Genomic DNA, 60,948 nt, shown 5'->3' on the forward strand with positions numbered 1-60,948 from the left:
GTCATTGAAGCATTGTTGAATCTACACTCCACCCTCTTGGTTTTTACCTTTTAGCTTCTCCAAATTGAATACACTCCCTCTCTTGTTGGGTTTTCATTTTTATATCTTGAAATGTAAATTTTTTGTGTCGCAATGTGGCCCGTTGGATACATATTGTGATTGAGATGGGCCTGTTTGAACCTCATCTCTTTTTTTTTTTTTCCGTTAATATATTCTTATACATAGAATAAAATAAAACAAACAATTTCACTACTTTATATTACAAAGATATCAATGTCCACCCAAATAATTTCATGCCAAATCATTCGGCTTTATGGTAGCTTGGCTCGATTGGCAGTCTATATACATGTGAAATCTATTTACAGATGGACCCAAAAGAAAAATAAAGATGTCCATTTTTGGAAATTCCAAAAAATATTTTTTTAACATATTATACTTTCGCCTATGGAGATGCCATGTGATATATATATTGGAGATAGAATATATTACTTCTAATCTTTGAAATATAAAAAAGGTGAGATTTTAATGCTTGCCTTAACTTTGATTCTTAAATATTTAAAAAAAAATAAGAACTTCATCTATTCCTTTTATTCTCCTTAATTACATAGTGGAAGGAAAAGGGAAAAGAAAAAAAAATAATAATAAAAGAACAAACAAACAAACCTTAAGGTCTCTTGTGGGCTTCGTCCCATGGTTGAGCTTGGGGTTTATATTTGTAAGACATTCATTTACTCCTCTCATTCTCCTTAATTACTTAAAATAAAAAAATTTAAAATAGTAACGATTTAGTGTTTATACATAATACTAGTGCAAATTACATTGCATGTCCAAACAAAATCAAAATATACATAATATTTGTTATGTTTATTCTTTATATTTTTAGTAAATGATTATTTTTCTTAAAAATCCACCGAGTTTTACAAGTTTATGTTTTTTTTTTTTTTTCTTTTTTATAATGTTTATACATAATAATTATTTTTATCTATTCTCACTAATTTAAGTTACAATGAATTTTTTTCATAAAAAAAAATAAAATAAACATTAAAAAATTTATGTTTTTTTGTTGTTATAATTATTTATATTGTAATTGTTGAAATTATTGTTTCTTCAAGTTATTATTATTATGATGAGCCGCCATCTTGGCTGAATAGAATAAAAAGTACAAGAAATATAGCACCAATTAACAAATCTAGTAGTTCATCTTCTAACCAAACTCATCTCATTCATCTCCCTGCTAGCCATTTTATGATCATCATAAATTTCATGGAATTAATTTCAATGATTTTTTTTATTTACTCTTTCTTTATGTTTTCTCCCCCTTTGACTATATATATCCCCATTATAGCTGGCAAAAGAGAAAAAAAGAGAAAGAACCAAAAAAAGTATTTGAAACCATTTGATCCCTAGACAAAAATGATGTTAAAAAAATGGGTGTTCAAAAGGTGAATTTTTTTTTTTGGTATAAAAAAATGAGATTAAATGAATTTTTAAAATATAATTAACTCTAGGAATCTTCAATTTTATAATAAAGAAACTGAAACTCAGTTTTAAAAATATATTATAGAATGATGGAACTATCCGTTCATTACAATTGCTTAAAAAATAAAAAGTCAATGAAATTGATATATCAAATGGAAATAAAACACTGTAGAATACTGCACAATTAATGACAAAAGGAAAGGGTGACGCTCATTCTTTTTAAGTTTTGTTTTTTATTTATCAATATAGTGTAGTAGAAATAATCCACAAATGAAATTGCCAATTATTTTAAACCATAATTGAGTGAAAAAAAAAATGTTAACAAAATTCATCTATGATTAATTAGTGAGTTATGCATACAGTAACGCACACGGGAGATGTTACAATTTTATCATATTTGTTGTTCATGTAGTATTATGATTGTATTAAAAATTTACAATATTGTTAAAAAAAAGATTTAAATATAAACAACAAACAATTTTTTTGTTATGTCAACACCAATAACAATTACAATCACAATAAACATTACAATAACAATATCAATAGTTATAAGAAAATTAATAACAAAATAATAATATTTTTTTATGTTTATTATAATTATTTATTTATTATGTAGAGCTCATTCCAATTGTACTTGATGAGATTAACATAATTATTGGCAAGTGCATTGAGTGTAAAATCGAAGAATTCAAATTCAATTATATTCTAAATTGGATTTTAATTGGAGTCCAATTTTTTGTCACGTGTTTATCTAAGTTTTTAATTTTTGCGGCAAGTGAATTATTGAGTGCAAAAACTATAGAGTCTAAAACCAATTAAATTCTAAATTATATATATAATGAGAAACTATTACATATTTTAGAAATACATGGTTTAAAAAAGTGTAAACTAATACCATATATAATTTGAATCTTTTCTTAAAAAAATTGTATAGTTTGAACCATATAATTATGATTATTTTAATTATATCTGTGCATATTCACAAAGCTACACACTAGTATAAATATAATAAACGAAAACTTGTAGAATCTGTTGGATTTTGGATAAATTAAAGCGCCTACTAAATTAAAGAATCACTACTCTTGTAATTGAATTTCTTGTTTCTTGTGAATGATATTAGTTCCACTAATCTAACTAATCCGACTCTAGCCACTTCCTTTCTACTGATCTGACACAAGGAGAAGCCCGAGCTATTGTCCAAGCTATTAAACATGCAGTGTTCCATAAGTTCCAATACGATATTTTTGAAGGGGACTCCAAAGGTGCATTGAAGCATTGTTGAATCTACATTCCACCCCTTGGTTTATAGCTTCTTTATTTTAAAATTGAAAGCTACTTTACACTGTTCTTTTGTTAGAATTTTATTTTTGTTTCTCAGATTGTGAATAATTAAAAAAAAAAAAATCCACAATATGAACGCCTGGGTTGCATATTGTGATTAAAATGAGTCTATTTCCTTCTCTTCTCTTTCTTCTCCTTGATTCTCATTAATATATTCTTACCCATCAAAATATAAAAAACCCAGTTCCACTACTTTATAGGTCACAAGAATATCAATGTCCACTCAAATAATTTCGTGCCAAATCATTGGGTTTGGTGGTAGTTTGGCCCAATTAGCAGTCTTTATAGATGTGATGTGCTATCCGTTTAGTGTCTGACCCAAAAGAAAAAAAAATGTTCATTTTCCGAAATAACAACATATATATATATATATATATATATATATATATTGTATGTAATACTTTTTGTTTTTGGTGATAGAATATATTACTTTGACCCTTTTTTTTTTTTTTTTTTTTTTTTTTTTTATGAGAGAAATCGAAACTACAAAAGCAAAGAAAACAGCACCAGAACAGGACAAGAACAGCCAACAGACTAAGTACATTCCATTTGGATTAGGTGTCGGACCACTGGGGGAGAACATCCCTTCCACACCTGACTTGCAGCACCATATCTAGCATGATGAGCAAGCTCATGGGCCACCCTATTGTGCTCTCTTATCAGGTGACATAACCTCCAACACCTAAAAGACTTAAGGAGGTCCTTAATGCCCTGATATAAGTGGCCTAGGCTGCCATTTGATTTTTTTTGACAGAATTTCTTGAACCATTGTCAGAGCATCAGATTCAAAAATGACCTGTGTAAACGCCATTTCCTTAGCCAAAAGGATCCATATTTCTAGAGCCACGATTTCAGTTTCCAAGCTCGAATATTGGCCTTGGAGGACTTCACAGAGGGCTGCCACTGTTTCTCCTTTACTGTCTCTAATTATCACCCCGACAGTAGATTGATGCCCATCATTGGAAGTAGCACCATCCACGTTGATCCTTGAAATATAGAAAAGGTGAGATTTTAATGCCTAGGAATTAAAAACTTTAACTTTGGTTTTTATGTATTTAAAATATAAGGTGTCTATCTATTCGTTGTATTCTCCTTAATTACTTAGTGGATGGAAAAAAAAATGAATAAACAAATTGTTAAATTACCGGTTGTCTCAAAAATTTAAACTATTGGGATATAATAAATTTAATCATTTAAAGAATACTTTTAACACAAACAAACCTATGGTCACTTGCAAGCTTAGTCCTATTGGTGAGCTTGAAGTTTATACTTATAAGGCATTTATTTACTCCTTCCATTCTCCTTAACTACAGTTAAAAAAAAAAAAAAAAGTATTTAAATTATAATGATTTTATTATGTGCCTAACCTTATGTTAAGGTGGTTTGCATTAATATAGCACAACAAGCCAAAGCATTCTTAAAAACACATGGGGGCACATGTGCAAGATGGTAATGTGACTGGGGCCACCCAAATGATCTACTCGCATCCCCTTGCTTAAACTCTTAACCTCATGTTAAGGTGACTTTCACTAATGTGACATGAAAAACCAAAGCATCCTTAATATACAAATGAAGTGCTTGTGCGGGTGTTACTATTGATGAACCTACCCAAAATAACTAAATACATTCTCCAATACAAGCACATGAAGTCACTTGATCACATTTCTCTCTAGCTTTAGGACTTACAAGTTACAACACCTATAAAGTCTTTATCTACTCATTTCCTTCTTCTTAATTAGTTAGAGCATTCGCATCCAGGAGTGTAAAATACTCCTAGTTGCTATTTTAGCTCTGAGAATCTAAAAACATGCTCCAATTCGGTATGCAAATTCTAAAATTTTAGAACCCGTGAATAGTAGGTACTTATATTTAGAATCTACTGTTCACGAGTTTGTAAACCGAAATAATATTAATTAATTATTTTTTTCTCTCTCTCTTTGACCCTCTCAACTCTCATCTCTCTCAACTCTCCTTTCTTTGAAACTCTCCTCTCTTAACTCCCTGCTTGCTCAATGCTTGTGGGTTTTGTGTGGATTTGTGTGTGTGTGTGTGTGTGTGTGTGTGTGTGTGTGTGTGGTTTCTGTGCGTATGGTGTTACGGTGGTGGTGGGGTGTTCCTGTGGTGGTGAGGTGGAGGGCGTGAGTTTGTGGATCGGCATGGTGGAGGTTTGGGTTTGTGGATCGATGTGGTGGAGGTCTGAGTTTATGGGTCGGCATGATGGAGGGTGTGGGTTGACGTGGTGGAGGGCGTGGTGGATCAATGTGGTGGAGGTTTGACCTTGCTTTGTGTAGATTGGCAGTTGAGTATGCTTTGGGTAGATTGGCAGCCGTGGATTTTTGTGTGTTAGAGGTGGTGGTGTGTGTGTATCGGTGGTGGGGACTGGGGTTGTTTTTTTGTTTTTTTTTTTTGTTGGTGGTTGCAGGGGGTGTGTGTGGTGTGGGATGGTGGGTGGGTGTTAGAGGTGGTGGGGACGGGGGTTGCTAGTTTTTTTTTTTGGTGGTTGCTAGGGGGTGTGTGTGGTGGTGGGGTGGTAGGTGGGTTTTAGAGGTGGTGGTGATGTGTGTGTATTTTTGGACTGTGGGGTTGTTGGTTTTTTTTTTTGGTGGTTGCTATGGGGTGTGTATGGTGTGGGTGGGTGTTAAAGGTGGTGGTGGTGTGTGTATTGGTGGTGGGGACTATGGGGTTGCTGGGTTTTTTTTTTTTTTTTTTTTGTTTTTTGGTTGGTTGCTGTAAGGTGTGTGTGGTGGGGGTGGTGGGTTTTAGAGGTGGTGATGTGTGTGTATCGGTTTTGGGGACTGTGGGGTTGTTGGTTTTTTTTTTTTGGTGGTTGCTGTGGGGTGTGTGTGGTGGTGGTGACTATGGGGTTTTTTTTTTTTTTTGGTTGGTGGTTGCTGTAAGGTGTGTGTGGTGGTGGGGTGGTGGGTGGCTGAGCTAATCTTTTTGGTGGTTGTTGGAGAGAGGAAAGAGTGAGATGGGAGAAGAGAAAGAAATTAGTTTTTTTAATATTATTTTATTGGGTTGTATGCAAAAATAAAAACTGAGATGTAAGGTGAGTTGTAAAATGGGTTGGTGAAGTCATGTGAGTGGGAATGCGGATGGGCTCACCAAACTAACTAATCACATCCCTCACACACACACATACGTGAAGTCATGTGGTCACGTTTTCTGCCCTTGTGAATGGTGCGGAAAAACCCTTTTCTCAAGAAAGTAAACCCTAACATTTTTTGCAATTAAATTGTTGATTCACAATCATTTCCTAAACTAACAACTCATAACCCCAATGCACTCACATTGATTCAAAGTTAGTGCCCAAAATATTACAATCACATTGACTCAAAGGTATGTATTTGTGTCTAATTTCGCTATATTATTATTATTTTTATGATTTATAGGAAATTGCATCATGGTTATATTTTGTTTGTTTGATTTGACATTATATGCAAGGGAAGACCACTATAAAACCCACCCATTTTGATTTTGGCTTTAATTTATTAATAGATATTTATTTTGAACTCAAAAGAAAATCTCAATTCTTTTGAGCTTCCTAGATTCAAGTGATGGTTATGTGGCAATGGCATTTTTTGTGGTGCCCCATATCCATGATTCAAATCCCATCTCACCTCTCCCACTAAATATCTCTTCCCCTCTCTCCCCTAAATTTCTTATTCATCTCTCTCTCTCTCTCTGTGTCTCTCTCTCTCTACACCCTTTAGTCTGTCACAACATCTCCCACCACCAGTCACTTCATTTCCAAATTCCAATCTGCCACCTTGTACACTCCTCTAACCTTCTAACCAGGGGTGGAGCCAAAGAGGGGCGAGCGGGGTCAATTGTCCCTGACTCCTCCTAAAATATTTCATATGTACTACAATTAGGAATCTTTTAAATGCTTCACCCTTTTTGATGCAGAAAAATAAACACACAAAAAAGGAAAAAAAGCTTCCTAACCCCATTGAAATAAAGGAAAAATGGCAAACTTACCTGGTATAGAAAAGGAAAACATAAAATAGGAAAAAGACTTACTGACACAAGCGAAAATAAGGAAAATTTTTCCTTCCTTTTCACAATAACACACACCAAGAGCTTTGACTTGTCTTGGCTGTTACCTTTTAATTATTCAGGCACTTAAACTTAACATAATAATAATAATAATTGTGGGGCCCAAATGATTTACGGGCCAGGCCTATCTACTTGGGGAAAATCCGAAGGCCCAAGCCGAGGAGGGCTATGGTCCAAGCTCGACAAAATAGCCTGTGGGTATCGCCGAGGACGGCTCAGTCCTCGGCAGACCCCAAAGTCCCCCCCCCTGAAGGAAGGGTAAAAACGGTATAGGACCGAAATCAGGACGAAAGATCTAAAATATCCAGGGAAAGCTGCTCTCACTGCCATTCAATGCTCTGAACCTGACAGAGCCGCAGTCTTAGGCTTTTACAACCACCCCCAACGACTTTGAATATGGGCTGATGGGATAAGTATCAATTTTGGAAAGGTTGACCCTATACGTGGGCGAAGGACAGTGGACGCAGGCGAGTATAAAAGGAAAAATAAGTAACCTAAAGAAGGGGTTGGGAAAAATGGCCAGAAACCAGAGCTTCCCAGCCCACCTCCAGGAGAAAGACTCCAGAGGTGTAGGAAAACTTAAACTTGTACGGACACCGCGAAAAACCCACCTCCTATCGATCAAGGCCTAGCCCTCCAAACCCACGCTCTACAAATGATATTGTTAGGGGCCTTTTCACGTGCGAACCCGACACTGTTACGGTTCGCCACGAATCGCGTCCTTACAATAATAATAATAATAATAATAATAATAATAATGACAATGACAATGATAATGAATTTTAGTGTTTTTTTTTTAATAGTATTTCAATTGATAGTCCTATATTTTACACATATTTTTGCCCTTTTCCTCAATTTCTTGACATTTCAGTTTTAAACTGTGGGTTTATGTTATGAATTCAAATTTTGAATACCTTGAAAAATAGATAGAAAGTTGAATTTTACCTTTATTTTTAAAGGCAATCAAGACAATGAGACATATATACAACTTTGCAAGTAAATTGTTAAACTCTTAATATTTTCAAATTAATTTATTTTCGCAGCTTATTTTATTGTATTAGCTTAGATGTCTAACTATAGTTTACATTTATATTAGTTTTTTTTTTTTTTTTTGAGAAAGCATTTATATTAGTTTTTATATGGCACTTATAGTTGTTTATAATTGTTTATTTATTTTGTTGTTAATATAGATTAATATTTTTTTGGTTATTTTTTTAATATTGTCTTCTAATCTTACCTCTTTGAATCGAAATCCTGACTTCGCCACTGCTTCTAACCACATGCTTTGGTCATGTATTGTTAAAAAAAATTGAATTCCTAAACTGTATATTTAAATCGCAATGCAAAACCTTCAAATTAAATAAATTTAGCTCTACAATTAAATCAATCCCATCCAAAATCATCTAATTTCCAAAATAATCAAATCAAATGATACAAACTGAATAAGATTTAAACATAAACAAGAATCTTAAATAACTCCTAAAAACACAAAAATTCCAAAATAAAATTAAAATTCTAATATACAATATAATTCTCCAATTACAAAAATGTGCTTGAAATCATAATTAAAAGTAATCTACCCAAAAAATAAAAAAAGATCGCATTCTAAAATTTTTTGGAAAGACATAGGAGCAACAATTTTTGTGATTGAAAATGAATCATGAACTAATGTTTTTAATTTTTGTGTTATATCACACATATATTAGTTGGACTTTAGATGGTTTTGATGTTGGGTTGTGCCATCATATGCTAGATGACATAGTGCCCATTTGTTTCAACGTTTTGAGCCCAAAAAACACGTTTTGAAAAAAGCCAGCCCTTTATGTGCGTTTGGTTCAGCACAAAACGTAACTTTTTGGAAAAAGTTGCGTTTTATATTTATGAAGAAACGTGCATATCACTGAAAGGAGCTCAGAGCTCCATTTTGGAAAAAGCCCCGTGCACATTTGAATCTATCTGTTGGACTCACAGGGCAATTACCAAATTACTCTTTCACACCATTCCTCATTCCTCTCATCTCTTTGCTTTGCCCTCTGCCCTCTCAATAACAAATTTCTAAATCCAAACACAAAAAAAATTTATAACAAATTCCCAAATCAGCTAAGGGGAAAAAAAATCAAAATATAGCAAAATATAGCAAAATCTTTCAAATGGAGAAGTGCATGGGTGTTAATGAAGTGCTAAGAAATAAAAATAAAAAATAAATAAAATAAAATAAAAAATGAGGAAGAAAAGTTCTGAAGTTTGGAGGAATGGCAGGGAAAAAAAAGGAGGAAAGAAGGGAAAAAAAAAATCATGGGTGTTACCGACGAAGTGCTAAAAAAAAGAAGGAGAGCTCTAGAACGTTCTGGAGTTTGGAGGAATGGCAGGGAAAAAAAGAAGGAAAATAAAGAAAGGGTAAGGGTATGTGTGTGGAGGAGAAAAAAAGAGGGGGGACAAAAGGAAAAAAAAGAGAAAGAAATGTCGTGTGTGGAGGATAAAAAAGGAGGAAAAAAAAAGGAAAAAAGAAGAAGGAAATGTTATCACAATATTTTCACTATAAATTTTAATCGGCAGGTTATTATTAGCTAATATTGGTGAGAAAAAAAATAATTTTTTAGAAAGAAAAAAAATAATTTTAATAATACGTTCAAATTAAAATCAGTATCAATTTTTATCACAATATTTTCATAATAAATCTTAAGTGATAAGTTATTATTAGCTAATATTGGTGAGAAAAAAATAATTTTTTTAGAAAGAGAAAAAAATAATTGTAATAGTACGTTCAAATTAAAATCAGTATCAATTATCATAATAATTTCACAATAAATCATAAGTGGTAGGTTATTATTAGCAAATATTGATGAGAAAAAAATAATTCTTTTAGAAAGAGAAAAATTGATTTAAGTATATGAAGTAGTTGATTTAAGTATGAAATAAACTCTCTTATATATACATTATCCTTTTTAGTAATTTATCCTTCAAACTGCCACTTTTATAAGTGCTAGTCAAACACTCAGTTTTTTCAAGAAGCACTTTTTAACAGCTTTTATCAAACATTCAACTTTTTGAAAATTTTACTTTTTCATTATACACTTTTATAAAAAACTGAACTAAACTCACCCATAATAGGTCGGACAACAAGGGGAAGAATGGAAGATAGATGTGGCTATGAGCTTGAACCAACATGACCGTTCTGTTCGTCCAATTAATATTTTCAATTATATTACTTTTCTAAATTGGATTACTGGTAGTGATAAGATGTATGAGCAGGGCTCGCTGGTAGGTCACCATCGAAATAAAAAAGTTAATTTGATTCCTAATTTTGTACGGAAGACAACAACCCGTATAACACAATACTGTAGATGTTGTTGCAAATCACATGCCATGTCTTATCAAAAAAAAAAAATCACATGCCATGTCATATGTATGTGTGTGTGTGTATATATATATATATATATATATATATATGTATGTGTGTATATATATATACACACACATACCTATATAGAAATGCAAGTTGTTAAAAATGGCAGTAGGGCTGTTCAAACCCATCCGAGACCCGACCCACCCGGAGGATCCGACCGGAACCGATCCGAAACCGGCCGACCCGATTATTCCGGTTGTCGGCGGCGGGTTTCTCCCCACAGAAACCGACTCCGGCGGGTCGGTTTCGGTTTCTATCCCCCAAAACCCGAAAAACCCGAACCGACCGGAGGAAAACCCAGATCCCGGCAAGAACCCCAGATTCCGGCGTGAAACCCAGATCCCGGCTTGAAAAATTCCAGAATCCAGCGAAAAAAACCCAGATCTCGGCCAAAAAACCCAGATCTCGGCCAAAAAACCCAGATTCAGGCGATATTTCACGTAGATCAGGCTAGATTTTGACCGGATCTGGTGAAATCTCATCAAATCCGATGAGATTACCGCCGGATCTGGCGAAATCTCATAGATTCCGATGAGATTTTTGCTGGATCTCGAGTTTTCTCACTGTTTTCTAGAGTTTTCTCCCAGTTTTCTCAGAACCCAGCGCCGACCGACCCGCCCGCCACCCGTTGAAGTTTGACCCGGACCGATCCGTTTACTCCGGCGGTCGGCGGCGGTTGAGATTTTCCAAGACCCGATTCCGTCGGGTCGGTTTCGGGTTGGGCACAAACCCGACCCGGACCGACCCGTGGACAGCCCTAAATGGCAGTATCCCCTTTAATAAAGTAAAAACAATAAATAAAGAAATAGAGAAAATGCTAGTATTAATTATGAATGAGGTAGAAATCAATAGGCTAAGTGTTCATCTAGCAATGTGGACCTTGAATCATTTATAACTCAGTCCATACTATGAATGCAAAGGTCTAAACTACTCTTAATGCAGAAAACTAAAGTTGGTAACTAGCAAGATATGCAATTAAGTTTCATATTCAAGACAGGTAAACTGAGGTGAACACTGATCAGAATGCAGAAGACAATGTCAAAAAATAAGGGAATTTCAAATTTGGGGCAACATGGAATGCTATTAAAGTTACTCTTTGAGTGGTGCAAACTAATCTAATTTTCTTAATGTATTCCCAAGCATAGTTTCATAACTTGGTTAACTATATATAAAGAATAAGGATTGGCAAATCTATTCCTCTATTTATCAAAGTTAAGTTTCAAGACATGTAAAAAATTGACCTATAAAAAAAAAACAAAAAATCACATGCCATGTCTTATAAAAAAAAAAAAAACAAAAAATCATATTCCATGTCATATATATATATACACACATATATAGAAATGCAAGTTGTTAAAAATGGCAGTATGCCCTTTAATAAAGTAAAAACAATAAATAAGGAGATAGAGCTTATCAAAAAAAAAAAAAAAAGGAGATAGAGAAAATGCTAGTATTAATTATGAATGTGGTAGAAACCAAACCAATAGGCTAAGTGTTCATCTAGCAATGTGGACCTTGAATCATTTATAACTTAGTCCATACTATGAACACAAAGGTCTAAACGACTCTTAATGCAGAAAACTAAAGTTGGCAACTAGCAAGATATGCAATTAAGTTTCATATTCAAGACAGGTAAACTGAGGTGAACACTGATCAGAATGCAGAAGACAATGTCAAAAAATAAGGGAATTTCAAATTTGGAGCAACATGGAATGCTATTAAAGTTACTCTTTGAGTGGTGCAAACTTATCTAATTTTCTTAATGTATTCCCAAGCATAGTTTCATAACTTGGTTAACTATATATAAAGAATAAGGATTGGCAAATCTTCAGTTTCAAGACATGTAAAAAATTGACCTATCTATTCAATAAAAATTGGTTTCCTTTACCTCTGATAAATACCTTGTATGCTATAGGACTTCTGATTCTGTTCCCCTAGCGACCAATATATAATGTTTCGATTTTGAAAATCCTTTTTTCTAGAGTAGGCCCTAAAACTTTTTGCCCGTGCAAACTCAATCTTCCTAATTCAGAAGCATTTCATCCCAGTAAATTAGAAAAACAACACTCATTTTTCATATGAATGGCTCTTTCTCGTTAAGGGTCTCAAAAATAAGAGAAGTTCAATCAGGCCCCTACAAATTACCCAAGATTTTCTTAAAACAAGAAGAGCTCAACTAAATCCATCCCCAATTTATAAAAAAAATCTGAAAATTTAGGACAACTACACTCAAAATCATTAAATTTAATTAACAATATATAAATCAGTTTAAACCAACAAAAAAAAAAAAAAAAAAAAATCAAATCAAAGACTCCTATACTCCACGCATAAAAATCTCACCCCATCCGCTAAGAAAATTCAGTGTTGAATGTTGAATTCGTTGCAGACTTATTATTTGTCAAGATTTAATGCCAACACACTTTCAATTTTAATTTTTGCAAGCAAAACGGTGTATTAAATATGTCTATTTGTTATGTAAAAGTTAATTGAAAATATTGCTGATTTTTTTTAAAAAAAAAAAAATGAAATTCTGCTTAAGCAATTTGATGCAAATAATGCAACTTTAGTGTGATTTAAAAAAAAAAAAAAACATTTTGTAATTAGGGAAAGGAGGTCTTAAATTCTGAATGTATGTGTCTATTAAAAAACGTCAAGAAATATTAGTTGAGTAAACAACTATTGGCATTTTTGGTGAGTATCTTGATAGTTGGTACACATGGATCTAATTTGGGGCGATCTAATTAGATTGAACAAAATGATTATCCATGTATCCTAACGTGTGAGACAAAAACTTACAATTATTCAAGTTCATCATCTTATGACAAAGAAGAATGTCAGCAAAAAGAAGGCAAAAGTTGCAAAAGTAATAAAGACTTCAACTGCGAACAATCTTTTGTGCTTCTATTAATTTCCTTGACATTTCCTAAATCTAGAGCTGATCACTAGGGTGTCAATTCAGGTTAGTGTATCCGGTTTGTGTCGTGTCGAGGTAGGGGTATTCGACTAAATGGCTCAACCCTAACCCGACCTATTTAATAATCGTATTATGATCCTTCAACCCTAACCCGACTTGTTAATAAGGCGGGTTGACCTGACCCAACCCATTTGACACGCTTAATAAACGAGTCGTGTTGGGTTAACACGAATGTAACACAACCCATTTAAACCAGCGTAATATTTAATACAACATCCATCTAGAAATATTTTTTTTACATCCCAAAAGCAATGCATACACTTCAAGTTTTCAACCCACATTCAAAATAATATAGTTCAACAAAAATATAACATTCATTTAGAAATAAGTTCTTTACACTCTAAAAGAAGTGCATACACTGCAACCCAAATTCAAAACAACATAGTTTAACAAAAATATAATATCCTTGGAACTCGCTAAATGCTAACTATCAATATTGAAAGAATTGGAGCAAAAAGTAGACTAATCCTGACTATGACTACAATTATCATCCAGAGAGAGAGAGAGAGAGAGAGAGCAATAACTGGTTTAAGACTTTGAGTTTAAGAATTAGACATGAGACTATAAGATAGTAGAGTGAGTAGTATGGCTAAAATTATAAAATAAAAAAAAAATAAATAAAAAAAGATATTTATAAGAAGGTTTAGAAATTTAGGGTTTGTAGGGTTTAGAGATCTAGGGTTTGTAAAGTTTCAATTTCCAATTATATCCCTTGTAAATTTTTGTAATTACTTACTTTTCTTTTAAATTTAAAATATATGTTGGATATAAAAGGTATTTGACAAATCTAAAATAAAATGAATATTTATTTGTTATACGAATTAAACAGGTTGCATTAAGTGGGTCATTTTGGGTTGATACATATAAATTGGCGTGTCAAACATGTCTATTATGGGTTATGCGGGTTGACCCGCTTATGACACGTTTCTTATCGTATCGCTTTCGGGTCGTTTATGACCCAAACCCATTAAGGCACAACCCTAACTTGCAAAAACCTGTGTCAGGTTCGTGTTGTGTTCGCAGGCTGGGTCGAACATTGACACCCCTACTGATCACTTTGTCATGATTTCATCAAAATGTATACCACATTTATATTTAGAATTCCACAATTCATTTGTAATTAAAACAATATTGTAAATCAATTCATTAAAAAAACATTTTTTTTCCATTCTTCACCTAGTGCTTATAGTTCAACTAGCACCTTCCCATATACAAATGCTTAGAAAAGTTAGAAGTTTAAGGGGAAGAGGTTGGAGATGCATGGCTAGAATCATACTATGTATATATTTCTAACTTAAAAAAATAAAAATAAAAATAAAAACTAGCATTCCCATAAAAGATTAAATTCTATAAGAATGTGATGTAAAACTTAGGCTCCGTTTGGTTGGGAGGATGGAAAAGTGAGAGAATAGAAAAGATTTTAGTTTTCTTTATTTGTATTTGGTTAGGAGGATGGAAAAGTGGAGAGATGTTTTTTTTTTTTTTTGTTTGGTTGAAAATAAAGTTTATATAAATTTACTATCATATCCCTATTAAATAAAACAGAAAGTAACACATTATACTTAAAAAATTGTGTACTGATGGACACTTTATTAAAGTAAAAAAAAAAAAAAAAGATGAGAAATTAACCCAAAATTGTTTTTTTTTTTAAAAGAACAAAAACAAAAACAAAAACCAACCAAAATTAATGAGAAAATAAACATATGAACACCCAAAAAAGAAAAAAAGCAAAAGAAAAAGAAAACTAACATGTCCAGAAAAAATCAAAGAAAAAAAAAAAGACAACACATTTAGACAAAATCAAAGAAAAAAGGAAAAAGAAAAAGAAAAGCCAACACGTTTGAGGTAAAGTCCAACGTGAGGGGTATTTTTGGAAACTCACTTCCCCTCCTAGTTTTCTCCCAATTTTAGGGAGAAAACTTTTTGGTAAGTCCGGGGAGAAAACACACGGACCCTACCATTTATTTTCCTTCCTCCCCACCCAATTAAACATACTCTAAAAAAAACTCCCTTCCCATTTTCTCTCTATAGTTTTCCATCTACTTTATTTCACCTCCAAACAAACATACCCTTAAGTTTTACCCCCCCCCCCCCAAATCCCAACATACCATATCATCATATTACATATTAAAGAGTCGGCACAACTACACTTAATCAATTCTAATACACATTTGAAAATCCAACTTAAATGTGAGTTAATTGAAATATTAGAGGCTGTTTGGCCACCATTTTTTGGTCACTCAATTTCCGTCACTCATCACTCATCACTCATAACTCATCACTCATCACTTATCACTCTAAATACCAAGGCTGTTTGGCACCATCACTCACTTCCCATCACTCAATATTTTTCACACTATTTGTGGGTCCCATACCTGTCACCGGTGCAGTTTTTTTTTTTTTTTTTTCTTCAATACCCAAATTCACCGAACCTAGTGAAAAAAAAAAAAAAAAAGAAACGAAGAAACCTAGAACATACCAAACAGCCAATCCAGGAGAAAAAAAAAAAAAAGAACCGAATAGCCAACCCAGAGAAGAAAGGAAAAAAAAAAGTCAAAGGTCAAAAGTTGCGGCTTAGTACTGTTTGTGGGTCCCTTATGTGTGTTTAATTACAATACTACCATTGAGTTATGAGTTATGGAAACTGAAAACAGCCAAAATGTGTTTTCAGTAACTCAAAACTCAGAGAATTAAGTGATGGAAATAGAGTTATGAAAACAGAATTATCGTTTACCAAACAGATATTAAGTTATGCGTTCCATCATTTTTGAGTTATGAGTTATGGAAATTGAGAATTGAGTTACGGAAATAGCCAATCCAAATAGCCTCTTATTATGTGTGTTAGCATGTATTGAGTTTTAAGTAAAAAAGTTGATTTGACAATCTCTTATTGAATAATGTAAAACGTGGGTTTTACACCCCATTTTTATCAAATTTGGACTCTTTCCATAGGAAAGGTAACGGGTTAGGTTCGGGGCACGTTCCTTTATCCCCAAACTTGCCCCGTCACCCAAAACCACCTTGTTAACTAAACGGATTTTTTTTGCCCCCATACCCACCCCTACGAGCCTCGCAAGCCTTGCCCTACTGTGCTTCTTCGGGTCCCAATCTGAAGTCCCTGAATTGTGACCCAATCTATAAATTAAGGGCAAATTAAAGTAAACTCACCTATAGTTTGGCCTGTTTGCACCTTGCCTACCCGTGATTTAAAACTTAACACTTTGCTTACTTGTGTTTAACTTTGTTTAGTCTCTGTTATCCACCTCCATTAAATTCAAGGGTAAAAATGTATTTTATCTTCCCTTTTATGTCTCTCTCCTCCAAAAACAAAAAATAGCATAAAAAACACACACACACGAGAAAAAAAAAAAGATCAAAATGTGCTATTTCAAACCCAAGAATATGCATCTCTTAGAACATGGCTTTGAAGGGGTTAGACCCCATTTCATCGTCATTTGCCCAAGCATAGCTTCAATAATCCATTAAGTCTCACTTTTCAGGTACCCTTTTGTTTTTCTTTTTTGAAAAATAAAAATGGGGTCTTCGTTGTGTTGGTTGTTTGCTGAGAAAGTGCAAGAAAAGTGGAATTTTGGGTTTGTGTTCGATGTGTTTGAAGATTTGTCTGTGTTTTGGGAACCGATGGTTAGATTGGAATCTTAGTAATTTTTAAGATTATGCATCATAATAGGTTTTTTTTTTAGTATTCTCATATATACTTCCCATGTACTTGGATTGTGTCCCTTTGCTATATAAATCGATTTCATACTTAAGGAAAAAAAAAAAAAAAACCAATGAAGCAAAATGTTTTCATCAACCACATAATGGATGTAATTTCTTATTAACTGCTAATTCTGTCATTGTAGAAATCATTGAGGATAGAAGTCAATGTCTGATGTCTAAGTAAGGACATTAGAGCAAAAACTGTAAAAGCATATTTCTCTTGGTTGGTAGATTCAAGTACTTCATTAGAGGGTCCTAGGTTAGCTCTATTGGCTTCAATTTATCATTTATAGTCTAAGGAACTGTGTGGGTGCTAATAATCACCATTTACAAGAAAGGAATCTAACTTGTTTCTAATAAAACTTATACTACTTATCGGGGGGAAAAAGGGCTTCTAACTTGTTTGTCACTAAAAGTGTAGTAAGAAGTTTTGAAATTAGGGGGTTAATATATTGTTTGATCTTGTTTGTTTGTGTTTTTTATGTTATTTTTTGTTTTTGTAGGAGAGAGAAATAAAAGGGAATAAAAAATACATTTTTACCCTTGATTTTAATGGAGGTGGAAAACAGAGACTAAACAGAGTTAAACACAAGTAGATAAAGTATTAAGTTTTAAACTATGGGTAGGTAAGATGCAAACAGGCCAAACCACATGTGGGTTTAATGTAATTTGCCCATAAATTTAAAAAAAAAAAAATCAATATCAATGTATCACACAAAAATACAATAATTTCAAATTTCTCATTGTCCCCTTCAAAATCACAAACCCAAATACAAAAATCCTAAATACTTTTCAAGATGAAATAATATATTAGAAAAAAAAATGTAAAACACTAAATAATATCACATGAATCACATTTGACAATGAAATAAATCCTAAATAATAAACATTCATTGATGAAATAAAAAAAATAAAAAAAAATAAAAAATAAAAAAAAAGGCAAAACTACACTATTGGTCCCTGAAGTTTACCCTATGTGCGCAATTGGTCCCTCAAGTTTGAAACGAGCACAATTAGTCCCTTAAGTTTTAAAACTAAGATGTATTGGTCCTTTTACTAACTGCTGTTAACGGTGTTACTTACGTGGCTAACGGAATAATGACTTGGCATTTTTTTTAAATGATGTGGCATGTTTTTAATTAAAAATAAAAAAAAATAGTTTCCACGTTAGATGAAATTGAAAAATCATATTGACTGGATTAAAAAAAAATCAAAAACAAATATGATATTTGTTTAACAAAGGCACGACGGAGAGAAAGAAGGGGAAGCAAGAGATTGACAGTCACCGGAACTTAAATGGAATTTCCAACACAAGCTCTTTTTTTATAATTAAAAAAATTCAAATCTGGAAAACCACTCCACTAACTAATAGTCCATCTCCCCCACTACAAATTCGTTAGGCTTGTTAGCATTTTAGCCAAGACTTACTTTAAGTGATTTTACTTGTCTGTTTTCGCAACTTTCATTACAAGAAGGAGAATCCTAACGTTGAATCACAGAGCTACACCACCAAAATCCAAAGAGATTTTTAAGAAAAAGAAAACAAAGATTTGTTTTCTCGTTCTATCTCAATCCTTCTCCTTGTCTCTGTTGCTCTCAGATCCTTCTCTTCAATCTGATATTCCGGCTAGCCAAAATGATGCCGCCGGAGCAAATCCTTCGCCTACAATGCTCAAAAACTCAGCGGAATCGCCGAAGCAACATCCTTCGACCCCTGCGCTGGAGCAACATCCTTCGCAATCGCCCTTATCCCCCTGCGTCGCCTTCCTCCTCAACCTCGGCAGAACTGCCGTGCTCACCACCCTAACCGTCAGCCTCATGGTCTCCTACATCCTCGATTCCCTCAACTTCAAACTCGCCGCCTTCTTTGATGGTTTTGATGATTTGTTTGATCAGAGGGTTATGGGAGAGTTTGATGATGGTGCTTGATGATCTGGGTTTTGATTAGTGGCTGATGATGGTGCATAGTCTACAATGGCTATGCTTGATGATGGTGGATTGATCATTGATAGGAATTTAATATATCAGATTTGTTTTTAACCCAATCAATATGATTTTTCAATTTCATTTAACGTGGGAATTAATTTTTTTTAATTTTTAATTAAAAGCATGCCACATCATTTAAAAAAAATGTCAAATTATTGTTCCGTTAGCCACGTAAGTAACACCGTTAACAGCAGTTAGTAAAAGGACCAATACAACTCAGTTTTAAAACTTAAGAGACTAGTTGTGCTCGTTTTAAACTTAAGGGATCAATTGCGCACACAGGGTAAACTTCAAGGACCAATAGTGTAGTTTTGCCAAAAAAAAAAAGAGTAAACCCTAAATAATATCACATTTGACAATGAAATTCATATCATATGAGTGAAAACAAAACATCAAAGGTAGAGAGATTAGATGCTCTATCTCTAATATGAAGGGGCCCTGTGGTTTGACCCAAGCCTCGATGAATTGGAGTTTTGGCTAACAATCCACTGAGGTCCTTGAGATGGCACAAGGTAAAAAAATTTGTGACCTATTCTTTATGTTTTTATGGTTTTGTTGAATGTCATAGGCTTTTGAGGATTTTAGATTTATAGGTTTTTGTTTCTGTTTTTATTTTTGTTCACACGCACAGTCATCAAGTAGAGGTTTGTGATTCTGAGGCTGTAGCAGAGCAAGGGTGAGTTGTATTTTTCGTGTTTTGTTTGGTTCCAAGTTTAAATGCTTAAAACTTTTAATATATGAAGAAGGTGCTTGGTTTTTTTTTGTGTATAACTAATTGTTTAGATTTTATTTGATGTGAGTAGGCATGACTTTGTGTAATTGAACAATCATCTTTATGCAACCAATGGATGAATTACTGTATCTTTGGTTTATTTGAGAAAGTATTTTGAGGTTTTTTATTTTTTTGGTTAGAAATATTTTTTAGTGTTCAATGATTTGGATGGATGTGATGCTGTAATTGATGCAGGAGGCAATGGGAAGATAGATTTATTATATTTTATTTGATTTTATGTATCAAGGACAGTTTTGTAATTTCACAATATTCTGGAATGGGCTGTGCTAATAGTCCATTAGATCTTCTTTTGGGCTTTATTTTAAGTTTAGTTATTTAGTTGGGCTTAGTAGTAAAAGCCTGAGTCCAAGACCAAGTTAGGGTTTTAAGAAATCCTAGTTCAACTAGGATTAGGTATTAGTCTTCTATTTAAAGAGTTGTAGTATTTTCTATTGAGTGGATTATTAATGAATTTTTTCAAAATTTAAGAGCTATGCTTTCTTTTATGGTTTGTGTGATGTAACCTTCTCCAAAGTGTGATGCCAAGGAACCCTAGGTATGATGCGTAGGAAGTCTAAGTGTGATTCCTAGAATTTATCTATTTTCTTTAATTTTACTATTCACATCACTGTTCACAGCGACCCAAATCTTGATTTTCACATTTGTTTTCATTCCTAAACCTTATTAATCCTTGTCCCCATTAAAAACCCTATAATCCCTACTATTTTCTAGCCTATTCCCCACCAAAATCTAACTCTAAACCCTCAAAATAGAGGTAATACCAAATCTGCCCCAACAGTTCTAAATCAGATTACCTTGTTCCCCCTTGTCCTACGTCAGTAATTTTTAGTTTGTTTTGGAAAATGGGTTGTTGTAAGGTGTTCTCTTCCCACCTTATATATATATATATATCTCATATTGTATCATATATGTGTGTGTGTGTTATGTAGGAATTGATAAAGAAAAATTTATTGAGGAATTGCTTCAAATTTTTTTTTGAATATAAATGAAACCTTGGGAGCAACAGTTGTTGTCTTTGATTTATTAATTTATTTTGACACTCTAAGTGAGTGTAGTACATTTGAATAGTTATTTGAATTTTGAGATTGTGTTTGCACAAATGCGATGATGAATTTGTTTTGTAATTGAACAGTTATGTATAGAGATTTTGTTGTGCAAAGCGATAGTTAGATACTTAATATCTTTGTGATAATTTGGGGTTTTAAATGATTACTTGGATTGAAAAGGCTTATCATTGAGATAATTTGATAATGTTACAAGGATTTTAACATGATAGTTGTCAATTTTTTTACACTGTTAGTTGTCAATTATATCGTAGGAAATTTAAGCTGTAATAATTATGCTATAGAAAAACAGCTTATTTCATATATGCATATACATATATATATTGAATTTATTAGATCCTTCAAATTTTGTAGTTTTTAAATTTTGTAGTTTTTATGCCTTCTTACTAAATTTTCTATGACTTCTTTTTTTTATTTTTTATTTTTTTATTTTTTTATTTTTTTAAGGACTATTCTTGAGAAGTTGGATGCTTTAAGGAATTGAAGACCAAGATTACTAAAGAGCTCAACCCCAGGCACAAAGGGTTCTAATTTTTCTTTTGATGTTTTTTTCCTTGTATTTAAAACTCAAGAGATCCCCAAATTCAATAAAACCTAGATTTGCCACACTTCTTTTGCTAAAACTTTGGATAATACCCTTATTTTGATTGATCAGAAACCTCTATCCTTAATTTTGGCCAAGCAATATGATCGTTGTTTGATGATTTATCTTTATAGCTTTGTTTATCGTTGTATATTCTTGTTGTTTATACTTTTTACTCCCCATTGCCTCAATTGTTTATGTTATAATTTTGTTACATGGGTTGGCGGTTTTTTGTGACTCCCACTAGAGGATATGTTACTTTGATAAAGGTAAAATAGCACTATCATTATCAATTTTTAGGTTCCTTTAACAGATTATACTTTTCCAATGCAAACGAGTTAGTTTGCTTAATGGTTTGGATATTCTTACTGATTTTTTTTTTTTTTTTTGAATGCAATGGCTAAACAATTTGTATAAGTAGAGATGCAATGGCAGATTGTCATCTGAAAATGCACAATATAGATTATAGATTTTTCTTTTAGCATTTTCTTGGCAAATTACTCTTTAAAATATATTTGTTTCTAATCATTTCTTCTTCTTCTTTTTCCTCATTTTAAATGATAATGTTAGAATTTAATTAAAGTGGGACAGGATAGAGTCAACGTATTGTTTGCTATGAATATTTGTAATGGTTTTTTTTAGGTATATTTGCACATATGGAAAAACTATATGCGCTCCTCCAATCACCTCTATTTGGCTACATCTGCAATTGGCTATTCATTTTGAAGCTTGAATGTGCCAAACCACCCCCCCCCCCCCTCTTTTGCTGTCTCTAATTTTATAACTCATGAAAAGATAGGTATGAATCAATTATGCCAAATCACTAAGCCTAATTTTCTCTTTGATTTAATTACTATTATTATTATTATTATTATTTTTTGTTTTCCACCCCTTTATTGCCAATTTTCCTGCAACCGCAAGTTCATATCTATTTGTTTCAGATGAGTTGAGTTTTTTTTTTTTTTTTTTTTTTTTTTTAATGATGATGTGTTGGATTGAATAGTTTTTTCAAAATGAATTATTATGGCTATAGATTCTTCTGTGTGGTTGTATGTGTGTAAAATTGAAATAATTTTGAATTTGCTATTTTCAATTGTAAAATTAAGAAATTGAGGTGCTTCCCTAGTATTGGATACCGTGTTTGTTGTACATATATGCTGATTCATGAAAGATTCATGAAAGCTTCTAATGTCAAATAGCTACTCTAAGGGCTTGTTTGGCTAGTTTATTTTTTGTAAATTTATTTTACTCTTCAGTTTATTTTTGTTATTATTTATGGGTCATACTGTCTTTTTTTGTACTATCCATAAATCTCATTGTACTATTTCAACTAACATTTACATTTATCTAAAATATTTTCAGCAAAAAAATTTCAGTTTCAATAAAATAAGCGAATTTCAAACAAACCCTAAATTAAACTCTCTCTTTCTTATAAAAAAAATAAAGAATAAATGAAAAATAAATGGCTATTCTAAGTTTGTGCATAGTCAAAATTCTTAGCATTACTGACATTAATATTGTATGACATATTTGTGTATGATTTAATACTTTTTCAAATACACACCAAAAAAAAAACTTTTTCAAATAGAAGTGTTATTTTAATTTTCTCATCCAAGACAGCAAGTGATGTCCAAACTAGTGGCGAAGAAAACAAAGTATGGTCTTTTATTGATTGGAGAGGGAGAGGATCTCAAAGCTCATGGGTTGGTCAACTCAAGTTCAATTATTTATTTATTGTTAATAAAATAAGGAATTTTTAGTTTAAATGGAATTTAGATTTTGAAATGCCTAGAGCAATCACATCGGACTAGTCAAACTAGCCTAAGATCAAATTTTAATTAAAACTCACAAAAACTCACCCATCACTCTCAACGAACTCCCAAAACATTTTAGCATTGAAAGTTGCCTCGCCATAGCCAGTGAGCCATAGAACTCACTAATATTAATAAAAACACTTTCTCTCCTCTCTCTCACCAGCGTGACTGTTTCTCTCTCTCCTCTTCTCTCTCTTCTAGTCTTCTGTCTCCTCGTCGTTCTCTCTTTCATCATATTTGTTCTCTCTTGCACAAATGTTGAATGGGTTCTCTCTCTCTGTGGCAAAGATGGGGATGGGTTTTCTCTCTCTCATCCACAGATCTGTTCAGTGATGGTGGTAGTCTTAAAGGCAGCTTGTAATTATTTGTGGGTTTGCTCAATCTATGCCATCATTTACTTCGAATTTATATTGTTAACTGTTTTTATATTTTTTTTAAAAATTTCTTTTTTAATATGATATAGGATTAGAAATTCTTAACGTGAGTGTCATGCTTATATTGTATAATTACAGTGATCGTAGAAGGCCAGGCAGTGCAAGCATCTTTGTAGGTGGCTTTGTTTTGGGAGGACTCATATTTGGCACTCTCAATTGTGTATATGCACCTCAGGTCCCGTGCTTCTTTATTTCTAAAAACTTTTCCTGTGATTTTGTTGGACATCAGGGGGTTTGGTGTGTTGCTGAGGGGCGAGGGCTGGGCAGAAAGGTTGCTGGGAAAGGGGTGGGTGAGGAAGAAGATACAAAAATATTTATTTATTTTTGGAGAGAGAAAATAATATTTAAATAGAGTAGAGAAATAAATAAATATATATATATATATATATTTTTTTTTTTTTGAGAATTGAGTAGATAAATAAATATTGAGAGTGATGTGTTGAGTGTATTTGTTTACGTTGTAGAGTACAATTTTTTTCGGGTTTTTTTATCTAAAATGCTGTTGAGACTTATGTGAATGCTCTTAGGTGGTTATCAGAGCTTTCGTGAATCTAATGTTGTGTTTATTTTAATTGCTTTATTTCTGAATTAGCCAAATCTGATATGCATTACAACTTTTTAATCATGGTTATGTTGGCTTTGCTGACTTTGTGTTTGTAACAAATTAACAATACTTTCGGTTCCATGTTTAACTTGCCAATAAAAAGAGGGGGAAAAAAACTGGCGGTTTGGGTGTCTCCAAGGAGGAGATCCATTCCAAATGTCAAATATTAACTCAATTATATGTTTTAGAACCAATTTTTTCTGGTAGTCTACTTGGCTCTAGTTGGAGGTCGAACTATAAAGAAATTGAAGGAATGGAAACCCACCTGTGACATATTTAATATTTGGACGTTCATATTACTATATAATAACTGTAGTTTCTATTTATCCACTTGTCATCTCTTTTATTCTTCTTATTTGTTATAAAATCTTATAAACACTATCCTAATTACTAAACAAGAGACATGATTCTCAGGCAAAAAAAAAATTACTAAACAAGAGACATGATTCTCAGGCAAATGAAATGCTGCATCATAAAGCAAACCTTAATGGGTATCTCGCCTATCACACTGGTCAAAATCTTGACAGGATCAATCAGGATACTGACCGTGTTAAAGATCAGAAACGAAAAACAGAGCATCGCAATCAAGCAAAAACATCAAAGAAACTTATGAGAATCTTCAACAATGAAGAGAGAAAATTTTCTGAATGAGAGAAACTTTATTGCTCTGAATTGTGATTACAAAGAATGAATGAATTACAAAGCATGTCTGTACATTTATACAACTAATCTCTACTGTACCAGAAAAATAAAAGAGCGAGAAAGCTAACAACCTTCCTAACCGCCTGTAACAACTTCCCAACGACTTCCCAAATTCCACTCCTCCAATAACCTTAAGCCATCTGTCCAGTAACAGCTCCACAGATACCCCATGTGCATCTCTCGTGCTTTAACTTATTCCTTTCAATGCTACAAGTAGCTTTCTCAGTAATATACCAATGCTACTGTTGCTACTGTTGTTTAATCCTTTTTTCTTCTTTTGTTCTTTACTTCTTCTTGCACGACTCTGTCTTCCTTCATTCATCATTGCTTCAGGTTTATTCCTTTGTTTGATCTTCTTAACAGCCCCCCTCAAGACCAGAGCTGCTTTTGCTGTGGAAATAGCTTCTGAGTCTTGCAATGATTGTGGATAAGTAATGTTAGGACTGAAAAGGTTAAGTAATCCCAATCTACTAATCAAATCCAGGAATGCAGGTGCACCAAGTGCTTTAGTAAACACATCAGCTAGTTGTAAATTAGTCCTGACATGAAAAGTCTTAATCATCCCTGCCTGAATTTTTTCCCTGACTAAATGACAATCTACCTCTATATGCTTGGTTCTCTCATGGAACACTGGGTTTGCAGCTATGTGCAAGGCTGCCTTGTTGTCACAATAGAGTAGTGCAGCCTTGGAGTGCTCAATCTTGAAGTCTTCAAGTAGATACAGCAACCAAGTGATCTCACAGCATGTTGAAGCCATTGATCTATACTCAGCCTCTGCTGAGGATCTCGATACTGTGTTTTGTTTCTTGGACCTCCAGGATATCAAAGTATCACCAAGGAAAATGCAATATCCTGTCAAAGATCTCCTAGTGTCAGGGCATCCTGCCCAGTCTGCATCACAAAAGGCCTTCAATTGAAAATCTGAGTTAGCTGAGAAAAATAACCCCTGCCCTGGAGTACCCTTGATGTATTGTAAGACTCTTAGAGCTGCCACCATGTGAGGATGCCTAGGCCTGCTCAGAAATTGACTTAGCCTATTCACTGCATAGCAAATGTCTGGTCTTGTCAAGGTTAAATACATCAACCTGCCTATAAGCCTTCTGTACTGTGAAGGATCATCAATTAACTCTCCTTCATCCTTTGACAATCTAAGATGCTGCTCCATAGGAGTTTTCATAGGCTTACAACCTATCATACCCGAATCTGTCAAAACTTCTAAGGCATATTTTCTCTGATTAAGAGTAATACCCTTATCACTCCTTGCCACTTCTAACCCCAGAAAATACTTCAAGGTTCCTAAGTCTTTTATCCCAAACTTAACATCTAAGAGTGCTTTCAAATCTGCTACACATTGAGCATCATTTCCTGTGATCAATATATCATCTACATAGACCAAGAGGGCAGTGAAATTAGAGCCTTTTGAATATGGGCTTTCCTCATGAGTGCAAGAGAAGCCAAAGAATATGGGCTTATAGGTGGTATCATTATGAATCCTCTCAAAGCTCTTCAGCCACTGGCAGCTATTGCAGAGGCCGAGACTAAAGTTGAGTCTGGTGTGTAAATTTCTCTTGGGTGACTGCAGTAGTGGAGGACATGGCTTTATAGAAGAGTTAAATGAAGAATGATATTTCATTCTGTATTTTTTAAGTGGCAATCTGAATCCAAAACTTTGTGAATTTGGGGTAAGTGTAGATTGTCTTGTGTGTATGATGATAAACTAGGCTATAGGTGTTTGCCGCTGCTTTATTGATTTTGTTGGTGCTTACGAGTCCTAAGGGCCCATCCAGTGCAAAAGAGCATTGGAAATATGCTTCTGAGATTACGCTCCCAGGAATCAGTTGTGATAATTTATTTATGTTATGGTTAATAATGTTGTGAGCATCATTTTAGCTTCTAAATTCACTTAGGCCTTCAATTATTTTTATTTTCATTTGTATAGAAAAACTGGTATTGGCAATTTGGCACATAATGTGAATTAGAATGTCCACCTATGCATTTTATAGTGGTGGAAGGGTTATGCCGGTGGTTGTCACAATTGGACATTAATGTAATGGAGAACATTTTTTGTGCATGCTTTCAAACATAATTAACTTTATACCATCTCTTGTATAAAAACCTTAACATTAAAGGACTTCCAGGAATATCTATTTGAATGTAAAAATGTTGACTTGGTGTATTTGTTGAGGGTTTAGATGATCTAGTTTTTTTATTGATTAGTCTATGAGTCTGTGAATTTTAAGGGCAACACCAAGATCTTTGGGTTCCAACATTAAAGTTCAAAGTTGTCAAAATATGACTTGATTATTGATGTTCAATCATACTACTGCGTGAGGACAAAGCAAAAACATTTTTGTGCATAGTATCAAAGAAAGTCTAAATTTTGGAGATATTGTTGCTATGTGTGTTGGGCTTATCCTCTCATTTGATTCTCAGATTTTGATTATGTTCTTAACTCTAGTCTTAACAGATTTTGATCATGTTCTTATTTCATAGATTTGGCTGTTTTTACTTGGTTCCTTTTTATTTCTTTTTTCTTTTTTATTTCTTTTCTTTTTTTTATTTATCCTTTTCAAGGGAGATGTAGAATTGTAGATAATGCACTGGAGCAGAAGTCCAACATTCTGTTAAGAGAAAAAACAGTGTTGTCCAAGAAAGTTTAGTACTAAACATTATAAAAATTCGTTGGTTAAAGAGTTGGGATTGTCTAAGACTGAACTTTTGTAAACTCTTGGTTACATGTGAACGTTGGTATTCCTAATTGGGACATTGATGTTATTTAACGTGAAGATGATACCAATGCAACTAAGGAATAGTTTTTTTTGTTGTAAAATATTTTCAAAAGAAAAATTCCACTAAAACATAAAAAAATATAAATAAAACTTGACTAAACCACCCATGAGATGTCAAAAATAATTCAATTGTCCCTTATACCTCTAGAGAACACAAGCAAAATATTCTCGCAATCCCTAAAAAGAACCAAAATATCACTCTAATACCATATTGAGTGGCTTTGATGCTATTAGGGTACTTTTCAAAGTTTCGAAGTATTTTGGTTTAGGTCAAAAGTAAAACCTTTAGTCATGCGGGAAAATTCAATTCAGTTTTTTTTTTTTTTTTTTTTAGCCACATTAGATGAAATAAATAACCACATGAGTGTTTTTGAAAAATGGTTAGGTAAAATAAAAATTAAAAAAAAAATGTAAATTTCTATAATAAATTTAGCTAAATTTTTTTTAATTAATTATAAAAGTAAAAATGAATCTAGAAATTTTGACATTTGATTTGTGTGTATATGGTTACGTGGAATAAAATATGTTTAATAAGTTTTATCCTTCTTTTTTTTTCTAAACAATAGAAATAAGTCTACTTGCATGCCTCAATCATAATAATAGTAAAATTGAAATGAAAGAAAACCAAACCTAACACGATTGATGAATATTAGTTTGTGTCCAACTTCATTAAAAAACTTTAAGTGTAAGCATACAAGATCTAACAGCCCAAATTTTACATAATCTTACACTTCTTGATAACCCAATCTCTAAAAGAAATCCAAGCCCCCAACACCAAGAGTATAGCAGAAGGTAAAATTACATATCTACATACATATTTATGTTTAGTAAGAAAGCTATGATAATGCACGTTTACAATTGGACCATTCAATTGAAAAATACAACTTGCAACATCTTTGCTCTCAGGGCCATGGACATTCACTGAACCAGCTGCATAAAGCTGAGCTAACAGTAAGCAAGATTCCCCCCTAGAATGGTCAATCAGCATGAACTCATTTTGATGAGTTAATCTAATTGCAGTCAAACAATTGCTGCAATGATAATCAGAGAGGTTGAGGTTATCTTTGCAATAAGAATTAATTGCTGTTTTTTTGCCTACAACTCTAAACCAATCATCTAATGACTCAATCCTATCACAAAAGCTAGGACTAGATACAAAATATACTGGGTCTAAACAAGTAGAAACCCAGTGAGCTGGGACTTCCAAAGAAGCTAACTCTACTTGAAAGTCTTTCAAACAAGACACAGATGTATGATTATCAGGAAGTAAAAACATTGAAGAAACATTTAAGTGACGCGCTAAACCTAAGGAAAACAAAGATTTAATTGCATGACAGCATTGACTATTGTTAGAAATTGTTGAGCTTGCATTAAAGCAAGTGGGACCATACCAAGTGATATTCCTCACATATCCAAAATTAATTGGACATGCAAGGATCATGAGGGGGACGAGAGAGAGAGAGAATATAGAAACAATATGCATGGTCAACAAAGGAATGTTGGAGCTAGGCATGGTGTGGTACAGATCTGCACACAATTAACAAAAAAGAAATTCAGATTTCAACCTTTGATATTGTTCAATAAAAAATATAATATATATATATACACACACTAGTCACTATAAGCAACTATAAAATAAATAGCAATTAAATTCAACCAAATTAGACTACTATGGTAAAAAATAAATTCAAAATCAATTTTATTCATCTCAAAAAAAAAAAGTTTTTTTTTTTGGATGAACAAATGGTTTGCACTTTTTTTTTGGTAAATTTCACTAACTACCCCTGAGGTTTGGGGTATTACCAAACACATCCAAAGGTTTTAAAAAGTGACCAATTTGGTCCTTGGTCACTAACTCTGTCTGTGCACCATTTTATTAAACTTTTATTTTTTTCTTTTCTTCATCTCACCCTTCACGCCGAGCTCTCCCTTCTCTCTGTCTGTGACTCTGTGTGTGGTTTTGTAGCAAAAAAAAGCTATGAAGGCTTCAAAAAACGACCCCATAACCCTCTCGACCCAACTCTCCACACTCCAAAACCAAATCTCACAGACACAAAGCTTCAAAGGCAAATGGGGTTTGATCAAAACCAAGCTAAACGACCTCCAAACCCAACTCACAGACTTCACCGACTTCCCAAACTCTCATTCAAACCCACTCTCTCTCGACCTCCTTTACTCCGAGATGAAGAAAAGAAAAAAAAAAATTGTTTAATAAAATTGTGCACAGACGGTGTTAATGATCAAGGACCGAAATGGTCACTTTTTAAAACCTTTGGACGTGTTAGTCTCAAATTAGAGATGTGAGACATTAGAGAGTAAAAAAAATTCATATCAGAGAGGAAGTAGGTTAGTGAGGGAATTTCGGTCATATCTAAGGCTCAAGTTCCTTAAGCAATCTTAAGTTTCTAAGACTCGAGATGCTAATTTACAAATATGTTTAAAAAACATGCCAACTATCCAAAAACCTAGAAGAGTACAAGTAATAGTTGAATATATTTTAGAGAGAGAAACTAATATTCACACGTAAAATCTCTTTTATCCAGAGCTTACAGTATAGCAATAGACAAACTCTATTTCTTTACCAGAAATAAGGGAAACTTGTTACCTTTATAAAAGATTTTTTTTTTTTTTTTTTTCAATGTGGCTTTTATTCCACTACAAACTATTACTACAGTTCAATTGTTGAATTGTCACTACTATCATAGTTTAATACCACCAAGCAATAAATTTGAAGCAAAATGCTCACAACAGAAGGGGAAGAGAGTAGAAGAAAAAGATAAAAGTTGTTAACAGTCCATTTACCCTGTCCAGAAAGAGATTTTCACCGCTTGGAGTTTTGAACAGTGCTAAATGAAGCTCTTCCTACAAGATAACAAACATAAACTATAACTATATACAACTATTGATTAAAATTAAACCTTGTGAATATGTGATCAATGTTAATGTGTCCAGAAACTATCAATCAATACCACTGCATACTCAAATTGGATGATGATCATGTATATAAGTGTTAAGTGCCAATTGATTATGTATGCCCTTTCTGCCTCTTTTTTTCTCCCTCTTTCATAAAAAAATAAGTTCACATCATCAGCCAAACCTAAATTTTTTGGATAGATTTGTCGCACTGACTCAAGAAACACTAAACCAAATCCTCCTCTAAACCAAGCCTTAAACCCCCCCCCCCCCCCCCCCCCCAACCCAATAAAAGTAAATCTGAAGTATTAATTTCAATTTTCATAACTTGGTCATCCTAATTATACCATGTATCACTCAGAAGGGAAAAACCATACTGCCTCTCTATTTAGACACAACAATAAGTTTTATTTTCATCCAAAAAACATTCACACACTAGTCATATGTGAACTTCTAAGCTTAAATACTCATCTTAAAGAAAAAGAAACTTATGGCAATCACAGGCCAAATGAAGGAAGAAAAAAAAAGGAATCCCTGAAATGTATCATCCGGCAAAAAATTATCTAAACACGTAGTACCATCAAAAAATAACATAGACTGCCACTCAATGAGTTGGAAGAACTTTCAAAAAGCGCTTACAAATGGTTTCGCTGGCTAAGCGAGCTATCTCTTCAAAGCGGTTCCCGCAGTTCTAGAGGTGTGGTGGCTTGCACTCGAAGCAACCCTTGAAAGTGAATATCAAACACTCAAATATGGCTATAAGCAGTACAAACACCACACAGACACGCTCGCATATTGTAAAAACAGTAAGCCACCCTCAACAATAATAAAAACAAAAACCAACTGGCGAAAGTAGGTGGCATTTACTGAGTAATCTATGTTTGGTTAAATACTTGAATTAGAATACTTTTCATTTATATCTAGAATACATTTCAGAGGGTTTGTGTGATATTGTGGTTAAATACTTAAATTAGAATACTTTTCATTTATATCTAGAATACTTTTCAGAGGGTTTGTGTGATATTGTGGTTAAATACTTAAATTAGAATTTTTGTTCTATGTCAATGTCAACCTCCAAAGTTTCAAAATAATCAATTTTATTATTAGTTTTCTCTCCAATTATCACCATTAAGCTCGTGGAGAGCCGTCTGATCAATCACACGACTGAAGCCCATTGGGGATGCTGGGCCCGTCATCGAGGCCGGTGGCATTTTTGCTTATGTGAGGAACACTGGCATGATTCCCACTAAGTAATTCAGCCTAGAATTTCAGGTACTCCACTCACTCACTATCTGCGTTTTCGAATTGAAAATTTGCTCACTTTTTTGTGTGAATGTGAATGTGTTTCTTATGTGTAATCAATTATTTGCTTATAGTGAATTTATGGAATTTTGTTACTTTCATTATTTCAAATTTGTTTTTATTTAATCTTTTATTTTGAGAATGTGACTTATTTATGTGAGTGTGTGAATTGTTAGTAGGAGTAGAATTTGACAGGTAATTTAGATTTCTTAGTTTACCTGTATGTCCTTAGTTTGTTCAATTTGTTAATAGAGTTATTTTTGGATGTTTAGAAAACTGGACAGCAAAGAGTGTGGTGTAGGTGAGGATTAGCAAATAGATTGTGTGTGTATTCATTTTTAATGGTTGTTTACCTGTTTTTATTTGGTCTTATTGTGAAGTCTGTGAGTTGGGTTTGGAGGTCGTTTAGCTTGGTTTTGATCAAACCCCATTTGCCTTTGAAGCTTTGTGTCTGTGAGATTTGGTTCTAGAGTGTGGAGAGGAGTTGGGTTGAGAGGGTTATGGGGTCATTTTTTGAAGCCTTCATAGCTTTTTTTCGCTACAAAACCACACACAGAGTCACAGACAGAGAGAAGGGAGGGCTCGACGGGAAGGGTGAGATCAAGAAAAGAAAAAAAAAAAAGTTTAATAAAACAGTGCACAAAAGGAGTTAGTGACTAGGACCAAATTGGTCACTTTTTAAAACCTTTAGATGTGCTTGGTAATACCCAAACCTCAGGGGTAATTAGTGAAATTTACCCAAAAAAAAGTGTAAACCTTTTGTTACCCTATATATGTCATACTTTGTATTTTTCTTGAATAGCAAATCAATAATAAACTTACTTTTGTATCTTTTTTTTTTTTTTTTTAGATAAGCTAGCACTCCACCTCTGATATTTCTCATCTGTGACTGCTAAAACCTTTTTAGAATGAATAAGATTCTACAAATTGTGCTTGTTGCTGCAATATTACCTAGTTTTTTAGTGGTAGCTGTTGCTGTTAGCCTCCTATGTTATTGCTACCGTGACAAGATAGAACAAATTATTGAGCACATTGAGGAGAGAGATCAGGTTGCACATGACAAAGGAGATGCCCTTGATGTAGAGGAGGGGGGTGGTGGACATGGAGGGGACGAGAGCAATGGACATGGAGGAAGTGGCAGCGATGGAATGGATGGAAGGAGTGAACATGGAGGAGGCAATGGTGATGGAGAGGAAGGGAGAGCTGCACATGGAAGAGATGGCAGTGGGGGAGAGGATAGTAGTGATGCAAATGGAGGGGATGGGAGTGCTAATGGAGGGGACAATGATGAAGGGGATAACAATGGTGGACATGGAGGAGGAGGCAATGATAGAAATGGAAGAGGTGAAGGTGATGGAGAGGAGGGGACTAGTGGATCATGGGAGGTAGTCTTTGTATTTTTATTTTCATTTCTTTTACATAATATAGAAGTTCTACTCTAGAGTTTTTTAAACGTACAAGGATGTGCAGTGGCTATGGAATTGATATATATACACTAGTTCCTGCAGAGTTTCAAAATTCTAGTCCAACTATGCATTTCAAACCGAAATTGATTTTGTGGCTTTCTTATGATTTTGCTACGGTCTTAGGACCTGCACCCATGTGAAAATCAATTTAAAGAAACAAAATGAAACACTCCTCATAAAGACTAGATTTCATGAGCAACTTACTCTCTTTTATTTCTGGTTGTGAACCATTCCAAATGACAATCAAATGGGCTTGTTTTTGAAGGAAGTTATTTATACTCTGTTTGTTTCAATGTAAAATATATGCAAAGGTAAAATATTTTACATGTAAAATATATACAAGAAAATATTTTCATTTTACAGTGTTTGACAGTGTACATGAAAATGTTGTGTAAAATATTTTCCAGTGTTTGGCACAACATAAAATACAAAAAAAAATTAAAAAAAAAAGTAAAAATTTAAAACATTTTTTATTAACGTCCAAAAAATACATAGAGACAGGCAAATGGCTAAAAAGGTTAAATCTACTTATACAAGTTCAAAATAATGAATATACATCGATCATGATCGTTTAAGGGATACTATGATAAAATGTATTGAGATATCTCTCACCAATGGTTAAAAAGGTTAATCTACTTATAGTACCACTTCTTTGAGCTTTAGTTGAAGCTTGTAAATCAACTTGTAAACTTCTTTTGTTACACAGAATTTTGTGCAATAAGTAATTGATCAAAACAAGGAGACAAGCACACAATTATATTTAGCATATCACTAATTAACCTTTCAAAAAAATTATTCCAAAAATAATGTAGTTACAAATTTTCCAATTTAACTGGGAAACTAAAATAAAAATAAAACTACCAAAAATTTAAAAAATCTTGAGCCAGAAGAAAAAAAAAAACCTAGAATGTCGCTGTTTGACTAAACTCTATGTAATCAAAAGACAAGGTACTATTCTCAACAAAACTGGAGCAAAAGGAGCAGTCATAGCCTAGCTCATGCTGCCTTGACTGGCTTGGCGTGTGGCTTTTCCATCCACCATTTTGGTAGACCCTATGGCCAGTTTCTTCATTCCGTCCAGCATTACCACGAGTTCGTTTTGGGAAATCACCTCACCTCTCAAATTCATTTCTCCCATAGCCCCGGCCTCCGCTAAAATTCCCACCACTAAAGTTTCCACGGCCCCTAAAGCTATCATTTCAATAACCAGCCCGTCCTGAAAACCTCCCTGTCATTGTTAGCTGCAAGAAACAGCAGACCATGAATTCCAACCATATGAAAAAAACAGCACAAAGGTAGCCATGGCCCATCCAGCAAGCACTCAAAGACTCCAGACTCTCATCACATAAAATAACCGAATCCAGGAGACAAAAACACATAAGTTACTTCACAACATTAAGTTAACATGCGTACCACACATATCCACAAAGTACGAAAAGTTAATCATGACAGCCATACAAAAAACAGAGGATGAAGTTTTGTGTGTCCTTGCTTGGTGAAAAATGTGAGAATGAAGCTTAAACTGTACAATGGTAGTTTAGACAGGTAAGTTATTGTTGATTAAAAGGTTAATCCCCAATATACAAGATAACAACAAATTAGGTGGCAAAGAATATAAAACAGAAAAGTCAATACCTCAATAGCACTTTGCATCAAACTAGCAGATTCAAATTCCACAAAACCAAAACATGTCCCCTGTTGCTGGATAGAAGATAGCAAAATAAAAAACATGTGAACATCATTATAAATAAGAAATCTAAATGGAGTTAACCAAGTTAAATATGAAACATATCTTGCTACTTTAACTTGAATACCATTATGCTTAATAGGCCCAAAATTGTTGAAAACCGCTTCAAGTTGTTCAACAGTTGCATTCATAGGCAGATTTGGTACAAATAGCTAAGATAATATTCTAATATATGGTTTACAATGATGAGCAACATTCTTATCAACCACACACACGCACACAGGGAGGGAGGGAGGGAGAGAAGCAATACTTGCAAGATTTCCAAGTTGGTCAAATTTGCAAGCTGTGCTGGTATTCCTCCCGTTAAATAGTTAATAATAAAAAAATACATATCAGATTCACAAGGAGAATTATTAAAAATTATCATTTCACTGAAGCCCATAGTTGATTAACTCAGACCCACCTGATTGATGTGACCTATTTTGGATTGTTTTAGCTAATGCTTTGGTTGTTATAAAATATAAACAACAGCCTTTAATCCAAGGAATAAAGTGTAAACATGGCCTCAAAGGGAATCAAACATTGAATTCATATGAGATCTGCTACTTCAAATTCTAACAAGGAATCTTGGATCTCAAACATATATCATAAACTAGTATACAATAATTTCATCACAAAATATCATAATGCCACACATAAATAAAACCCCCCCAAAAAAAACCCAGATCTGAAAATCATAAACCCTAACTCATATCAAACAACCAATGTCAAAATCATCAAAAAAATAAATAAATCTCACACTATCAAATCAACACCGAAAAACCCATATGAAAAATGATAAGAAATCAAATGTGTAAAAATTATGATTCATCAAAAATAATACCTGAAACTTTGAGGTGTTTTTCCAGCAAGGAGTAGAAATCGAACCTAAGAAAAACTAAAGATGGGTTAGAGATGAAGAAAAACGAAAAGAAAAGGAGAAATCTAATCTAAAAAGGCAGAAAAGTACCTAGTTTTGCCGGTGATGGGCAGCGCCAGCAGAAGATGGAGCTGGCCTGTGATGCCTTGGACCTTGGAGCCGAAGATTGGCTGGACAGGGACCAGAGGTGGCTGGGTTTTTTGGAGAGAAATCTGAGAGGGTGGCTGGGTTTTTTTGGAGAGAAATACGAGAGGGAGTGTTTAAGTGCGAAAGTAATTGCGGGAGTGATAAGTATCGGGTTGTGAGGGAGTGAGCAAATGTAAAATGTTTTACCAAAATTTGAAGTGTAAAATATTTTAAGTAAATTTGCTTAGGTTGATTTGGTTGGCTGAAAATATTTTACTTTTGACCAAATATTTTACTGCAAAACAAATATCGCAAAATTGGAAAATATTTTTCTGAAAATATTTTATATCGAAACAAACGGAGCGTTAGGGTCTCTTTTATGGAAAATGATTCGGCAGGCTGAGCCCAGTGAGAGATGATGGGTTATTTCCGTTTTTGTAAAAAACATGGGCTGTAATTTTATTAGACAGTGCATATGGGCTTTAACTAAACTAGGCCATTCGCATTGTTGGGCTCTTTCTCTTTTAAGAGAGACTCATACTAGCCATCTAATCTGAGTCACACACGCTTTATATATATATATATATATATATAGACACACACACTAGTCGCTAACCCACACAGAAAAGCACGAATATTTACAAAATCTATTTAGCATTATAACTATATTTAGTCAGGTTCAAATACCCCCTCTTGAATTATCAAAAAATTTTAAAATAAGCAAGAAGAATAAAATAAATGTTGGATCAAATAGGATTTATATGAGATAGTGGTGGTACTAAGTACTAAACATTCTTCCAAATGTTAAAAACGATTTACTTACAAAAATAAAAAGAATTATACACTTAAGAAACATATTGTTAGTTTTTCTAACAACTTATTCAAACTACATACAAAAATAATAAATCATTCAGTCCATATTCCATCATAATTTTTTCTAAAAAATATATATATACTAAGATTTTAACCCTCTAAAATTTCATCAAGATTTTTCCAAATTGCATATTATTCATACATTTATTGGCAAGTCTAGAGAATGTGAGCCTTTAGTTAGGAGTTTGGTACTATTTGTGATACTTGTGGATTTCTACGCATCATAAAATAAAATAAATTAACACATAATAGTAAATAAATTATGTCATAGAGTTGCAAGGTATGCTAATCGTGCAGCTCTCTTATCATAGAAGTCAACTAAAATCACATACTTAAAAAAAATTACAATAAGCCATACAACTATAATTTTCTTTTGGCATTCAAGTAAATACTCTAGAATATTATTCATTATGAAACTAAAAGGTATGGAATGAGTTTAATGACATGATGAAATAGATAAATAGTACCTAAAAGAAGCAATAAAGTGGGACAAATTCCTTTATAATTTGAGAAAGATGCTATCTATTCCCTTGAGTAGCTCCATCTCCTCCCCACTTGAAAGTCCAAGATCAATATAACACAACTGAAATAAAAACAAAATACCATGCCCACCATCAAATGATAATAAGGCCAAGTACCAAAGTTTACTAAAGACATATAATCTGGTATTGTAGTTTCTTTAGTGTGTGAAGTGTGAACCCCTCTTTTTATATGCTTTTGCCACCCATCATTCTCTTCCAAAGAATAAATAAAATATCTGCCAAAACCTACAAAGCAATCGACTTTGTACAAAGAACAATGTACTGTCAAATTTTACAATTTATACAAACTGAACAAATCTTTCAAGTTTTTTCAAACAAAACCACTCGTCTGTCAAAAAAAAAAAAAAAAAACAGAACCACTTGGGTTTATAGAGAAACAAAAATCACAGAGAAATGTTTCATTAAGATAAACAAAAGAAAAAACCTAACAAAAGTAGCATTAACAATACCCAACAAAGAAACCTTAAAAAAAACAAATTCAAGTTTACAAAGGGAAGAAAATCTCTTCGAAAAACAAAGCAGAGAAAAAAACAAACAAAGATGGTGTAAATCAAATGGACAATGTTTCTTAGGAAGATACAAAGACAGGTATTGTGCAACTGTTACTCATCAACATGTCGTATATTTATTTGATTTGGCACCTCTTGAAAGCATGGGAAAGCTTTTAAATCACCATAGTGAACGTATTATGTTCTTATAACACAACAAATAACCAAAACAAATAGGGTGAATTGCAATTGTATTCAATTTTCAAAATTACGAATTTTGCAACCCAAAACTATGAAACTCACATGGCAATCAGTGACTAAAATTATTTGAAACTTACATGAATCAACTTGTTGCTTCCGCATAATACTGACCTTGTACAAATATAATTTGGGAGATTGACATAACTGAATTGGGAGAGAGAAAGAATTATATATCAAAATGGTGCGTGGGTACTCATAATATTGCAAGTTTAATAAGAATTTGGAAACTTTCCCCTGCACTCACCAAGCCAACAAAACATATAAACAGCAAAACCAAATATAGAGAATGTTTGACTATTGCAAAAGAAATAAGGAACCAAGCCAACAAAACTTAGGCATACACTACCAAAAAAAAAAAAAGCATTTATGCACAAAGGGTTCATTCTATTACTTTAATTAGTAGCTTTCCTTCTTTGCTATTTGACTTATAGCATATTGGCTTCTTCTAATTACCTTCCACAGCCTTAGGATGCTATCTTTAGAAGCAGCAACCCCAATAATACCTTCAACACCTGTATATAGAGAACAACTTTAACATTGATAGTACAAAGAAGTAGTCACTGAAACCTTGACCAATAGAAAGAAACAGATATTGGCAAATAAAGAATAGATGAAAAAATATCTTCAGAAACTAAGTAGTATAAAAAAAATGTATAAAAATTATTATTGAATTGCTTCAGACATACAAGTACTTAAACAATTCAAATTTTGGCATTTTTGGGAAGTAAGAAGCACTTTAGATCATCAATCACCATACCTTATACCTTTTGGGTTGATGACACCAATAAAAGCGACATCACTAGCAAAAATTTAGGTTATCAATATTTTGCATATTCAAATTTCCTAACAATGGGGAAAGAAATACCCTTTCTTTATCCCAGGTTTAGGCCTCTTATAAACTTCCTTTCCTCCTTTCATAACAAAGACAACACCACCTTTACATAAACAGTTCCCATGAATCAAAATTCCTAAGCAAATCTAAATATCCCCATAAAGTAATCTCCAAACGGATTATAAGCAGAGCATTTACCAATAGGACTGCTATATTAATAGGAAAAAATTTCCTAAAAGCGAAAGCTTATCTGAAAAAATTTAGTGAAACCCTTCACATTGAAGTTAGGATTCAAAATAACTTTCAGTACGGACGGAAAGTTTTCTATCAGATTATCCTAAAAACTTCTAATGTAATTTTATGGTCATTTGGAATACAGTTATTTAAAAAGAAGAGAGAGATAGAGAGGGGTTCATTCTTTTAATGTGTTGTGGCTTATTAGAGAAGAGTCAATTATGAGGAGAAGTGACAGCGATTGTGGCTCACATTGATCATGAAAGACAACTTTGGTTGATTCTATGTAAATGTTTGTTAACATCATGAAGTTTATTTAGTCATTGTCTAATGATTTTGCTATAGGCTATTTACTATTACTATAACTTTCCCACTAAAATTCAGTTTCTCTATGAATAAAAACAAAAACAAAAAAACACAATAAACTTCCAATACTCATAAGTTTTTTTCAATTAATAATGATCTATTTGTCATGTATATTATCAAATTTTACTACAGGGTTGACTTGGTATTCACTTTCTAATGATTCGCCATAGGCTGAATGTATATAGAGGGTCGTATAATGAAAGGAACCAAAATTGAGGGAGAACCTATATTAGGGTTTTGAGTATTGATAAAAACCAATTCTAAATCAAAACAAAATCTAAACCAATTTCTTTAATCAAAACCAAACAAATTAGCCAAACCTAAATCCTATTAAACACCCAAAATTAATATAAAATATTTAACCTATAGCTGTTCCAGCGGTCTGATGTTAGGTTGGTTGTGCAGTTTGGTGAAGCGGTAACCGAGGTGGAGGACTCTGCAACCATGAGGCAAAGCATTTGTGGCTTAGTTGAATAGCCCTTGCCCATGAGACAACTACAGAGAGGACAGAGGAGGAACTATCGTATAGGGTTTTGAAAATAAAAATGATATTAAGAAAATAAAACTTACCCACAACTGTGTGGAACTGGAAGATGGAGGGAGAATGGTCTGACAAAAGCAAAGAGACCTCCCTCAGATCTCTCTCTCTGCATCTTATCAGATTTCTCTCCCTGAATCTCATGAATGCTCCTTTAATCATCGATATGTCCATTCATATCTCTTTCTCTATTGACATATCTCCGTTTATATCTCTTTCTCTGGCAGTTTGGTTTTTTTTTTTTTTAATACATACCTTATACCAAACAGTTAGTAAACAGTGAAACTTTAATAGGGTAAAACGAAAAAAATGCAATTGTTCAGTATTTTTAAAAGTGAGGAAGCCACAAATTGGAAATTCACCACTACCTTAAATTTAAAGATCAAAGACATTTATTTCACAGCATTATATTGAATGATTAAAGCCCTTAAAATGAGTGAGGAAGACACAAACTTTTGCAGACCAAGAACTGAGAGTAATTTGGTAGAATTGTAGAGTAACGCCCTCCTTCATATGCAAACATATCTCCAAAGTACAAAGCGTCTAATGAAACCATAGAACAAGAAAATATATGTTCTTTTCACTAACATACAAATAGCTTAATTAAATTTATGACTAACCAACAACGCCATGGTGTGGAAATTGTTTACCAAAAAAAAAAAAGGAATATCTAACGATCAATCATACATATCTAATAATTCTAACCATAAAGCAACTACAACATGAGAACCTAGTTCAAAGTATTTAAACAATAACTAAAATTACAAAATGCCCTTTATATATATTTATAGTGATGGTGTGATGCCCCACCAATAGTGATAGGGCCTCACCTATTCCACATATGCTCAATGTCCATGGAGGTCTTCCTAGAATTCCTGTTTTGCACTTCACTAAGCATCTTTATTTGCATCTCTCTTCCTTAAAAAGAAAACAAAATGAACAGCATGAATAACATTCTCTAATGAGGGTTTCAATTACAAAAACTCATCAAGATTTACAAAAAAAAAAAGAAATAGAAAAGACGAACTAAACCTTTTCCTTTTTTAAATAGAGCATTAACAAATTAGAAATTTAAAGCACGAAATCAACTACCAAATACCAATTATTATTGAACATCATGAAAGCTATGATAAATTGATAACAGATTTTAAAACTCCTAGTAACGAAGAATGGCAACCCCCCAACTCAACAACATTTCTGCCAAAAAATGGATACTGCACATCAAATAGTGTATTATAACTATCACGTTGAAATCTGTTGTCAATTCATTCAAGTAAAAAAAACCTATCAACTCTCCAAACCTTTAATTTTTTTAATTTAGAAAACCTCCAAATATAAGAAAGACATTTAATGAAATTAATCATTCACAATGAGCACAATGCATAACCCAGATATAAATATAGGGCAGGACAAACATTAAAGGGTTTTTGAGCTAACCATAACGTCACTCTCAAAACAAACTTGAAAATCTTTTGCTAATGTCCATATCATAGTAAAACAGAAAACCTTTAAAACCCAAAACCACTGTCACATTCACTCCACAATAAAAACATTCTAGTTGACCAAAAAAAAGCCATGAAACTAAAACACATGAAAGCAAAACCTATAGGATTGGGAGGCTAAGATCAAAACTGAATAATGCCACCAAGTATATATAATTAACCACAAATCCACATGAGGCTAAAATAATTCAATAATCTACAACAGAAAGTTAATTATTCAATAACTAAAATGATATACTTGCATTTGTATATATCATCAAATACAGTAAAAACATTGAAACCACATAATAAGTATGGCAAATCAATATCTAAAGTCCTGTTTCTAATTAAACAAATTTGTTATTTAAATGAAAAAAAAAAAAAAAAAAACATTGAAGAAACTTCAAAAATATTATCTACTTAAACAGCACACATATGGTGGAAAGTGTGCTTTGATACTGCATATATATTTAGTGGAGGACTACAATGAAAATACTCAGTCCTTGATAAGTATTGAAAAATTAATTAAGGAGAGGTTCTAAGAAGATGGCTATGCAGGCAATAGTCACAAAAGTAGTGACACTATAGAACACTCAAGAACATTCAACAACAACCAACCAACCAACTAAAATGCTTTGATCCTAAATTCAAGCCATATAGGTCCCAAGTTCAAGTGAAACAGTTACTTTTGGCATTTTTGGGAAGTAACAATGGGGAAAGAAATGCCCTTTCTTTATCTCAGATTTAGGCTTCTTATAAACTTCCTTTTCCTCTTTTTTTAACAAAGACAGCACCACCTTAACAAAAAACAGTTCCCATATTCCTAAGCAAATCTAAATATCCCCATAAGCAGAGCACTTAACAATAGGAGTATAGGACTGCTATATTAATTGGAAATATTTTCCTCAAAGTGAAAGCTTATCTGAAAAAATTCAGTGAACCCTTCACATTGAAGTTAAGATTCAAAATAACTTTCAGCAAGGATGGAAAGTTTTCTATTAGATTTTTTACTTTGTACTTCCTAAGTGATGGAAAGTTTGGTTTAGGCATTTTTACAAACACTTTGGGGAGCAGATAACACAGTCACCAACCAAAATCTTCAACTTGCAGTACAACTTTAAACAAAATAGAAATGTATAAATAGTTACTAAGTATTTAACATCTAACCACTGTAATTTATCACACACACACAATGAAGTATACAAAAAATTTCCAAACAAAGAGAAAGTAAGAAAAACACAGAAAGGACACTCACAATGTGGTTCATGTGGGTGTGAGAGATGCAAAGGAAGTCTTGCTGTATAGCCTGCTAGGGACAATGACCAATATCGAAAGCCAAATTGAGAGTATGCAAACTTATGCAGGTTTTGTGGATTGCGATTGACAGATCCTTCATTCATTACACTCTCGGCTTTGCGACTCAATCAAGGAGAACAAACCACCATCTAAAAAATACACATAATTTAGTAAACTGAAACAAAATTAAAACAGAAAGGAAGGAAAAATCCACATTAAACAGGCCAGTAAATGAATAAAATTTACTAAAATTAACAACAATTTATAGCATAATAACATATTACCAGTACACTTTATTTATTCCAATCAACCTAAACAAATGAAGAGCAATAAAATTATGGTATATAACACCAATAACCTAGAGGTCAGAGGTCAGTTCGTGTTTTGTGTTTTCCAGGGAAAAGATGGAGAGGCTGAGAGAGAGTTGAAGAAGCAGTAGATATCTTCGATTTTGCAAGGGTTCAACCTTAATCAAAACCAATTATCCAAATACCTAAAAAATCAAACCAATAATCCAGATACCTAAATCTGAGATACCAAAACTTAAATCGTATACAACACCAATTTTCTTGTTTAAAAATACCTGCACTGATAGCAGCTTTGGCGGTATATGACGGTGGTGGGAGGCTGGCACTTTCTGCCACTGAAGGAGTGAGAGAGCGCCCATGCGCTATGGTTTAGGGGTTTTGAGAACTGAGAGAGGCAGAGAGAACGGCAAAGAAGAAGAAAGGGTTTATGATTTATCAGGAGAGAGAGTGTTTATCGGGTTGTGAAGTTAAAAACTTAAAAGAAAAAAAATTTAATTTATATGTAAATTGTGAAGGGGAAAAGACATAAAAAGGAAGTGATGTTTTATTTATATTTACACTAATGCCCGTATAGTATGTCTCTAGTGATTTTTTTTTTTTTTTTTTAGATTTTTAGATTTAAAAAATATATATATAATTTTTCTTCTCTTTAACTTGATAAAAATCTTAATTTAATTACAATCCAAATTCTTCATATAATCCATCTAATCCTTATTTAATCTTAATTTGATTACAATCTAAATCTAATTCTTATTTTAATTTTAATTTGTTTACAATCCAAATCTAATCCATTTAACAAACAAGTTTAAGTTTAATTAAGACTTTAATTCTATTTGTTTTTATCGACTTTTTTTTTTAAGTGGCCTTTTCGACTTATTTGGATAAAATAACAATAAGTATTGTATAAATTTTTTTATAAAATAATAATTTTATTTTTAGCCTAATTTAAATGTTAAATTTTTTTTTTTGGGATAAAGTATCAAATGATAGCTAATATGTATTAACTTTAACATAATCTCTATTTTTAAAAAATCTAATTTAGACAACGTCAAAACAAAACAAAAAAACTAATATAAAGTAACCCAAAAAAAAATACTAATATATATATAATGATAAATTTTGCAAAAAAAATAAATGACAAATTCAAATCCATGTAAGTTTGAAGAAAAGCATACAAATTTTGTTTCATGATATTGACAAAAAATAATATACAAAAAAAAAAAGAAAAGAATAAATCATCTTATGCATTTTGAAAATAAACATATTTATTACACTCTTTTAATAAGTTAGTACTTTTATATATATATATATATATATATATATATTTCATAATACCTTCGTCTCACAATATGAATTTATTATATAACTTAAAAGTAAAATATTATTTGTTTTTATTATTTATTCTATTATCTAATTTTAAGTAAATTAATAAAAAAAACTATTTACATATGAATTTTGATTAAGTTGTGTATCACATGGGCATAATGTTAGTATATATATAAAACAAAAACTTTTGAAACTCTCACAATTTTCCATGTCAGCACAATATTTAAATAAAATTATCATTTTATTTAAATAAAATTATTTTTGTTTAGTCCAAACTTAACAAAAAGTGAAACTCTATCTCTCTAATATGTCAAACTTAAACTTAAATTCAAACTCATCATTATCATTTTTTTAAACAAAATTATTTTTGTTTAATCAAAATTTAACAAGAAGTAAAACTCTAACTTTCTAATAAGTCCAACTTAAAATCAAACTCAAACATTGATAATTTATATAAAAACAAAAATTCTATATAGATTTTTGTTTTTATATATAGAATTTTTTTTATATAAAAACAAAAATTCTTCCCATTAAAAAAAAAACAAAAACAAAAATTCTGATAGAACTCAAAAAAAAAAAAAAAAAAAAAAAACAACAAACAAACAAACAAAAAAAAGAGACTCGCGTTGAAAATAGGACTCAAAAAAAGAAGAAGACTCACATTGTAAAAAAAAAAAAAAAAAGACTCACATTAGATTAAGGAGAGAGAGAGTCCTATTAGGACTCTCTCTCCCCTCCTCAAAGTCCTAATAATTACCACTTCAAAACCCTAAACTTAACTTCACTTTAGGATTCAAAAAAAAGAAAAAGAAAAAGAGAAGGATTCCTATTAGAAGTCTCTTTTCCCTCCTCAAAACCTTAGCAATTACCACCTTAAAACCCTAAACTTAACTTCATTTTAGAATTTAAAAAAAAGAGCTAAAGCAAATAAAAATAAATAAATAAAATGCAAATAATCTGATTCAACTTTCTTCTCTGATTAATAAATTTTACGTTGAATTTGTTTATATTGTTATTATTAATAAAATTTGAATTCAACATATGTGAATATTTGTTTATATTATTATTAATGAAATTTATCTTTTAATCGATTTTTTTATTTGTTTTCATATATGCTTGAGATTTTCTTTCTATCTTATTCTTTTGTTATGTTTAGAATTGATTTGCTTTTGAGTATTTGGGTTAATCTTCATATTTATATTGACATTGTTTTCGTGGGTTTGGTTTTTTGGTTGAAATTTCTACTTTTTTTTTTTTTAATTTTAATTTTATATTGGACATGGTAGATAAAACATCTTCATTTTTTTGGAGAAAAAATCAAAGTTGCAACCTACATCTTCCACCCTAGGGAACGATAAATTTTTTTGGTATGTTATATATAAATTTGTTGAATTTGGTTTGGTTTTGAAGTAGAATTTGGGATTCTATAAATTTTGAAGTTTTAAGTCTTGGGGTTTTTGGTATTTGCGTCTCAGTAAATTGATCTTAATTTTTCACCTTAAATGCTTTTTATTTAGGTTCATATGATTTTTTTTTCTTATTAAAAGCTATGATTTTTGGTTGATTAATTATTTGTATGGATTAATTTCAATTAATTATTTGTTCCGATTCAACGTAAAAGATGATGGAATTAGTTATTATAATTTTGATATTGTTCTGTGTTTTGAATTGTCTATATTGTTATTACTACGAGAAAGTCATATTGCTATTCAAATTTGAAACTTAGTGTGTCTTCCTCATCTCATGGTCTTTGTTTATATATTTACAGTTTATATTAGTTTTGAGTGAGTGTATATATAACTATTGGGAGTTTTGCTTTATTAATTTAAGAATTGTAAATTACTTTATAGGTTTCTGTAACTATGCATTTGCAACTTAATGACGTTAAATGTTAGACAACACTTCTAAACTATGGAAAAATATAGAAATTAAATATTTCATCATTATTTTTCAAAGTCAATAGCTTTTTCGTGCCTCGCACGAGTTAGCAACTAGTATACTATATAATAAAAATTGGGTTTAGTCACCATGGTTGTGCCAAAGTGGCCTCATCATATTGTATAAATTTTTTTAGATTTCTGGATTTTAAAAAATATATACAATTTTTCTTCTCCTATAATTTCTAAGTTGATAAAAATATTAATTTGATTACAATCCAAATTCTTCATTTTATCCATGAAATCCTTATTTTTTTACGTGTAGAATAAATTATTAATAAAAGTCTAATGATAAGACACATATTAAAAAAAAAAAAAAAACCTTAGAAACATGGATAAGATAACTAATTTACTTAGATTAGGATCATATAACCATTAGTATTTTATTTAAAATTCAAAATTTTAAATTATAGATAAAAATAATTTTAGAAAAAAATACATGGTATTTTTTTTTTTTTTTTTTGGGATAGAAACATTTTTTAACAATATATAATTGAAGAAGTTATATGAACAAAAAGTCTCCACATTGAAGAATTTAATATGAACAAAAATTTGTGCCATGTGATGAGAGGAAATAGCAAAATCTAAACTAATGTCTAACATAAAATTTGTAGAGAAAATATATATATATATTTTAGACACCTAATCAAAAAAGTTTTAGATAAAAATGCCCTATATCAATTAACGCAGGCCTCGTGTATATCAATTGAGAGATGCTACGTCCATAAAATTTTCACAACAAATTATAGTTGATTAATTATTATTGGTTCAAATTTGAATCTAACACTAAGATTACTTTTTACCCCTACAAATCATAAATGGTTAATTATTTAGAAATCTATATCTATATTAACATTAATGATAACTCTATATTAAATTTTGGAGTTTATCCAAAGAATAAAAAAGTGAAGAAAAAAAATAGTTTGATATGACCAAAAAAAAGGTTACATTTTTTGTTAAAACACCAAGAAGGAGAAAATGATAAGTTAGAAGGAACTTATCAACTACCAATATGTAAAATTTGAGATAGGAAAATTACCCTATAAACATGCAATGCATCAGCACCTTCTTTTTGGGATTAGCAGACACATCCCACGGACAAATCTTGCAGTCATTGGAGCCATTCAAAAAGGTATCCCTCCTAAAAAAAAGTCCATGAGACGTTAAATTAGAAAACATATAGATAAACAGTTTTAGTTTTTGTTATTCAAACTAGTTTGGTCTCTCTTAGATAATGACTTCTATAATTCTATTAAACTCCAACATTTATGGCATCATTAAAAAGAAAACTCATATAGATAAATATTAGGATATTATTTGAAACTATCATAATGGACTAATGTATTACACACGGTACGAATCTAACTGTAACATTCTATACTATAAAATAAAAAATAGGCCTATTGTTATCTTCTCTTTGCAAAAAATGGTTAAATTCTCATTAATTGTGATAGTTCATTTTAAGTAAAAATAGAAACTCTGTTAACTAAGTTTTAAGAAATTTAAAATTCTATTTTAAAATTTTCAAAAATTATATTGTAAAAGAATAAAATTTATATATTACATACAATCATTATTTCAATTACCTTTTAAATGATAGAGGATATGAGAATGCAATTTATAAATTTACTATCAAGATAACATAGATTAGATTGTCGATGGATAGTAGATTTAATTGTAGTTGAATATTGTATGTAGTCATTACCATTAAATAGCCTACACTATGATGTGTTATGTGGAACTAATCATATGAAAGAAAAAGAATTTTTATAAACCATTATATTGAACATAAAAATGACTTATTTTCATTTATTTTCTAGTTATACATTTTTTAAAGTCAAATCATAGAACTTTAAGCAAAATAAATATTTTTAATTTTTATTTAACTATCTCATGCACTGCACAGATTAGCTACTAAAAAAAGTCCAAACTTTGACAAGTTGGCTTTTTATCCAGAATTTCTGACCATTAGTAGGTTGGGCTTATGGCCCACAATTTTATTCACTTCATGGTAAGGTCTCACGCCCATATTTTTTTTATACCGTTTAATGGGCTTTTGTTATTCTCACTCCACAAAATAGGCTCACAACCCAAAATTTTTATCTACATCTTGGAAAGTTGGAATGGGCTCACATTCTCATGCAGATTTCGATTTTATATTTTCTCCTCAATGGATCAAAAGCTCATTGAGTCATTGTCCACAGTATTCAAATTCCTATCAATTTATATTGATTGAATTCCCCCAATATGTTATTGCTAAGAAATACCATTTTTGGTTCCAGATCTTCCCAATCATTCCCGCAATATGTTCAAATTCATTTTTCTTTGATCCTTCAAAAAAAGAATTCATTTTCTTCATAACACATATGGCTAAATAATAAATGTATTGAATTGATTCTTGTTAATAAATAAATCATATTGTAACTTTATATATGAAATCCAAGTGGAGAAAATAAGAAATGATACTATTTAATAATGAAATATACATGGACAACCAACTATGATCTCTCTTTACATAATGGGCTTCTTCAATAAAGACTTATATTTACACAACATGGGTATGGAGGAAAAAGACCTAACAAAGGAGAAAATCACTTCAAACCTTTAGCTCATGGTTTAAGCCGATGAGTTTTCATGGAATTTTTTTTTTTTTTTGGAATTTGTATTTTGGAGGGCCCAAAAAGTGTGATTTCATAGCTCTAATGATCCACAAAACTGATTATGAACATGAAGCTTGATATGTCACAACTAAGTTCAAACACATTACTTAATTCAAAGTACCATTACAAAAAGGCGTAACTCTTGTAGTAATAGAATGGGGTTTTAAGTAATGGAAAAGAGTTACACCTAACTGGTTGGGACAACACCCACTTTATCAAACTTTTTACATTGTTTGGCAAGTTGGATCAAATGGGTTAAATTTCCTTACATTACCTGTGTAAAAGCAAGGAACCAAGTGACTTGTTGAGGCAAACTACCCAAAGGAAAGAAAACCTCTCATGCATATTAGTTTCCCTCTCCTTTTTTCACGTATTTTTCATTGTCAAACTTTAGCGCTCTAACCTTATTCAAAGGGACTAGGAGGCATACTAAGAGAATCATAAAAAATGAACCAACCATAATGATAACAATTATCCTCAAATAGAAAATTCATACTATACCTTGTGAAAAATTATTGAGAACTATATAGAAATTGTGACTGCCATATGGCCCTTTTTTTTTTTTTTAACACAAGATTATTTTATTAGAAAAAATATCATTATTTTGTTTGTGGGTAACTTTGTGAGTGTGTTTGTTTTAGGGTTATTATTTAAAGAAAAAACAAGTAATTGATTAATATTAATAGTAAAAATATTGTTTAAAGGAAAAATGTATTTTCTATTGATGAGTAATTATTATTATTAGAGAAATTGCATCAGTCTTTAGAAAATAGAAAAAGTGTTAGTTTTCTTTTACACATTTTTGCTAAAAAAACTACCCACATTAGTGGGTCTATAATACTGTTCATATACGAAAATGCTACAGTACCCGTGTAAATATATACGGTTATTGTAGCTTTGCATTTGAGTATTTAAATATATTTTCTCTCTCCTTTCTCATTCCCTATTCTCTTCTCTCTCTCTCTCTCTTCGACTGCCTTGATTCTCTCTCTTCTCTAACTCAATTCAATCCAGAAAAAGGAGGAATCAACCCAAAACAAAACCCAACATAAAACTGATTCAAAAAACTCAAATTAGCCCCAAACCCAATTTGATATTTTCATCACCACTGCCATGGAAGAGTTAGACCTGAACCTAACATAAAATCGATTAAAAAAAACCAATCTGAAGAGTCAGACCTCAGATTTGTCTAAAAATCCTGAAAATGGACTCAAATTGATATGTGTTTTGTGTCAAAGTGATTTTTTTTTTTAAAGAGAGTTTCAACCTATGGCGTCCACTCTTGATGATAGGTCTTTATTATCAAACCAAACCACCAATCAGCTTTTGGTGTAAGCAGGGATTGAACCCTAGGTCTTTATTCAACCATTAGAGACTTTATTGGTTGAGCTAATTGGAACCCACCGAAAAGAAGTTTGGAATTTTTTTTTTTATTTTTTTTATGGGTTTTCCAATAAAGAAAGAGGGGAGGAAGAAGAAACTGACTGGTAGAGAAAAGGAAAGAAGTTTCAGAAAGTCATCGAGAGAAAGAGAGAGAGAGAGAGAGAGAGTAGTGTTTAGAAAATTAATATAAAGAGAGAGAGAAAGTGTGTTTTTGATTTTTGAGGTGGATTGTTGCAATTAAAAAAAAAATGAACAATATTAAAGAATAAAAAAATAATATAAAAGCATGCTAAGGTCAACACCAAACTAATAGATCACATAGCCAACCAAGCCAATTTCACATTTATTTTCAACAATTTCAATACCCTACTTAGGTACAAGCTTACTAAGCTTGAAAATAAGTAATTATTAAGTACTTGTGATAGAATTTATTATGAATACGAGAAAATGGGTTACCATATCATTATACTCCAAGAATACTTGATAAATTTTCCCACGAGTATGGACATAATTAAAACTAGCCTCTAAGCACGTGCATGAATGTGTGCTCAAAGGCTCTTTTATTTTTTTGGATAAAAATTAATAATTTGCATAAATTATAGTTTTGGATTAATATATTTTTCAATCACAAAAGAAATCTAGGGGTGTGATGAGTGTTAAACGTTTATGGTGAAATAATTGTTTCATCACACCCCTAAGTTTTATTATTATTATTATTATTTGGATAGAAACATTTTTCACAATATATAATTGATTAGAATTTCATACAGGATAGGTGTTTCTTTAATTCCAAACCATCTAATAATTTCTCTTATAATTTAACTTCAATATAATTTGAATTATATGTCTAATAAAACTCTCCCGAGTCCTAACTTCCAAGTTTTTTTTGGATAAACATGCATCCTAAATGATGAGTTTTAGTGTTTTACGTTTTTTTTTTTTAACGTTAATTGTGATAGTTTTCTTAATACATATATCTTTTTCCTAATAATTCTATTTCTCTTACAATTCCTAAATTGATTAGAAATTTAACATCTTCACATTTGAAAATTCTCTATATATATGTTTTTTTTAGTGTATTCTTATATATTTATATGCACAACTTCTTCATTTATGGTTTCTTTCTTTCTCTTTTTCTTTTTCTTTTTAATTTAAATTTTTTGGAGATAGAAACACTACTTATTGTTCTCATCAATTTTTTTCTCTCCCCATTATTAATAATAAGTTTGTATCTCTCTTTTTGTTTGCAGCAGACTGTAGAATACTTTATTAAAAACACAATATTACAAGTATGTTTCTATTCTTTGTTTTTGTTTCTGTGGTTTTACTTATGAGTCATAAATGCAATTTTAAATCCATGAAATCAATTATATGAACCTCTATAAATATTTCACCTTTATGATTTTTCAAGCATCAATTATTATTTGAGTTTATTTTGTTTGTAGTAGAATGTTTTATCAAAGCCACCATCCATACTATTAACGGTATGTTTCTTCTCTTTGTTTTTGTTTTCTATGGTTCTATTTATGAGTTATAAAGTTAATTTTAAATCCATGAAATTCATATATAAGCCTATATAAATATTTCACATTCATGATCTATCTGGCACTAGTTATTATTTGAGTTGGTTTTGTTTGTAGTAGAATGTTTTATCAAAGCCACCATCAATATTATTATAGGCATGTTTCTCTTCTTTGTTATTTTTGTGTGTAAGTGTGTTTTTTTATTTATAGTTTTGCTTATGAGTCATTAAAAGGTAATTTAAATCCATGAAATCTACTATATATAAACCTCTATAAATATTTCACCTTGTTCTATAAATATTTGACCTTCATGATTTGTCTGCATCAATTATTATTTGAGTTAAACTTAAAGGTATGGAGATTTATCCTTCTATCTCTATAATATTCTTCCTTTTTATCCTACAAAAATATATTTAGTTTTTTTCTTCTTTTGTTTGGTTTTGCATTTATGAATTATTTATACTCTTTTTTTTTCCCCTCATAGGCTTTATCTATTTATTATTTAAGAATTATCAAATTTTGTATTTCCTCCTACAATAAGGGTTTTATCTTTTTTTATTTCTAGGTTGTATTTGAGTTATGCTTATATGTGCATTATTACATTAAATTAATTTTCTTGAATATTAAAATTTTTATGTTACTATTTCTCATTTTTATTTTTGTTGTTAGTACTATTATATATGTGCACTACAAAAATGTCAATATAAGACAACTAATAAGTTAGAAGAGAATTATGTTTATTTTTTTGGCAAATGAAATACCTTTGGTTAAGTTTCCATTGGTTTTTAATTATTAAATTTAGGAATTTTTTCATATAAATATGTTGTGTTATTGATTGATACTTTTAAGAACAATAATTTTTATGCAATTTATATAATCTACTAGTTTATACACACACACACACACACATATATATATATATATATATAAAACCAAAATCTCTGAAGCTTTAACAATTTTCCACATCAGCACAATATTAAAAAAATAAAAAAAATAAATCATTATACAATTTTTTGTGGTTTTTTTTTTTTTTTTTGCAATTTCAAATAACTTTTTGTATCTTCTTCTTTTGTTGCTTTGTATTTCGTAGTGGTCATTGAATAACTCATTTTGTTCTTCTTGAGTTTAGATGTTGGTGTGAGTTGTACATTGCCTTCAACATCAATTTTTTTGTAACTTTGTAGAATTACTATTTTGTTCACTTGATAGGTTGCTCTCACAATCATTTGTAGTACCGCTAATATAAGCTTGTGAATGTAATAAAAAATAACACGTAGAAGTAAAATACCAAATACACTAAAGGTGTTAATTTTTAAACATTTTCTTCTAAGAAAGATTTTAGAAAAAATATATATTAAAAAAAACTATTAATAATGTTCAATTTATAATCACCTTCCACTTGCCATCATTCCATTTGCTGCACATCTCTTTCCAAATGGTTGGAGTTACATCATCTGGGGGATGTTTGTACCATTCATCTCAAGGAATTTCATTTTTTTACACATTCTTCTCTAAGGTGCCACATCCAATCAAGATAGCATCATTTGACATGCTCATAAATAAAATACCTCCTTCTCAAGAACTAAGTCATCTGCCTCAAATTGTGCTTCTTTGTATAACTCATAAAACATATTCAGTTGTTCTTTAGGGTATTTTGAAAAAGTTGTCCATGGCCCAGTAATATTTTGGTAGAACTTGATAGTAATCTCTTGGGGTATTTTCTTTTCTATGAATCTAATAAAATGAAAGAAACAAAAAGTATGTAAAATATAACAAATATATGAAATGTAAGCCCTAAAAAATAAATGATTAAAATAACCAAAAAGTAGGGGATAAAGACTTCCTGTCATGTATCTCACACTTGCGGTTATGGCCTGGATAAACACCCTTAGCCTTTCCCCGGCCTCTTTTCTCTTCTATAGTAGATCCTACCAATAATGGAATAAGTAAAAATAAATAAATAAGCTTTAGGCATACAATTGGTATATTAGCATATAAACTTTAGGGAAATATTAAGTAAGTATTACCTTTGCTGACCCTATTAATCGCACTGTTAGAAGAAACAAGTGCTTCATTAGTTGGAGACTCAAATGATGAAGGTGCAACTTCTGATTGACTAACACTATCACCCTTATCTCTCACTTGTTCTATAGCTCACTTCTTACCTTTCTTTGCCATTAAAAAGAAAGCCACATCCTTGATAAGTTGTAATTATTTAGTCAACAAAAACATAATTAAAACCAAGGACCATATTAGAAATATCAATTAAAACCAAGGACCTATTATTACAATCATTACAAGGACATTTTATCTTCATATCCTCATCTTTGATACGTTGAAATGCATAATCAACAAACTCTATCACGCCATTTATATGTTCCTCACATGACCTACTAGAAAGATTGATCCAAGATTTATCAACTGACATTATATCTACACCCTTCAAAAATGACATAAATATCAACAATTATTCCTACCTAAATTGTGATAAATAAACTTATTATAAAAACTAAAAAACTAAATTAACAACACCACCATTGAATATATTGTAAATTAACTAACATGAAAAGCTTAATTAAATTTAAGAGGTCTACTAATTTAATTAAATACAAATAACATGCATGGTGCAAATCATGTTTATTTTTTTGTTTTATCAAATTGAAAAGTCGTAGACAAGCACAAATCCTATGGTTGTCTCTAGTCTCCACTTGTAGCATTATAGACAAAATATTCAACATTATTAATCTATATTATTATATTATTATATATCTGCAACACAAATACACTAAACACCAACCATTCATTCAAATATAAATTTTTAATCAAAGTAAATTTTAGCCACTCATTCCAGTAACTTTTTGGCTCAACACCCAACCATTCACTATCACTTTAGTTCTATTCATTCAACCAAAACATCATTCTGCAGTATAACTCAAAATTGTCCACAAAAAAAAGAAAAAGAAAAAAGAAAAAAAGAAAAGAAGCAAACAAAGAAAGAATGGAAGAGTAAGTGATACCAGTGACTCAGTGAGGTGATTGGATTCCGGCAAGTATGAAGAATGACGGTGTAGAGACAAGCAAGGATACTGACGGCGTAAGAGAGTAATTGTAAGACAAATTTTTATTTTATTTTATTTTTATTTTTTGTATTGGGTATTAGGGATTTGTTGAGGAAGATATATTTGGGCCTTTTTTTTTTTTGGGTAATTAGTGATATGTTTATTGAAAAGGAATTTTGTATATTTTTGGGTTTTTTGACTTTTTATTTTTGTTGAGAAAATGGGTTTGCTAACTTTGTTGTACCAACTTTAAGGGTCAATTATAAAATTTTAAAGTATAAATTAAATTTTTTTTTGATGACCTGAATTTTAAATTATGTGTTGCCAAATTCTAAAATTTGAGAGGGGAGGGGGCGGTAGTAAAGAAAATTTTAACCTATGTTACAATTTTATTCCATCTCAAATAGAAAGTTTCAAAAGTGAAGGAAATATAACCTAAATATTAAAAAAGAAATGTGTATTTTATTTGGCAAAACCACCCAATTTGAATGGAAAAAACATTTTCCACTTGACATCCTATTAACTAAATTTTGTTAAATTAATATTAAAAATATTGTGTACTAACCTACCCACAAATTTTCAAAATTATCTTATTTCTTAATTAATATTCATTAATTTAAAATTTTAATTAAAGTTTCCTCAATTTTTTTTTTTACTTAAATAGTATTTAAAATATTTAGAATGACACTTTTTTTTTTCAACGGGTTGTGGAGAGAATTGTCGTTGCAAGTATTTTGGTGCTTGATAAGTTTTGTATTATTATTCTAAAAATTTCAATATTGTATGTACAATTCATTGTTGACCTAATATTGACCAAATTTTACAAACTTTGACTACTCATTTTTCACAATCTAACCGTTTAATTGATGTCATACTTTGCCAACACCAATTTCTCATCACATTCTTCCAATCCAACGGTCAAATTTTGGATTTGAGTCTAGAGCATTATTGACATGTGTTGTTGTATCAACACACAAAGAAATTTTGATTGGTCATGTTCTACTAATCTAACCATTTGATTGAGCTCAAAATTCATCAAAACCAATATTTTATCCTAATCTTTCTATCTAATGGTCAAATTTTAAATCTAACTATGGCATAAGATGGATGTGTGTTGTATTTGACTATAATGAAGCTTCAATCACTAAAAATATCCAATTCTCTACTAATTATGAGAGTTATACACTATAAACCTACGAATATCCAATACTCTATGAATCAAGAAAATAATATGCAAAATAAAACAAAAAACCTACAAAATGACCTTGAATGGATTTGCATATGACTTTTGACTTTGCCATTTTAAAACTTGAAAATGATAAAAGCATGAAAACCAAGAAAACCTTAAAATATTGACCAATACCCAATATCAAAAACCCACTCAAAGCCTCCCTACTCAACATAATTCTATCCTACCAAGTGGTCATAGACCCAACTTCGATGGTTGATTATGTGTGACCAAATATTGACCAAGTTTTGCAAACTTTAACTACTCATTGTTCACAATTTGCTCGTCTAATTGATGTCATAGTTCCCCCAACACCAGTATCTCACCACATTCTTCCAATCTAACGATTGGATTTTGGATTTGAGTCTAGAGCATTATGGACATGTCTTGTTGTACCAACACACCAAGAAATTTTGATTGATCACATTCTCCTAATCCAATAGTTTGATTGAGCTCAAAATTCATCAAAACCAATATTTTATCCCACTCTTTCAATCTAATGGTCAAATTTTAAATCTGACTATGGCACAAGATAGATGCATGTTGTATCCGCCAATAATGAAACTTCAATCACTAAAAATATCCAATACTCTACTAATTAAGAGAGTTATATACTCTATAAGTATGACTGATAATCGAGAAAATGAACTGCAAAATACAAACAAAAATGTACAAAACGACCTCGAATGGGTTTGCATATGACTTTTGACTTTGCCATTTTAAAACTTGAAACTGATAAAAGCATGAAAATCAAGAAAACCTAAATACTGACCAATACCCAATACTTAAAACCCACTCAAAGCCTCCCTACTCAATATAATTTGATCCTATTGAGTGGTCATAGACCCAACTTCGATGGTTGATCATGTTTGACCAAATATTGACTAAGTTTTGCAAATTTTGACTTTTCATTTTTCACAATCTGACTGTCTAATTGATGTCATACTTTGCCAACACCAATATCTCACTACATTTTTCCAATCCAACAGTTTTTGGATTTGAGTCTAAAGCATTATGGACATGTGTTGTTGTACCAACACACCAAGAAATTCTAATTGGTCACGTTCTCCTAATCCAATAGTTTGATTGAGCTCAAAATTCATCAAAACCAATATTTTATCCTACTTTTTCAATCCAATGGTCAGATTTTAAATATGGCTATGGCACAAGATGTATGCGTGTCGTATCCACCTATAATGAAACTTCAATCACTAAAAATATCCAATACTCTACTAATTAAGAGAGTTATACACTATATAAGTATTACTAAGAATTGAGAAAATGATTTGCAAAATACAACAAAAAAAACCTACAAAATGACCTCAAATGAATTTGCATATGACTTTTGATTTTACCATTTTAAAACTTGAAATTGACAAAAGCAAGAAAAACAAGAAAACCTTAAAACACTGATCAATTCTCAAAATCCACTTAAAACCTCCTTAAACAACCTAATTTGATCAAATCCTATGGTCTTAGAAATAACTTTGAATTTTGACCAAAGATTGACCAAGTTTAATAGACTTTGACAAAGTTTCGCAAGATTTGACTACTCTATTTTCACAATTTGACCATCTGATTATCATTGTAATTTACAAATACAAATATTTCACCACATTCTACCAATCCAACGGTCAAATTTTGGATCTCAATCTGGTTTCATGATGGACATGTGTAGTTGTATCCACCCATTGGAAAACTTTGATTAAAACCCGTTGACACAATTTGACCATTCAAAATGGCTGAAAATACGCCACCAAAGCTAATAAATGACCAAAATACCCATAAACTTCTAAAGTGATAAAAGTGCCCCTAAAAGTTTCAAAATGATCAAGATACGTTTTACTTTTGAAATGACCAAAATAGCCCTCATGTACTTGAGGGGTCTTTTCAGATTTTTTTTTGTTGTTTTCAAAATTAAGACAAAATTCTAGAGTTTTAAGATAAAATTGAGGAAAAGTTACCATTCAAAGTAAATAATAATTTTTTATGGCCATATGTATGTTGGAGATCACTTTTATTATAACAGATTTACCTTATTGTCATTAATACATTTTTTTCTTAAGAAAATTTTAACTATTAACGATGACCACAACGTCCTCGCAAATAACAATGCAATATATAGTGATGGAAAAAAACCATCTAACACATGAAAAATAAGGGCATGATTTCCCCCTTTTAAAAGAATTACCAATGTTGATGGCGTAGGTCCATCGCAAATATTATTTATTGGGAGGCATCCTATTCCATTACTAATACATTCTTTCTTTTAAAGAAATTAACTATTTATGATTGTCAGCATGTTTGTCATAAATACAAACTCAATTAGAAAAATAAAAAAAATTAATTGCGATGGCTAAATGTTTTCACAAATGTGAAAAGTAAGGAGGGAATTTTTCCTCCAAAATATTTTAACATTTTTGATGGCTTCATGTTTGCCTCTAATACCCTTTTTTTTAAATATATATGATGGAATAATGTTAGTCGCAAATAATAACACCATAAAAAAATATATATTTTGTATTTTCGAAGCGCAAAGGCCATCACAAGTGTTAATAGTGCCGACGGTGTTTCTTCCGTCGTCGTAAATAATACCCTCTTTTATATTTACGATGGAAGATTGTTTGTTGCAAATACTAACACCATAAAAATATATATTTTGTATTTTCAATGTACCAAAGCCATCACAAGTGTTAATAGTTCTGACGGTTTTTCTTCGGTTGTCGTAAATAATACTTTACTAGTGACGAACATTTTTATGCTATCGTAAAAAGTAAGGCGGGAACACTTCCCTCCAAAAAAAATTCAAATTTTCAACAAAAATAATAGGCATTTTCGACAAACTAATTTTGTCGTCACAAATATGTTAATATTTGACGAGTAATTATCGACGAAAGAGACTTACCTAGTTTTTACGACGACTTTTTGCAGTCGTCGAAAAAGTTTCGTCACAAATAGCAATTTATAAATTTGATCAATATAAAAAGGTCCATGCTAATATATCATTATTTTCAATAAAACAAACCCTTATTGAATATCTTTCCTCAAGTATCGACTCAACTGTTGAAGATTTAGACTCAATGATGACATTCCGATCCACTCCAAGTGCTTTACAAATATACTAAACATAATGCAATGAAAAGAAAAGAAAAGGGGAAAAAAAAAAAGTCTCGTAAAATAACTTATTATACTAAAAGGCAGCATGAACAAGAATTTTCATATTTTGCAATATTTAATACTATTAGTCTTTTTATAAAATTCCTAAACAAATTGTTTCAATTATTTTTGTTGTATTTGATTGTGCCTTATTTGTATTTGAATTATGCTCTCTTTTTGATTTTTATTTCTACTATTTTCTAAAGTGAGTTTTAAAAACTTACTTTATTTAGAGGAAAACAACTCTTTCTTAATTAGTTTCTCTTTTATTTATTTATTTATTTAATTTTTTTTTACGTAAACTCTTTCTTAATTCGCCTTAAAAAAAAATGTAGAACCCACAATTATTCCCATAATGTTAGCATTAAAGTTTGGTTACAAACTTGGTTGTAACTTAAAGTTACAACTTCATTTAATATCCTTTTATTGAGTGTAAATTTTGACAAATCCACTATTAAATTACATTTTCTTCTTATATTCTTTATACTTGTAAAATTTTCAGGAAATTAAAGATCAATAGCTATATCATCAACCAATCTTTTAAATTACAAGTTTTTGTAGTATAAAATTATGCATAAAAAATAAGTTTACAGATAATATAGTAAGTAATATCTGATTACTTAAAATTTGACATGTGTGTTAAGAGTATAAGAAACATGCAATTTAATGGTTAGATTTTTAAAATATGTAGTCATAATAATTTTTTTCAATGAAAATTGTAGTCTTAGGCAATAACCAAGTTTGTAGCCAAGCTTTACTCTAAGAAAAAAATGTAAAGTATGTATGAAAAAATATATGACAATTAATCACTCACTTTATTTAGAGCGAAAAGAAAAACCTAATTGGTGTATTGGTCTAATGATAAAGAGCATCATCAAGAACAAACGTCATAGGATGAAACTCTCTTAAAAAAAAAATGCAAATACCGTAGTCATTCTTTAGGAATGTTGCGCAATACTAAGAGGATAGGTTGAAGGCTAAAATGTAAGCGTAATATGTAGCCTTAGAAACAAACTACAAGTTTCTCAAAAAAAAAAAAAAAAAAAAAAAAAAAAAAAAAAACAAACAAACAAACTACAATGGATTATTGATTGTCTGTTCTTTGGGTAGCAGAATAAGGTCAAAAAAAAAAAAAAATCTAACTAACGCGTAAAAGATTATTGGAATGAGAATAGAGACAATCGCGCATACTAGTAGTCATATGAAAAAAACAAAGAAAAGAAAATTACTATCATACCCTAGCTTTGCTAGTAGGTAGTAGTACTAATAAAACAATTATTTTGATCCCTAATTAAT

General features: G+C 31.4%; 2 protein-coding genes across 28 annotated transcripts; one reads left to right on the forward strand and one right to left on the reverse strand.

Annotated features, from left to right (window-relative positions):
- The first annotated feature begins 32,871 nt into the window (after positions 1-32,871).
- Positions 32,872-33,405, forward strand: LOC115990769 (glycine, alanine and asparagine-rich protein-like). The gene has a single exon (XM_031114560.1). It carries the CDS (start codon positions 32,872-32,874, stop codon positions 33,403-33,405), a length of 534 nt encoding a protein of 177 aa, XP_030970420.1.
- A 755-nt stretch (positions 33,406-34,160) lies between these two features.
- LOC115989768 lies at positions 34,161-43,849 on the reverse strand. Of its 27 annotated transcripts, none has more exons than XR_004092101.1 (10): positions 43,656-43,849; positions 43,032-43,221; positions 41,126-41,213; positions 40,328-40,515; positions 40,121-40,193; positions 38,779-38,837; positions 36,126-38,559; positions 36,000-36,043; positions 35,065-35,130; positions 34,161-34,670 (listed from the first exon to the last, which is right to left on the reverse strand). XR_004092101.1 is itself a non-coding variant. In XM_031113624.1 (6 exons), the coding sequence occupies exons 2-5, from the start codon at positions 43,174-43,176 to the stop codon at positions 37,534-37,536; spliced, it is 411 nt and encodes a 136-aa protein (XP_030969484.1). In that variant the 5' UTR covers positions 43,177-43,221; positions 43,656-43,849; the 3' UTR covers positions 36,419-36,456; positions 37,502-37,533. The 27 variants fall into 27 exon arrangements, 5 of the variants coding, with proteins under 5 accessions (XP_030969487.1, XP_030969488.1, XP_030969483.1 ...); XR_004092099.1 differs by having other exon boundaries at positions 40,328-40,550; XR_004092097.1 differs by having other exon boundaries at positions 36,126-37,617; positions 38,403-38,469; positions 38,717-38,837; positions 40,328-41,213.
- Positions 43,850-60,948: the final 17,099 nt, after the last annotated feature.

The sequence above is a fragment of the Quercus lobata genome, chromosome 5 (assembly GCF_001633185.2).
Source record: "Quercus lobata isolate SW786 chromosome 5, ValleyOak3.0 Primary Assembly, whole genome shotgun sequence".
NCBI classification, from domain to species: domain Eukaryota; kingdom Viridiplantae; phylum Streptophyta; class Magnoliopsida; order Fagales; family Fagaceae; genus Quercus; species Quercus lobata.

What these genes read in the sequence shown, in the direction of transcription:
- LOC115990769 (XM_031114560.1), top strand. Translation starts at nt 32,872, where the DNA reads ATGAATAAGATTCTACAAATTGTGCTTGTTGCTGCAATATTACCTAGT.
- LOC115989768 (XM_031113623.1), bottom strand. Translation starts at nt 43,176, where the DNA reads ATGAATGAAGGATCTGTCAATCGCAATCCACAAAACCTGCATAAGTTT. An exon ending in ACACCCACATGAACCACATT is followed by an intron (nt 38,838 to 43,031) that starts GTGAGTGTCCTT and finishes CTCTATATACAG; the next exon opens with GTGTTGAAGGTATTATTGGG. An exon ending in GCATCCTAAGGCTGTGGAAG is followed by an intron (nt 38,560 to 38,778) that starts GTAATTAGAAGA and finishes TGGTGAGTGCAG; the next exon opens with GGGAAAGTTTCCAAATTCTT.